General features: G+C 49.2%; 9 protein-coding genes across 9 annotated transcripts; all 9 read right to left on the reverse strand.

Moving 5' to 3' along the window:
- Window positions 1-30,404: 30,404 nt before the first annotated feature.
- On the reverse strand, window positions 30,405-31,322 carry LOC141020679 (uncharacterized). The gene is made up of 2 exons (XM_073495607.1): window positions 30,751-31,322; window positions 30,405-30,675 (listed from the first exon to the last, which is right to left on the reverse strand). The coding sequence occupies exons 1-2, from the start codon at window positions 31,320-31,322 to the stop codon at window positions 30,405-30,407; spliced, it is 843 nt and encodes a 280-aa protein (XP_073351708.1).
- A 692-nt stretch (window positions 31,323-32,014) lies between these two features.
- On the reverse strand, window positions 32,015-32,932 carry LOC141020680 (uncharacterized). The gene is made up of 2 exons (XM_073495608.1): window positions 32,361-32,932; window positions 32,015-32,285 (listed from the first exon to the last, which is right to left on the reverse strand). Exons 1-2 carry the CDS (start codon window positions 32,930-32,932, stop codon window positions 32,015-32,017), a joined length of 843 nt encoding a protein of 280 aa, XP_073351709.1.
- A 691-nt stretch (window positions 32,933-33,623) lies between these two features.
- On the reverse strand, window positions 33,624-34,541 carry LOC141020681 (uncharacterized). Its single transcript, XM_073495609.1, has 2 exons — window positions 33,970-34,541; window positions 33,624-33,894 (listed from the first exon to the last, which is right to left on the reverse strand). The coding sequence occupies exons 1-2, from the start codon at window positions 34,539-34,541 to the stop codon at window positions 33,624-33,626; spliced, it is 843 nt and encodes a 280-aa protein (XP_073351710.1).
- A 692-nt stretch (window positions 34,542-35,233) lies between these two features.
- LOC141020682 (uncharacterized) lies at window positions 35,234-36,151 on the reverse strand. The gene is made up of 2 exons (XM_073495610.1): window positions 35,580-36,151; window positions 35,234-35,504 (listed from the first exon to the last, which is right to left on the reverse strand). Exons 1-2 carry the CDS (start codon window positions 36,149-36,151, stop codon window positions 35,234-35,236), a joined length of 843 nt encoding a protein of 280 aa, XP_073351711.1.
- Window positions 36,152-36,843: 692 nt separating this feature from the next.
- Window positions 36,844-37,761, reverse strand: LOC141020683 (uncharacterized). Its single transcript, XM_073495611.1, has 2 exons — window positions 37,190-37,761; window positions 36,844-37,114 (listed from the first exon to the last, which is right to left on the reverse strand). The coding sequence occupies exons 1-2, from the start codon at window positions 37,759-37,761 to the stop codon at window positions 36,844-36,846; spliced, it is 843 nt and encodes a 280-aa protein (XP_073351712.1).
- A 692-nt stretch (window positions 37,762-38,453) lies between these two features.
- Window positions 38,454-39,371, reverse strand: LOC141020684 (uncharacterized). The gene is made up of 2 exons (XM_073495612.1): window positions 38,800-39,371; window positions 38,454-38,724 (listed from the first exon to the last, which is right to left on the reverse strand). Exons 1-2 carry the CDS (start codon window positions 39,369-39,371, stop codon window positions 38,454-38,456), a joined length of 843 nt encoding a protein of 280 aa, XP_073351713.1.
- Window positions 39,372-40,063: 692 nt separating this feature from the next.
- LOC141020685 (uncharacterized) lies at window positions 40,064-40,981 on the reverse strand. The gene is made up of 2 exons (XM_073495613.1): window positions 40,410-40,981; window positions 40,064-40,334 (listed from the first exon to the last, which is right to left on the reverse strand). The coding sequence occupies exons 1-2, from the start codon at window positions 40,979-40,981 to the stop codon at window positions 40,064-40,066; spliced, it is 843 nt and encodes a 280-aa protein (XP_073351714.1).
- A 2,302-nt stretch (window positions 40,982-43,283) lies between these two features.
- Window positions 43,284-44,201, reverse strand: LOC141020686 (uncharacterized). Its single transcript, XM_073495614.1, has 2 exons — window positions 43,630-44,201; window positions 43,284-43,554 (listed from the first exon to the last, which is right to left on the reverse strand). Exons 1-2 carry the CDS (start codon window positions 44,199-44,201, stop codon window positions 43,284-43,286), a joined length of 843 nt encoding a protein of 280 aa, XP_073351715.1.
- A 692-nt stretch (window positions 44,202-44,893) lies between these two features.
- LOC141020687 (uncharacterized) lies at window positions 44,894-45,811 on the reverse strand. The gene is made up of 2 exons (XM_073495615.1): window positions 45,240-45,811; window positions 44,894-45,164 (listed from the first exon to the last, which is right to left on the reverse strand). The coding sequence occupies exons 1-2, from the start codon at window positions 45,809-45,811 to the stop codon at window positions 44,894-44,896; spliced, it is 843 nt and encodes a 280-aa protein (XP_073351716.1).
- Window positions 45,812-69,918: the final 24,107 nt, after the last annotated feature.

Here is a 69,918-nt window from a genome sequence, read left to right on the forward strand (position 1 = left end):
TGCAACTAACTCATTAGTCACAATGCTTGCAAGGCTTATAGTGATGTGCATTACCGAGTGGGCCCAGAGATACCTCTCCGACAATCGGAGTGACAAATCCTAATCTTGAAATACTCCAACCCAACAAGTACCTTTGGAGACACCTGTAGAGTACCTTTATAATCACCCATTTACGTTGTGATGTTTGGTAGCACACAAAGTGTTCCTCCGGTAAACGGGAGTTGCATAATCTCATAGTCATAGGAACATGTATAAGTCATGAAGAAAGCAATAGCAACATACTAAACGATCGAGTGCTAAGCTAACGGAATGGGTCAAGTCAATCACGTCATTCTCCTAATGAGGTGATCTCGTTAATCAAATGACAACTTATGTCTATGGCTAGGAAACATAACCATCTTTGATTAACGAGCTAGTCAAGTAGAGGCATACTAGTGACACTCTGTTTGTCTATGTATTCACACATGTATTATGTTTCCGGTTAATACAATTCTAGCATGAATAATAAACATTTATCATGATATAAGGAAATAAATAATAACTTTATTATTGCCTCTAGGGCATATTTCTTCAGTCTCCCACTTGCACTAGAGTCAATAATCTAGTTCACATCGCCATGTGATTTAACATGAATAGTTCACATCACCATGTGATTAACACCCATAGTTCACATCGTCATGTGACCATCACCCAAAAGGTTTACTAGAGTGAGTAATCTAGTTCACATCGCTATGTGATTAACACCCAAAGAGTACTAAGGTGTGATCATGTTTTGCTTGTGAGATAATTTTAGTCAACGGGTCTGTCACATTCAGATTCGTAAGTATTTTGCAAATTTCTATGTCTACAATGCTCTGCATGGAGCTACTCTAGCTAATTGCTCCCACTTTCAATATGTATCTAGACCGAGACTTAGAGTCATCTAGATTAGTGTCAAAACTTGCATCGACGTAACCTTTTACGACGAGCCTTTTGTCACTTCCATAATCGAGAAACATATCCTTATTCCAGTAAGGATAATTTTGACTGCTGTCCAGTGATCTACTCCTAGATCACTATTGTACTCCCTTGCCAAAATCAGTGTAGGGTATACAATAGATCTGGTACACAGCATGGCATACTTTATAGAACTTATGGCCGAGGCATAGGGAATGACTTTCATTCTTTTTCTATCTTCCGCCGTGGTCGGGTTTTGAGTCTTACTCAATTTCACACCTTGTAACACAGGCAAGAAACTCTTTCTTTGACTGTTCCATTTTGAACCACTTCAAAATCTTGTTAAGGTATGTACTCATTGAAAAAACTTATCAAGCGTCTTGATCTATCTCTATAGATCTTGATGCTCAATATGTAAGCAGCTTCACCGAGGTCTTTCTTTGAAAAACTCCTTTATGCTTTGCAGAATAATTCTACATTATTTCCGATCAACAATATGTCACTTACATATACTTATCAGAAATGTTGTAGTGCTCCCACTCACTTTCTTGTAAATACAGGCTTCACCGCAAGTCTGTATAAAACTATATCCTTTGATCAACTTATCAAAGCGTATATTCCTACTCCGAGATGCTTGCACCAGTCCATAGATGGATCGCTGGAGCTTGCATATTTTGTTAGCACCTTTAGGATTGACAAAACCTTCTGGTTGCATCATATACAACTCTTCTTTAATAAATCCATTAAGGAATGCAGTTTTGTTTATCCATTTGCCAGATTTCATAAAATGCGACAATTGCTAACATGGTTCGGACAGACTTAAGCATCGCTGCGAGTGAGAAAATCTCATCGTAGTCAACACCTTGAACTTTGTCAAAAACCTTTTTCCGAGAAGTCTAGCTTTGTAGATAGTAACACTACTATCAGCGTCCGTCTTCCTCTTGAAGATCCATTTATTTTCTATGGCTTGCCGATCATCGGGCAAGTCAACCAAAGTTCACACTTTGTTCTCATACATGGATCCCATCTCAGATTTCATGGCCTCGAGCCATTTTGCGGAATCTGGGCTCACCATCGCTTCTTCATAGTTCGTAGGTTCGTCATGGTCTAGTAACATAACCTCCAGAACAGGATTACCGTACCACTCTGGTGCGGATCTTACTCTGGTTTACCTACGAGGTTTGGTAGTAACTTGATCTGAAGTTACATGATCATCATCATTAACTTCCTCACTAATTGGTGTAGGAGTCACAGGAACAGATTTCTGTGATGAACTACTTTCCAATAAGGGAGCAGGTACAGTTACCTCATCAAGTTCTACTTTCCTCCCACTCACTTCTTTCGAGAGAAACTCCTTCTCTAGAAAGGATCCATACTAAGCAACGAATGTCTGGCCTTCGGATCTGTGATAGAAGGTGTACCCAACTGTCTCCTTTGGGTATCCTATGAAGACACATTTCTCCGATTTGGGTTTGAGCTTATCAGGATGAAACTTTTTCATATAAGCATCGCAACCCCAAACTTTAAAAAACGACAACTTTGGTTTCTTGCCAAACCACAGTTCATAAGGCGTCGTCTCAACGGATTTTGATGGTGTCCTATTTAACGTGAATGTAGCTGTCTCTAATGCATAACCCCCAAAACGATTAGTGGTAAATTAATAAGAGACATCATAGATTGCACTATATCCAATAAAGTACGGTTATGACGTTCGGACACACCATTATGCTGTGGTGTTCCAGGTGGCATGAATTTGTGAAACTATTCCACATTGTTTTAACTGAAGGCCAAACTCGTCACTTAAATACTCTTCTCCACGATCAGATCGTAGAAACTTTATTTTCTTGTTACGATGATTTTCTGCTTCACTCTGAAATTATATGAATTTTTCAAATGTTTCAGATTCTTGTTTCATTAAGTAGATATAACCATATCTGCTCAAATCATCTGTGAAGGTCAGAAAATAATGATACCTGCTACGAGCCTCAATATTCATCGGACCACATACATCTGTATGTATGATTTCCAACAAATATGTTGCTCTCTCCATAGTTCCGGAGAACGGCGTTTTAGTCATCTTGCCCATGAGGCACGGTTCGCAAGCATCAAGTGATTCATAATCAAGTGATTCCAAAATCCCATCAGTATGGAGTTTCTTCATGCGCTTTAGACCAATATGACCTAAACGGCAGTGCCACAAATAAGTTGCACTATCATTATTAACTTTGCATCTTTTGGCTTCAATATTATGAATATGTGTATCACTACGATCGAGATCCAACAAACCATTTTCGTTGGTATGTATGACCATAGAAGGCTTTATTCATGTAAACAGAACAACAATTGTTCTCTAATATAAATGAATAACCGTATTGCAATAAACATGATCAAATCATATTCATGCTCAACGCAAACACCAAATAACACTTATTTAGTTTCAACACTAATCCCGAAAGTACAGGGAGTGTGCGATGATGATCATATCAATCTTGGAACTACTTCCAACACACATCGTCAGCTCGCCTTTTACTAGTCTCTGTTTATTCTGCAACTCCCGTTTTCGAGTTACTACTCTTTAGCAACTGAACCAGTATCAATTACCGAGGGGTTGCTATAAACACTAGTAAAGTACACATCAATAATCTGTATATCAAATATACCTTTGTTCACTTTTACTAGTCTCTGTTTATTCTGCAACTCCCGTTTCGAGTTACTACTCTTAGCAACTGAACCAGTATCAATTACCGAGGGGGTGCTATAAACACTAGTAAAGTACACATCAATAATGTGTATATCAAATATACCTTTGTTCACTTTGCCATCCTTCTTATCCACCAAATAGTTGGGGTAGTTCCGCTCCCAGTGACCAGTCCCTTTGCAGTAGAAGCACTTAGTCTCAGGCTTAGGACCAGACTTAGGCTTCTTCACTTGAGCAGCAACTTGCTTGCCGTTCTTCTTGAAGTTCCCCTTCTTCCCTTTGCCCTTTTCTTGAAAGTAGTGGTCTCGTCAACCATCAACACTTGATTTTTTTCTTGATTTCTACCTTCGTCGATTTCAGCATCACGAAGAGCTCGGGAATTACTTTCGGCATCCCTTGCATACTATAGTTCATCACGAAGTTCTACTAACTTGGTGATGGTGACTAGAGAATTCTGTCAATCACTATTTTATCTGGAAGATTAACTCCCACTTGATTCAAGCGATTGTAGTACCCAGACAATCTGAGCACATGCTCACTAGTTGAGCGATTCTCCTCCATCTTTTAGCTATAGAACTTGTTGGAGACTTCATATCTCTCAACTCGGGTATTTGCTTGAAATATTAACTTCAACTCCTGGAACATCTCATATGGTCCATGACGTTCAAAACGTCTTTGAAGTCCCGATTCTAAGCCGTTAAGCATGGTGCACTAAACTATCAAGTAGTCATCATATTGAGCTAGCCAAACGTTCATAACGTCTACATCTGCTCCTGCAATAGGTGTGTCACCTAGCGGTGCATCAAGGACATAATTTTTCTGTGCAGCAATGAGGATAATCCTCAGATCACGGATCCAATCCGCATCTTTGCTACTAACATCTTTCAACATAATTTTCTCTAGGAACATATCAAAAATAAAATAGGGAAGCAAAAACGCGAGCTATTGATCTACAACATAATTTGCAAAATACTATCAGGACTAAGTTCATGATAAATTTAAGTTCAATTAATCATATTACTTAAGAACTCCCACTTAGATAGACATCCCTCTAATCCTCTAAGTGATCACGTGATCCATATCAACTAAACCATGTCCGATCATCACGTGAGATGGAGTAGTTTCAACGGTGAACATCACTATGTTGATCATATCTACTATATGATTCACGCTCGACCTTTCGGTCTCCGTGTTCCGAGGCCATATCTGTTATATGCTAGGCTCGTCAAGTTTAACCTGAGTATTCCGCGTGTGCAACTGTTTTGCACCCGTTGTATTTGAACGTAGAGCCTATCACACCCGATCATCACGTGGTGTCTCAGCACGAAGAACTTTCGCAACGGTGCATACTCAGGGAGAACACTTATACTTTGATAATTTAGTGAAGGATCATCTTATAATGCTACCGTCAAACAAAGCAAGATAAGATGCATAAAGGATTAACATCACATGCAATCAATATAAGTGATATGATATGGCCATCATCATCTTGTGCTTGTGATCTCCATCTCCGAAGCACCGTCATGATCACCATCGTCACCGGCGCGACACCTTGATCTCCATCGTAGCATCGTTGTCGTCTCGCCAAATAATTGCTTTTACGACTATCGCTACCGCTTAGTGATAAAGTAAAACTATTACATGGTGATAGCATCTCATACAATAAAGCGACAACCATATGGCTCCTGCCAGTTGCCGATAACTCGGTTACAAAACATGATCATCTCATACAACAAATTATATCACATCATGTCTTGACCATATCACATCACAACATGCCCTGCAAAAACAAGTTAGATGTCCTCTACTTTGTTGTTGCAAGTTTTACGTGGCTGCTACGGGCTTAGCAAGAACCGTTCTTACCTACGCATCAAAACCACAACGATAGTTTGTCAACTTGGTGCCGTTTTAACCTTCGCAAGGACCGGGCGTAGCCACACTCGGTTCAACTAAAGTGAGAGAGACAGACACCCGCCGGTCACCTTTAAGCAACGAGTGCTCGCAACGGTGAAACCAGTCTCGGGTAAGCGTAGGCGTAATGTCGGTCCGGGCCGCTTCATCTCACAATACCGCCCACAACTCACTTGTGTTCTACTCGTGCATAGCATCAACGCATAAAACCAGGCTCGGATACCACTGTTGGGTAACGTAGTAATTTCAAAAAAATTCCTACGCACACGCAAGATCATGGTGATGCATAGCAACGAGAGGGGAGAGTGTTGTCCACGTACCCTCGTAGACCGACAGCGGAAGCGTTATCACAACGCGGTTGATGTAGTTGTACGTCTTCACGATCCGACCGATCAAGTACCGAACGCACGGCACCTCCGAGTTCTACACACGTTCAGCTCGATGACGTCCCTCGAACTCCGATCCAGCCGAGTGTTGAGGGAGAGTTTTGTCAGCACGACGGCGTGGTGACGATGATGATGTTCCACCGACGCAGGGCTTCGCCTAAGCTCCGCAACGGTATTATAGAGGTGTAATATAGTGGAGGGGGGCACCGCACACGGCTAAGAGATCTCAAGGATCAATTGTTGTGTCTCTGGGGTGCCCCCCTGCCCCCGTATATAAAGGAGCAAGGGAGGAGGAGGCCGGCCCTAGGAGGGGGCGCACCAAGTGTGGAGTCCTACTAGGACTCCCTAGTCCTAGCAGGATTCCACCTCCCATATGGAATAGGAAAAGAGGAAGGGAAAAAGAGAAGGAAGGAAGGGGGCGGCCCCCTTCCCTAGTCCAATTCGGACCAGACCAAGGGGAGGGGTGCGGCCACCCTTGAGGCCCTTTTCATTCTTTCCCGTATGGCCCAATAAGGCCCAATACGTATTCCCGTAACTCTCCAGTACTCCGAAAAATACCCGAATCACTCGGAACCTTTCCGAAGTCCGAATATTGTCGTCCAATATATCGATCTTTACTTCTCGGCCATTTCGAGACTCCTCGTCATGTCCCCGATCTCATCCGGGACTCCGAACTCCTTCGGTACATCAAAACTCAATAAAACTGTCATTGGAACGTTAACCGTGCGGACCCTACGGGTTCGAGAACTATGTAGACATGACCGAGACACGTCTCCGGTCAATAACCAATAGCGGGACCTGGATGCCCATATTGGCTCCCACATATTCTACGAAGATCTTTATCGGTCAGACCGCATAACAACATACGTTGTTCCCTTTGTCACCGGTATGTTACTTGCTCGAGATTTGATCGTCGGTATCTCGATACCTAGTTCAATCTCGTTATCGGCAAGTCTCTTTACTCGTTCCGTAACACATCATCCTGCAACTAACTCATTAGTCACAATGCTTGCAAGGCTTATAGTGATGTGCATTACCGAGTGGGCCCAGAGATACCTCTCCGACAATCGGACTGACAAATCCTAATCTCGAAATACGTCAACCCAACAAGTACCTTTGGAGACACCTGTAGAGTACCTTTATAATCACCCATTTACGTTGTGACGTTTGGTAGCACACAAAGTGTTCCTCCGGTAAACGGGAGTTGCATAATCTCATAGTCATAGGAACATGTATAAGTCATGAAGAAAGCAATAGCAACATACTAAACGATCGAGTGCTAAGCTAACGGAATGGGTCAAGTCAATCACGTCATTCTCCTAATGAGGTGATCTCGTTAATCAAATGACAACTTATGTCTATGGCTAGGAAACATAACCATCTTTGATTAACGAGCTAGTCAAGTAGAGGCATACTAGTGGCACTCTGTTTGTCTATGTATTCACACATGTATTATGTTTCCGGTTAATACAATTCTAGCATGAATAATAAACATTTATCATGATATAAGGAAATAAATAATAACTTTATTATTGCCTCTAGGGCATATTTCCGTCAAGAACTGCAATGCAGTAGGCACAAAGTATTCTCAGATCAAATAGAGATAATTTCGGGGTATCTTGTAATAACAAGATCAACTGAGAACAAAAGTAAGAACAACAGGTGTATGTATTTATCCATAGGGATATTTCGGTGGTAGGGAATTGCAAAAGAAGTGGGCACAAAGTCTCGACAGAACTTTAGAGAGTATCTTCAGAATCTTCTGGTGCAGCAAGCGACCATCTGGAGTGAGGGCTCTCCGGGAGAAAGTATTTTCGAGAACCTAAAGTTAGTTTTGTTTTTAGCAAAATCATTTAACCCGAATAGAAGAGAGATCAGAGTCCCAGAGTATAGGTTGAGGAATAAAAGAACCTAATACCACCCAATGGCGACGTGGGCCCGTAAGCCACACAGCCATGTTAGTAAAAGTTTTGCAATAACTAGACTCGACTTCGGCCAAGGAATGTGGAAGGGGGATTCCTACAGGCGTCGGCTCTGATACCAACTTGTGACGCCCCCGATTCAATCGTACACTAATCATACATGCAAACGTGTACGATCAAGATCAGGGACTCACGGGAAGATATCACAACACAACCCTAAAAATAAAATAAGTCATACAAGCCAGGGGCCTCGAGGGCTCGAATACAAGTGCTCGATCATAGACGAGTCAGCGGAAGCAACAATATCTGAGTACAGACATTAGTAACAAGTTTGCCTTAAGAAGGCTAGCACAAACTGGGATACAGATCGAAAGAGGCGCAGGCCTCCTGCCTGGGATCCTCCTAAACTACTCCTGGTCGTCGTCAGCGGGCTGCACGTAGTAGTAGGCACCTCCGGTGTAGTAGGAGTCGTCGTCGCCGGTGGCGTCTGGCTCCTGGGCTCCAGCATCTGGTTGCGACAACCAGGTAGAATGGAGAGGGGGAAAAGAGGGAGAAAAGCAACCGTGAGTACTCATCCAAAGTACTCGCAAGCAAGGATCTACACTACATATGGAGGGGTATATGGGTAAAGGGCCATATCGGTGGACTGAACTGCAGAATGCCAGAATAAGTGGGGGATAGCTAATCCTGTCGAAGACTACGCTTCTGGCCACCTCCATCTTGCAGCATGTAGGAGAGAGTAGATGGTAAGTTCACCAAGTAGCATCGCATAGCATAATCCTACCCGGCGATCCCCTCCTCGTCGCCCTGTTAGAGAGCGATCACCGGGTTATATCTGGCACTTGGAAGGGTGTGCTTTATTAAGTATCCGGTTCTAGTTTTCATAAGGTCAAGGTACAACTCCGGGTTGTACTTTTACAGAGGGACATGGCTATTCGAATAGATAAACTTCCCTGCAGGGGTGCACCACATAACCCAACACACTTGATCCCATTTGGCCGGACACACTTTCCTGGGTCATGCCCGGCCTCGGAAGATCAACACGTCGCAACCCTACCTAGGCACAACAGAGAGGTCAGCACGCCGGTCTAATCCTAAGCGCGTAGGGGTCTGGGCCCATCGCCCATTGCACACCTGCACGTTGCGTGGGCGGCCGGAAGCAGACCTAGCAACCTCCATTACAAAGGAAGTCACGTTACGCGGTCCAATCTGGCGCGCGCCGCTCAGTCGCTGACGTCACGAAGGCTTCGGCTGATACCACGACGTCGAGTGCCCATATCTTTCCCACGTAGTTGGTTAGTGCGTATAGACCAAATGGCCAGACTCAGATCAAATACCAAGATCTCGTTAAGTGCGTTAATTGATGTAACCGCGGACACCGACCAGGGCCTGGCCCACCTCTCTCCTAGGCGGTCTCAACCTGCCCTGTCGCTCCGCCACAAAGATCCACCCAAAGGGCCGTCGGGACAAAGGTCATTTCAGCCGCCAATCTGTGAATCACTCACGGGTGCTCCACGAGCCGACCCGACTTTAGTCACCACATGTATCATGTATAAAGTATATAGTATAAACCCATGATCACCTCCCAAGTGATCACGGCCCGATAGTATAGCACAGCAGACGGACAAGAATGTAGGGCCATAGATGGAATACTAGCATCCTATACTAAGCATGTAGGATTGCAGGTAAAGGTAACAGTAGTAGCAAGGACAGGCTATGTATCAGGATAGGATTAACGAAAAGCAGTAACATGCTACACTACTCTAATGCAAGCAGTATAGAGAAGAATAGGCGATATCTGGTGATCAAGGGGGGGGGCTTGCCTGGTTGCTCTAGCAAGGAGGGGTCGTCAACAGCGTAGTCGGTCGGGGCACCAGCAGCGGCGTCGGTCTCGTAGTCTACCGGAGAGAAGAGGGGGAAGAAACAATGAATACAATGCAAACAGAAGCATGACCGTGCATGACATGACAATGCGCGGTGCTAGGTGTGCCCTAACACGGTAGGAGGTGATACCGGTGAAGGGGGGAAACATCCGGGAAAGTATCCCCGGTGTTTCGCGTTTTCGGACAGATGAACTGGAGGGGGAAAGTTGCGAGTTTGCTATGCTAGGGATGTGTGGTGGACGAACGGGCTGTGTATCCGGATTCGTCTCGTCGTTCTGAGCAACTTTCATTTACAAAGTATTTTCATGCGAGTTACGGTTTATTTTCTATGATTTATCAAAGTTTTATGCATTTTTGAAATTTATTCTATTATCTAAATCAAACATTATCCAGAACAGGGCAAGGTGATGTCAGCATGACATCACCATGACGTCAGCAGGTCAAACCCAGCTGACCAGAGTCAAAGTTGGACTGTGGGTCTAGTGGGACCCACCTGTCATAGACTAACATGTTAATTAGGTTTTAATTAAGCAGGATTAATTGATTAGGTTAATTAAACACAGTTAATTATGTTAATTAATTTAGTTAATTAATTAATACTTGTATTTATTATTATTTTTAATTATTTTTTATATCTTTTTTAATGTTCTAGGTGTTGGGCCCCACATCTCTATGGCCCAGGGCCTTAACGGGCACAGGGGAAGCAAGCGCTGGGCGCTGCGGTTACGGGCGATGTTGGGCGTCGGGCACCAGCCCGGCAGGGCACTCGCCCAGGCCATCCGCGGCGCAGTGGGGTGCCGGCGGGTGTGGCTCCGGCTGCCGGGGCTGTAGCAGCAAGGGAGCGGCGCGAAGGGGAGTGGCCCGGCGGGTGGGAACGGGATGCGACAGAGCAGAGGCGAGCGAGGTCAGGGCGGGGTCGGCTGGCGGAGGCGGGCTCGAGCAGTTGGTAGTAGCGGCAAAAGGGGGCGCCGGCGGCAGCTAAAGCAGCAGCGGGGGAGGTGCGCGCCGACGGGCGCAGGAGCGAGGCGAGGAGGGCCGCGCGTGCAAGCACAGGGTGCGGTCGGTAGGGGGCCGCGGGCGCCGTTTCGAGCGGCGCAACGAGCTGCGGGCTGTTACCGCGTGGTTGAGCGCGAGCGCGGTGACCGTAGGGAGGCAAGATGGGGTCGGACGGGGAGGTCCTCACCGGCCCTGTAGTTGTGCAACGGTATGCTCGATGGAGGGGCCGGAGATGCGTTTCCGGCGACGGTGCGACGGATAGCGATGTCGGGGGCCCTTTCCGGTCCAGGAACGGGGAGGAGGGTGAGGACGACGGCGAGCGACGGGCGGGGCGGCGCCGGTGATGCGTCGAGGAGGCGGGGTCCTGATGTGGATCGAGGGGGCGAAGGAGTGAGGCGATGGCGTCTGGGGCCCGCTGCCCCGACCTAGATCCAATCGGGGGCGGGGGGGGGAGAGGAGCGAGGGGATCATTTCCCCGATCCAGATTGGATCGGGAAGGGGGAGGAGAGAACGAGGGAGTGGGGGAAGTGGTGCGGTTAGGGGGGTTAGGGTTTCGGCACCAGGGGATAAGGGAGTGGGGCGCCGGCTGGGCCGACGGGCTGGTTGGGTGGGATGGGCCGAGGCCCATGGGGAGCGGGGGGGGGGGTGTTTCTTTTCGTTTCTGTTTTATTTTAGTTACACATTAATTTTAATTTAGTAAAATATATCTATAGCCCCTAAAATAATGTTTCAGAATAATACACTACTATAAAAAGTTTTACCCTGGTATAAAATAGTTTAGTATTTTATAAAATACCAAAGGCGTTCAAATAGTTGTTTTGCTACTGTTTAAATCATTTTAGTGCGTTTAATCTTTTTACAAAAATGTGGTTCCTCCACCATTATGACTTAGAATTTATTTGTCCCATTTTGGACATTTTAGTTTTAACGTTTGAAAAATTTACCATTTGACTTGATTTTGAATTTAAATTTGAATCGGTCTCGAAGTAACACGAGATTAGCAACAGTAACCATCGTGACGTGGCATCATTAACAGAGGTTTACTGTAGCTTAACTACCCGGGCGTCACAATACAATAAACAAACAACGCATGGAAATGAACATATTCTACATACAATTCTATCATGAATGCATATGAAGAATGTTACAAAAGGGGCTACGGTTCTACCGGAACGAGGGATACGCCAACGGGAAGGAATCGGTGGAGACAAGATGGATATGGGCAAAATATTGTTAAACCAAGCATGGCACTGGAGATTCGGTTGAAATTGATATAAAGATCATCGAAAACGGATGCACGGAGCTCAAACGGTGAGCAAAACAATATGCTATGCAAACCTGTCCATAACAGCAACATGGAAATTTGGATGCAACATTTAAATATGATGCAAACTCAAACAAGGGAACAAATGACGTGGCTTGATAGTACTAGTAAAGCATGGCAAAACAAGCTTACTGATCATGTTGAAATTAGTTATAGATTAGTGGGAACCAACGAGACAAACACATGAGATGCTTCAGTGGGAGTTTGACAAGGATCGTGGGCGCTTCTACGTCTCGTTTCCGGATGATCAGTAGTGGCCCTAGTCGGGTTATCCGGGGACTATAGCAGGGTGGTGTTTTCTCGTTTATCTTTTCCGTAGTCGGACTCTATCTATATGTTATGGATGATTTGTATGATGATTGTCATGTTTATGCTATTCTGGGGCAAGTGTATGCCTTGATCTCGTATTCTGTCTATTCTTCGGTTCTATATATTTTTATGCCACCTTGCTAAGCGATCGGAAACAGGATTCTGCCGTGATCTCGAATTCATCACTAGATCGTGATGGAGTTTCGTCTTAACAACAGCAATAACAACAACAACAATGATGATGATGACAACGACGGCGGTGGCGGCGGCGACAACAACAACAACGACGCGGACGGCGGCGGCAACGACGACAACAACCACAACAACAACAACAACAACTACTACTACTACTACTACTACTACTACTACTACTACAACATTCATCAGCCGCAAATGTATAGGCCAAAATGCAAAATACAATATTTTTTACCTTGAAGGCATTTCGTCGACCACTTGGCGAACACGGCCCTTGTTGCCGACAGCGGCGGTCGGACGCGCCAGAGCAGTGGCCGGGGCCGGTGCCCGAGGTGCCAGGTCGAGGCAACGAAGCTGCTTTCGTAATCTACTTATTCGACGCCTCCACGACGAGGGCTGATGAGGTGGTGTCGGCTTCCTTGCCCTTTTGCCAGCAGCAGGAGTAGCGGGAGGGTGGCCTATCGTCGCCGGAGACGTGTTGGCCACCCCGCCAACCTTGCTACCGGCGGTAGACGCCGGATAAGATTTTTCGTCCCCAATCTTTTTTTTGGGTGCGGGGGTCCCTTGCGGCAGCGACGTGCTAGCGGCAGTGGCCGGCGGGGTGCCGGAAGGGTTGTGCCGATCCATTCCAACCGCATCTGTGGTCATCGGTGGCGACGGTGATGAGTTGCACGGGGGTGGAGGGAAGGGGTGGCCGCGCGCGCGGGCTAAGGGGGTGTGAAAAACTTTTACTCGGCCGCGCCGAGGTCGAGTATATTTAGGAGACTTGGGCCAACTTTTCGGCTGGAGGAGTAAATTGTTTACTTCACTAAAAGTTTAGGACTTCAGCTAGTTGCCGGGTAGAGGAGTAAATTGAAAAAAAATCCTCTAACCAATTTTAGGAGATCAGTGAGAGTTGCCCTTACTGGAGTATCAACTTTAATTTGCCAACCTTCTGTTCATGCGAAAATGCTAAACCTATGTAAAGGCGTGCGTAAGGTTACGTGACTTTCCAGCCCTAATCAATCCCCCCTTCCCTGGTTCATCCAACGAAAAGTTGTCCCTTAACCCATTAGGTAGATCACGTAAAATCCCTTACGTAGGTGTAGCATTGCCTTTTTCATGAGACTTTCAAATCTTTGGTATGGACCCCATATTGGTTTGACCCGGAGGCTCTTGCTGCACTTATAGGCATGCTAATGAATAACACGCCTCCTTTCGTACAGAGGCCTAATCCCATGATGCACTTGTCGGAAGATGAGCTGGAGATAGATCCAATTTTAATCTTCCTTGTTTTTCTTTCCTTTGTACAGAACATGCATTGCATAAGAAAAACTGCAATGTTTACAATTATGCATAAGGTTACAGCAGGTGTTTCTGAAAAAAGCTGAAGAACAGATCCAACTTTAATCCCTTTTATTGTCTCTCTCTCTCTCTCTTGAGAACATGCATTGTACATGAAAAGAATGTTTAAACAACATGCTAAATGTCTTCTGTCTTCTCTAGAGAACATTTTCTTCTTCTTATAGCAGTGCGTAAGAAGAAAAAAATGTCAATCCTATGAACTACGTGCCCTTTGGTGATACGATCTTTAATGAAAATTGGAGCTTGGCTCACATACAAAGACTAGAAAGATTTCCTCCTCCTCCTCCTCCTCATAACCCGATAGCTCAGGCGAATATGGAGGAAGGCCTGCAGCGAAACGAGTAGCCCGCCTTGTCTGGATCTGTTCCAGGCTTCCAGCAGTTGCAGCCTCTGCTCCGGAGTGAGTATGGCATAGGTGGTGATCCGGCGCCTCGGCATGGTGCGGCGGGTGCATCGGAAGTCGAGGTGGCGAATAGGAGAAAGGGGAAATGGAGCGGATAGGGTTTCGGCCGCCACTGTCCGGCTTAAGTAGCCGACCTCCTCCCTTGGGCGGCATGCTGGAGCAGTGCCACGCGACATGGAGCAGAGAAGGCGCCCGCCAGACCATGGATATCTCGGCGTCCCCATGTGGGCCCTATCCGTCAGTCCTACGTGGGAGGCATGCCCCAGCGCGTCCGGGCCTCCCCCACCCTAGATATGGGGAAGCCCGGTTTGGGTGGTCAAAACTCGTGCAGACACTGACCGGGCAGCCCGCCCGGGTGTTTGGGGCAGTTATGGGTAATCCGATTGTTGATGCTCTTACTGCAATTATAGGCATGCTAATGAATAACCCGCCTCCTTTGGTACAGAGGCATAATCCCCTCTTGCACTGGTTGGAAGATGAGTTGAAGATAGATCCTACTTTAATCCTCCTTTGGTTTTTTTTTCTGTAGAGACTATGCATTTTATAAGAACTGTAATATTTGCAATTATGAATAACGTTATAGGTGTTTCTAAAAAAGCTGAAGACAGATCCGACTTTAATATCTTTTATTTTATTTTTCTCTCTTTAGGTAAACATGCATTGTATAAGGAAATAAGTAGTACTGTCTAAATGTTAGAGTAGTCATTATGGTATACGACTTCTAGCCCAAGTCAATTTTGTACCCCTACCTCAAGTTGGTTTGTACCCTCTTATATACTCTTGTATGCCGCATCAAATCATCAACAAGCAACAGTTTTATTCAGCTTTCATGGTATCAGATACCGGTCCTAGGGTTTAGGGTATGGCTCCGCCAACGCCACCGCCGCCGCCGCCGCGGCTACTTCGAGCGCCGGGCCGCACTCATCGCCAAGGCTGCCAACGCCGCGGCCGCTTCTCTCTCGGCCCTCACCATAGCTCCACAAAACTACCCTGCACCCATCCTCGCCGCACCAATATCTCTTGCTGACACAATCTCCGACGTCAGCCCCTACATCCCCATAGTTCTTGATCTCGCCGCCCACAACTACTACCATTGGAGACATCTCTTCGATCTCCACCTCGGCCGCTGCAACCTGCGCTCGCATGTCGCCGCCAACTGTCTTCCCCGCCCCGACGATCCGCAATGGTTGAAAGACGATCTCGCGATCGTCCAGTGGTTCTACACCCGCATCACCACCGAGATCTTCAACATGCTCGATCACGACGGCGCCACCGCTGCCAACATCTGGCACTCCCTCCGTCAGCTCTTCCAAAGCAACACCGACGCTCGAAAAAACGCTCTCCACACCGAGCTTCGCAATATGGTGCAAGGAGACGCCCCGGTGAACCTGTTCTGCCAGCGCGTTAAGACCATTGGTGATGAGCTCCGCGAACTCGGCGATACAGTTAGCGACTCACAGCTAATCAATATCGTCGTCGTCGGCCTCAGCGAAGACTTTGACAAGCAAGCCTCGTTCATACCGATGATACGCCCCCCTCCTAACTTCGCTGAAGTTCGTTCCTTGCTACAACTCGCGGCGGAAACACAAGCTCACAAGGACTCTCGCCCCAAGGTCTTTCATGCTGCGGCTCACCCTCCTCTGTCGTCTACACCAGCGCCGCCTTCCAGGCCGGCTCCTGCCGCTGGGCCGTCCGCATCGTCATCTGTTCAACCGCCCCCAGGCTGGCGTCCTAGTCCGAACTACCGCGGCAAAAACCCTATCTACAGGCCGCCGTCGACTCGTTCGGTTCCTCCTACGACATCACCAGCACCGAGTCCTGCACCACCCACCAGTGCTCCATCTGCGGTTGCATGGCGGCCTCCTCATGATCCTTGGACGGGGCTTGTTCAAGCATGGCCCATGCCCTGGTCCACTCCGTCCACCCTCGGTGCTCCGCCGGCATACTCAGGTGCCTGGCAACCCGGCCTTCAGCAGCCTACTGGTGCTCCCGGGGTTCTCAACCCCCGACAGCCGGCCAATGCCTATCACGCCGCCCCGACGTATGCTCCTTATGGTCATTACAGCACCGACAGCGACGCCTACTACACACCTCAGCCGGCCCTGCTCCCGACGCCACCCCCACCACAGCCGGCCAATGCCTACTACACTCCCCAGCCGGCCCTACTGCCTTCACCATCGTATCCACCGGCACTGCTTCCGACGCCACGCTCACCTGCGACGCCGAGCTGGGATCAAGCTGCCTTTCTCCAGGCCATGAATAACTTTGCTGCACAAGGAAACTCAGGTACGGATTGGATCTTTGATTCAGGGGCCTCTAGTCATATGTCTGCATCTAGTAATTGGTTATCTTCTTGCACTAAATCTCCTTTCCCTTCCATTATCCTTGGAGATGAATCATCTATTCCTATATATTGTGTTGGTCAGGCTCAACTTCCCTCTTCCACCAAACCTCTTTTACTTCGCGATGTTCTAGTTGCACCCGCCCTCATTAAAAATCTTATCTCTGTTCGCCAATTTACTTGCGACAATCTAGTTTCGGCTGAATTTGACCCTTTTGGTTTATCCGTGAAGGATTACCTGACCAAGGCCGAGATCGCTCGCTTCAATAGCTCCGGTGATCTTTATTCTCTTAATGGAGTTCCTGCCGCCACCCCTCCAACATCCATGCTGGCCTCCGTCGATCTCTGGCATCGTCGCTTGGGCCATCCCAACCCCGCCGTCTTAGCTTCTATGCTTAGTGAATTTACCATACCATGTAATAGGGACTCTCATAATTCTGTGTTTTGCGAGTCTTGTCAATTAGGCAAACATGTGCGTCTTCCCTTTAGTTCCTCTAGTTCTTGTAGCACTTATCCCTTTGAATTAATACATTGTGATTTATGGACCTCTCCCATTGCAAGTGTTTCGGGTTTTAAATACTATCTTGTTATCTTAGATGATTTCACCCACTTTGTCTGGACTTTTCCTCTACCCAACAAATCCGAGGTCCATTCTTTTTTCCTTAATTTTCAACGCTATGTGTCTGTTCACTTCTTCCTCCCAATTCGCTTTATCCAATGTGACAATGGTCACGAGTTTGATAACATTAAAAATCGTACTTTCTTCTTACAACATGGCATCCTGCTTAGGTTCTCATGTCCCTACACCTCCCCTCAAAATGGTAAAGCAGAACGCTCTCTTCGCACCCTCAATGATATAGTTCGCACTCTCCTCATTCAATCATCTATGCCTCCCAAGTTTTGGGCTGAAGCCCTACACATGGCCACCTTCCTTCTAAATATTCGACCTTCTAAAACTAAACCCAACACTACTCCCTATTATTCCCTCTTTCTTTCCCACCCCGACTACTCCGCGGTTCGTGTTTTCGGCTGTCTCTGTTTTCCCAATGCCTACGCCACTTCTGCAAATAAATTGTCACCACGCTCTATCCCATGTGCTTTTCTCGGCTTCTCTGACGAGCACAAAGGCTATCGCTGTCTCGACCTTCACACCGGACACGTTCATGTCTCTCGTCATGTCACGTTTGCTGAGCACATTTTTCCTTTCTCACAACGCACTACTACACCATCCAACACCCCTAGCTCCGCAAACACCCCCTCTCCCCGTCCTTTCCAACTATATACTCCCCTACCTACCGAACACAACTTATTGTTGGAAATATGCCCTAGAGGCAATAATAAATTGGTTATTATTATATTTCCTTGTTCATGATAATCGTTTATTATCCATGCTAAAATTGTATTGATAGGAAACTCAGATACATGTGTGGATACATAGACAACACCATGTCCCTAGTAAGCCTCTAGTTGACTAGCTCGTTGATCAATAGATGGTTACGGTTTCCTGACCATGGACATTGGATGTCGTTGATAACGGGATCACATCATTAGGAGAATGATGTGATGGACAAGACCCAATCCTAAGCCTAGCACAAGATCGTGTAGTTCGTTTGCTCAGAGCTTTTCTAATGTCAAGTATCATTTCCTTAGACCATGAGATTGTGCAACTCCCGGATACCGTAGGAATGCTTTGGGTGTACCAAACGTCACAACGTAACTGGGTGGCTATAAAGGTGCACTACAGGTATCTCCGAAAGTGTCTGTTGGGTTGGCACGAATCGAGACTGGGATTTGTCACTCCGTGTAAACGGAGAGGTATCTCTGGGCCCACTCGGTAGGAAATCATCATAATGTGCACAATGTGACCAAGGAGTTGATCACGGGATGATGTGAGTTACGGAACGAGTAAAGAGACTTGCCGGTAACGAGATTGAACAAGGTATCGGGATACCGACGATCGAATCTCGGGCAAGTAACATATCGATAGACAAAGGGAATTGAATACGGGATTGATTGAATCCCCGACATCGTGGTTCATCCGATGAGATCATCGTGGAACATGTGGGAACCAACATGGGTATCCAGATCCCGCTGTTGGTTATTGGCCGGAGAACGTCTCGGTCATGTCTGCGTGTCTCCCGAACCCGTAGGGTCTACACACTTAAGGTTCGGTGACGCTAGGGTTATAGAGATATTAGTATGCGGTAACCCGAAAGTTGTTCGGAGTCCCGAATGAGATCCCGGATGTCACGAGGAGTTCCAGAATGGTCCGGAGGTAAAGATTTATATATGGGAAGTCTTATTTTGGTCGCCGGAAAAGTTTCGCACTTTATCGGTATTGTACCGGGAGTGCCGAAAGGGGTCCGGGGGTCCACCAGCCCCGGGGGGGCACATGGGCTGTAGGGGGTGCACCTTGGCCTATATGGGCCAAGGGCACCAGCCCCAAGAGGCCCATGCGCCAAGAGATAAGAAAAAAAGGAGAGTCCTAAAGGGGGAAGGCACCTCCGAGGTGCCTTGGGGAGGAAGGACTCCTCCCTGGCCTCACCCTTCCTTGGAGGAAGGGCCAAGGCTGCGCCCCCCCCTCTCCCTTGGCCCTATATATTGTGGGGGGAAGGGAGGGCAGCAATACCTAAGCCCTGGCGCCTCCCTCTCCCTCCCGTGACACCTCTTCCTCCCCGCTTGCGCTTGGTGAAGCCCTGCCGGGATCCCGCTACTTCCACCACCACGCCGTCGTGCTGCTGGATCTCCATCAACCTCTCCTCCCCCCTTGCTGGATCAAGAAGGAGGAGACGTCACTGCTCCGTACGTGTGTTGAACGCGGAGGTGCCGTCCGTTCGGCGCTAGGATCATCGGTGATTTGGATCACGACGAGTACGACTCCATCAACCCCGTTCTCTTGAACGCTTCCGCTCGCGATCTACAATGGTATGTAGATGCACTCTCCTTCCCCTCGTTGCTAGATTACTCCATAGATTGATCTTGGTGATGCGTAGAAAATTTTGAATTTCTGCTACGTTCCCCAACACTTATCACCACCACCATTAACACCCACCATAGCCAATCCCAACCATACACTCACCCCACCCGAGACGTCCCCAACACCCCCGACCCCTGCTCCCTCCCCAACACCCCCGGCCCCTACTCCCACTCCACCACCCAGCCCTGCTCCCACTCCACCACCCAGCCCTACTCCTTCGTCCGACTCTTCCGCTGCGCCGGACTCACCAGTACCCACCTTACCCCCTCGTGCTATTCCTACAGCAGCCCCGATTAATGATCATCGCATGCGTACTAGGGCCAAATCAGGATTTCATCAACCCCAAGACCGCCTAAACCTTCATACCTCCGTATCTCTCACTTCTCTTCCAAAGAATTACAAAACTGCTCTACTTGATCCCAATTGGGCCGCTGCCATGCAAGAAGAATATAATGCTTTACTTCAAAACATCACCTGGCAACTTGTTCCTCATCCTCCCAATACAAATATTGTTTCTGGCAAATGGATTTTTCGCCAAAAGTTCCACTCCGATGGGAGCCTCTCACGATATAAAGCCAGGTGGGTTTGTCGTGGCTTTTCTCAGCAACAAGGACTTGATTACGAAGAAACCTTCTCTCCTGTTGTTAAACCTAGCACCATTCACACCGTTCTTAGTGTTGTTGTCTCCTCTTCATGGCCCATTCACCAACTTGATGTTAAAAATGCTTTCCTCCATGGGTCCCTTCAAGAAACTGTCTACTGCCAGCAACCTCTGGGTTTTGAAAATCCATCCTTTCCAACTCATGTATGTCTTCTTCAGAAATCTCTCTACGGTCTTAAACAGGCCCCACGAGCTTGGTTTCAACGCTTCTCCTCCTTCATTCAAACAATAGGCTTCACTCCATCTCTCTCCGACACCTCTCTTTTTGTGTATCATCAAACTTCTGACACTGCCTATTTACTTCTCTATGTAGATGATATCATTCTTACCGCCTCCTCTCAAAAGTTCTTAGATCATATTGTCTCTCTTCTTAGATCTGAATTTTCTATGACTGACCTAGGACTCCTTCATCATTTCTTAGGCATTGCTGTTGTTCGAGATTCCTCCAGCCTTTTTCTTTCCCAACGCCAGTATATTCTTGATCTTCTTAATCGTGCTGGTATGCTTGACTGTCAATCATCTCGCACTCCTGTCGATACTAGTTTTAAACTTTCGGCTACCGGTGCACCCTTTTCCGATCCTACTCTCTATCGTAGCCTAACAGGTGCTCTCCAATATCTCACCATTACTCGTCCTGAAATCTCTTTTGCTGTTCAACAAGCATGTCTCTATATGCATGATCCCCGGGTTCCTCACTATAATCATGTTAAACGCATTCTTCGGTATTTAAAAGGAACTCTCAATCATGGTCTCCACCTCAATAATTCTTCTCCAAACTCGCTTACCGCATACTCTGATGCAGACTGGGCTGATTGTCCTGACACTCGAAGGTCCACTTCCGGTTTTTGTGTTTTTCTTGGTAACAATTTGATTTCTTGGTCTTCGAAAAGACAGGTTACAGTCTCACGTTCGTCGGCCGAGGCTGAGTATCACGCTGTGGCACATGCCGTTGCAGATACAATCTGGATTCGGCAGTTACTCTCCGAATTGAGCAGGCCACTATTGTCTACTGTGACAACATATCAGCAGTCTACATGACCAGCAATCCAGTTCAACACCGACGCACAAAGCATATTGAGATTGATATTCATTTTGTTCGTGAAAAGGTTGCTCTTGGTCAGGTTCGGGTGCTTCATGTTCCCTCTACGGCTCAGTTTGCTGACATTTTCACCAAGGCACTGCCTACTAAGCCGTTTCAAGATATCTGTTTCAGTCTCAATGTCGTCGAGCCTGCCGTTGATACTGCGGGGGATGTTAGAGTAGTCATTATGGTATACGACTTCTAGTCCAAGTCAGTTTTGTACCCCTACCCCAAGTTGGTTTGTACCCTCTTATATACTCTTGTATGCCGCACCAAATCATCAACAAGCAACAGTTTTATTCAGCTTTCACTAAACAACCATTCTAAATGTATGTGTCTTTCCCAGAGAACATTTTTTACTTCTTAGAGCAGTGCATAAGAAAAGATGTCGATCGTAAGAACTACGTGCCCTTAGGTGATAAGATATTTATTGAAAAGGAGAGCTTGGCTCACATACCCAAGCCCGTTTTTCGGGGGCGTTTTCGCTCCAATATTCGCCCACTTGTTTGAAAATGACCTACGGGTAAGTTTGAACATGGCACGTGTATTTATTTTGGTAAATGGCGTGTACAAATGCGTTGTGTATTCAGGGTTTCGTTTGAATTTTTTTTAAACGTGCGTGGCGTTTGTGTTGGTTGGTTTAGCATTTTTTGATACCTATGCGGCAGGTTGTACGGCCGAGCTTGTCCCCTGGCGTGGTTGTTCTGCTTCGATGCTTCCTTTGATTTCTATTGGGTATTCGGTATTGGGTTCTGGTTTCGTCGCTGTCGGCTGTTCTGGTCGTGCCGCTGTTGGGCCAGTTGTCGTGTCGCTTTCTGCTGTCCATTGGGTCTCGTGCGTGCTGCTGTTGGCCGGTTGTTGTTGCTTTCGTACGCGGTGGCGTTGTTCTTTCTCACAGAGCGGTGCCGCCTTAAATCGCTTGGTCGCTCCATCTAGATGGAGCTGACGAGCCAAGAGGATAAAAAGAGCACTCCTCAGGCTATCCAAGCAGGACGGTCATGCAATAGTCACATCAGTTTCTACTTTACACGACTGCCGAACCTTACCACACAAAAACGGAAATAAATATGCAAATGCATGCACCGCTTAATATTTACATCTACTGCTGCAGAATTTGTACGTGCATGTGCGACTCCTCAGGCTAGCCAGAAAAAGCAGCCATGCAGTACTCACATCAATGTCTGCTTTTCATAACCGCCCAACGTTTCATATAAAATATACTCCCTTCTTTCCGGTTTATAGGCCTTATCTCAAAATTTTAGTTTTTTCATTTTATAAGGCTTAATTTGGTTGTTTCCCATCACATGTTCAGATTTAAAGGTGCATTAAATCATTGCATGCAAGTATTAAGATAAAATTGACCATTGCATATACTTTATGCATGCATGTATTGCAATTAATACATTGGTAAACATAATTTTTTAAGAAAAACAAAAGCATTAATTTGATGTTTTTGCAAACTACAAAAAGTATTCCGCCACTCACCATCTACCTTGGTTGTTGAGATTTTTGAATTGAGCCCTATAAACCGGAAAGGAGGGAGTAATAAGGAGTATACAAACAAATGCATGCACGCTCGAAACTTACATTTGCTAATGAATGCATACTTAGTACGTGAGTTTGTACGTGCATGTTTCCATAAGCTTACTGTGAGTCTTTGTGCACCTGCCCGCTTGGTGAAACACCAGCTGCATCAGCGAGCCCTGCCGATTGACTCGCTTCATGCCACCTAATAAGCAACGTGCCGTGTGCCTAGCCAATCTCAGAGTATGTGTGCCGCTTGGCAGAATTACAGCGAGCTCACCCATGCAACAGCGGCCACATGACACGCTTACATTAGCAATGTGGCAAGTCACCGCTATTCCAAACTGTTATATATAGCTGTGCTGCCATCCGCGGTATTCACTCGCTTCAAGCATTGAGAGACAAAGTCAGCGGCCATGAGTAGCAACCAGTCCGCCAAGAGTTTCCTATCAGGAAAACAGTCAAAGAAGAAGGACAAGAAAGCTGCTTCAAGTTCTTCGTCCAATGCTACCCCCGTCGATATGGTATGCATCCGTTTTCAGATTTGAACCTAGGTTTAAAATTTGTACAAAACGGTGCAGTGACTAGCTACTATCCATATACAGCAGGACACGATTTGATGGTATATATACCAAGGCGTATTATTCTCCAAATTTTCAGCTCAGCTATAAAGCAGGACGTGCAAGGATACCTTCATTGCATGTACCTTGATGGCACGATACAAGCGTCCGTCCATATGGGGGCGTCACATTCTAGAGGCAGCATCAATGAAAATTCCTTAATTTTCAAAGGAGACCCCGTTGCCACGTAGGACGAGGACGAGGAAGGAGTCGCTCAAGCAGCGCTGAATTACATATGTGAGAACTACGCCATCACCATCAACGATTACAATTACTGTATGCTGCAGGCAACAAAGGAGAAGCTAACATCAGCTCTAGAAAAAGTACGTGCGAAACATTGGCAATTTAATATGGCTAAGCGTGAAGTTGATGCTCGCCAAGCTGAGTCTGTGACGCAAACAGAGATACTGGCCCGTATATGCAATGATTTCTCTGATGCGGTGCCTCTTCGTATGCATCCACGGCGTCCATTTACAGAAGACCGCATAATCAATTACACAGGAAGCTGCCCACCTGTCACACGACTGGAGCACTTCGCAAAAGTACTTATCATTTCAGTATTGGTACTAACCCTATGGGAGGGTCTTCCAGAATGATTTGATTTCAAACTCCGGTACCATCTGCAACCACGTTTGAGTTCCTATGTTGTCTCCTGTGGCTTCCTGTGATGCAAGTTCTCGTCGTTTTAGTCTCCTTTTAGCAAGTTGTGTTCAGTTGTAATAAAAGAATCTCCTCCGTGATGTAATAGTGTATGAGTGTATGCTATCTGTATCTTATCTATGAATGCAAGCTTTCTATGTTCAGTTACCTTGTGCGATGCTTGCAATCCAGTATTTTCTTCCAATAATGATATGGTAAATAAAGTCCACACACAAGATAAAACATCATGTACAATATTCCCTATTGACGGGCATGGCGTAGCGCCGCGCGGCGTTCGCTAGTACAAAGACTAGAAAATAACGATTTCCTCTTTAGAAAGCACAGCCCTCTCATAAATAAAGTATATATACATATGAAAAATCTCATTCTCTATAGGTACGTCTCTTAAGGGGCAAGACCACAAAGGTAGGCACTTCTAGCTTTCGCTTTTTAGATGATGAATTGGTGATCCATGTTTCAACCTTGCGATTCATGTGGTCGAACAACTTTCCGTTTCCGCCATCAATTTGCATTTCTTCAAGAAGCATCGCATTTTCGGTGAAGAATTTGATCAACTTGACACCAAAAGAGTTGGACTTCTCCAGCCGGAATTGCAGACCCACTCTCTTGAGTGAGCTCCGCAAGCACTCGAACGAGTGTCGACTCAAACCAGGAATTTCAGAAATTTCGTCATATGCAACGCCTAATTCCGGTGAAACTGTGGCTGGCTTGCAATCGCCGCATTGGTCGAGATGAGCCATGGACTTATCGCGGTCGTACCGAAATTTCCTTTCCAAGAATTGGCGAGTGCCCTCATCTCGATTGTGGGCATGTTTCTTGTAGGCATCGTGTTCCTGGGTGGTGAGGTTGATCCGGAGGTCATGGAGCACGGGGCAGCAACGGAGCAGGTTGGCGACCGCCACCGCGGCCGTCTGGCCTTTCGGCCTATGCACTCCTTGCAGGTCGAGGTGCTTGAGGCGGAAGAACGTCTCCGGCAGGAGCTCGACCCGCCTGTTCTCGCTGCGGATGGCAATGTCCTCGAGATGGTTCGGCCTTAGCTTCATCCTCTTGGTGCTGGTGAAGCTCCCAACGAATTGCCAGAAGGTGGCAAGGTCGCGGCCTGGATCCTTCTGCCAACTGTACCTCCTGTTGTCGTCTGGGAGAAAATGCAGGTCCACTTGGTCCAACTCCGGCGGCTGTGGAGTGAATGTGAAGGACCGGAGAATCCCCATGTACCTGAATCGACGCAGCCTCGGTGCGTCGATCTCCATCCCATGTACCTGAACGGGCTGCTCATCACTATAGCCATATCCGTATGAATGGCGCCCGTGGCTCTTCTTCTGCTCCCACCTGCACCTGTCGAGCACGAGCACAGTGACCGCCGGGCATCGGAGGCGCCGTGGTAAGGCTTCTTTCACGGGTGCGGCTTTTTTGGGCGGCGGGGAACTGTAATCGCTCCTTTCCGAGGCGCTAAAAACATCTTCGTCGGCGTCGCTTTCTGGAGGTGCGTCGTTGTTACTGTCGCCTTCTGGAGGTGCGTCCTCCTCATCATCGCTTTCTGGAGCAGCGTCATCCATGTCGTCGCTTTGTGAAGGTGTCGTCGTCGTCAAGGTCGCCTTGTGGAGGTGCGTCCTCCTCATCGTCGCTATCTGGAGTAGCGTCATCCATGTCGTCGCTTTGTGAAGATGTGTCGTCGTCACCGTCGCCTTGTGGAGGTGCGTCCTCCTCATCGTCGCTTTCTGGAGCAGCGTCATCCATGTCGTCGCTTTGTGAAGGTGTGTCGTCGTCATCGTCGCTTGGTAGGTCAGGGGCGTCGTCGGTTGCGTCGATGAGGACGGACTCAAGGCAGATGGTAGCGAGCGCCGGCGCGGCGTCAATGATGCTCTGGAGACAGCCGAGGTGCTGAGAGCAATGCCCCAGTCGTAGCGAGGTCAGGCGTGGGAGCACGACCGCGGCTCTCTTCCGCTGATAGAGGCCCGAGCAGCTGGTGAGTTCCAGCACACGGAGGGTCTCCCACGGAAGAGAATCCAGGGCGAGCGTGTAGGCGCCCACGTGACCTGAGATCTCGCTGTGGTGGGATAGTGTCCTTTGGTAGCCATTAGCCACGAGCCTGAGCTCCTCGACCCGGCGCGCCGCCTGGTGGGAGAGCAAAACGGCGATCGCGTTGTCGCCCTGCGGCCACCCCCAGTTCTCATCATAGCACATGAATTGGCTGAACGGGTCGTCGTGTTTGCGGTCGGGCTCCAGGCGCAAGGTCAGCCTGGTGACCTGTACAGCGGCGTGGAGCGCCTGCACGGCCGCGGAGAGGAAGGCGTCGCGGCGGGAGAAGAAGAGGGCCCTGTCTTGTTTGCGCTTTCTTTTGTTGGCTATGTCTAGGAGGAGGAAGAAGACTCACACACAACTAAAAGTGGAAGAAGATACGCACAGAGTATTGGCACGCAAACACTTTGCCTTTTCTTTGTTTCTTCTCACGGAAATGAACTGAGTACATGGGTTTAAGTACCAGACCCACACAACACACACGCACGCACTAACCCATTAAGTTGCATGCAAACGCGACGGCCAAGCCAGCTGCTTGATCCGATTATTCTTGCATGTACAGGCTTGAGTCAAATCCAAGTTTTTAACAGACTTGAGCTTGCCCACAATGGCACACTTGACGCACGTCTCAACTGAATGCGTCCGCTTCTAGCTCCACGCTAATCTGCCGCCGGACTCGGCCGCTCTGACTCCACGGAGCTGTACGCGCATGTTGCTAACAACCATATCCATGCAAACTACACGATGTGCATGCTACTGATCAGCTCATGCTAACTCAACTAACTATCTCGGCAATATCAACTTGCATGCGTACTCGTCTCCACACTTCTACGAGCACGCTTACTGCCGCAGCCTCAAGCCTTCAACTTAACTACATGCATGAACGAACTAATGCGACGAAATAAACATGATGGATACCTAGACAACAAGGTAAAGTCTATCAATCACCCCCTTAACCTTGTTGTCGTTTATTCGAACACCTCCATGTCGATCTTCAAAGCAGCCCCGGCTCGTCGTCGGCCGTCGCGGCAGCAAGAAGCACCCGCTGTTTCCTTGGCTCGGTGCAGTACTTGGACTAATGTCCGTACTCTTGACAGTTGTAGCAACGCACCTTGCGTATGTCGAAGTTGCCCTTCTTCTTGCCGGCGCCGCTGCGGTGGCGAGCAAGCCACTCCTCTTCCGTGAGGAGCAGGCGACTCCCACCACCCTGGTCGTAGTTGCTGGCGCCCTCGTCCAAGTCGCTCCGGTCCTCCGCCGTTTTGAGCCTTCACACAAGCTCTTCCATGGACATGGTTTTAAGATCAAGAAGCTGTTCAATGGCAATAGCTACCTGGGTATACTTGGACGACACGATGCGGAGAAGCTTCTTCACGACCTTCACCTCGTCGAGGTTCTCGCCGAGTGTGCGCAGCTTGTTGGCGATCCCGTTCATGCACATGGCGAGCTCATCGAGGGTCTCGCCGCTCCTCATGCGGACGGCATCAAACTCCTTGAGGAGAGTCTGCGTCTTGGCCTCACGGACGCGGGCATCGCCGACCCGCATGATCTTGATGGCATCCCATGCCTCCTTTGTCGTCGCCTTCACGGCAAGCGTGGAGTGCATCTCCTCCGGCACGGCTCGCAGAATTGCCGCAAGCGCCGCCCTGTCCTGGCTGAAGCTCCCGCCTCCCTCGATGGCGTCCCACACGCGTTGGGCCTCCATGTTCACCTTCATGATCAGCGACCACTCGAAGTAGTTCGTCGCCGTCAGCGGCGGGTAGACGACGGTGCTGCTGGCCTGGTGGACGACCTCCTGCTGCACCACCACCTCACGGCAGCCACGCCGCGTCGGGCTCCGGCCTCGGCGCACCACCGGCGAGGCCGAGACACGCCGGCGACCCGGCGACGGAGTGCGCGAACCTTCAGTCACCATGGCTCTGAATAGCAAATGTTGGCTATGCCCAGGAGGAGGAAGAAGACTCACACACACAACTAGAGGTGGAAGAAGATACGCACAGAGTATTGGCACGCAAACACTTTGCCTTTTCTTTGTTTCTTCTCACGGAAATGAACTGAGTACATGGGTTTAAGTACCAGACCCACACAACACACACGCACCCACTAACCCATTAAGTTGCATGCAAACGCGACGGCCAAGCCAGCTGCTTGATCCGATTATTCTTGCATGTACAGGCTTGAGTCAAATCCAAGTTTTCAACAGACTTGAGCTTGCCCACAATGGCACACTTGACGCACGTCTCAACTGAATGCGTCCGCTTCTAGCTCCACGCTAATCTGCCACCGGACTCGGCCGCTCTGACTCCACGGAGCTGTACGCGCATGTTGCTAACAACCATATCCATGTAAACTACACGATGTGCATGCTACTGATCAGCTCATGCTAACTCAACTAACTATCTAGGCAATATCAACTTGCATGCGTACTCGTCTCCACACTTCTACGAGCACGCTCACTGCCGCAGCCTCAAGCCTTCAACTTAACTACATGCATGAACGAACTAATGCGACGAAATAAACATGATGGATACCTAGACAACAAGGTAAACTCTATCAATCACCCCCTTAACCTTGTTGTCGTTTATTCGAACACCTCCATGTCGATCTTCAAAGCAGCCCCGGCTCGTCGTCGGCCGTCGCGGCAGCAAGAAGCACCCGCTGTTTCCTTGGCTCGGTGCAGTCCTTGGAGTAATGTCCGTACTCTTGACAGTTGTAGTAACGCACCTTGCGTATGTCGAAGTTGCCCTTCTTCTTGCCGGCGCCTCTGCGGTGGCGAGCAAGCCACTCCTCCTACGTGAGGAGCAGGCGACTCCCACCACCCTGGTCGTAGTTGCTGGCGCCCTCGTCCATGTCGCTCCGGTCCTCCGCCGTTTTGAGCCTTCACACAAGCTCTTCCATGGACATGGTTTTAAGATCAAGAAGCTGTTCAATGGCAATAGCTACCTGGGTATACTTGGACGGCACGATGCGGAGAAGCTTCTTCACGACCTTCACCTCGTCGAGGTTCTCGCCGAGTGTGCGCAGCTTGTTGGCGATCCCGTTCATGCACATGGCGAGCTCATCGAGGGTCTCGCCGCTCCTCATGCGGACGGCATCAAACTCCTTGAGGAGAGTCTGCGTCTTGGCCTCACGGACGCGGGCATCGCCGACCCGCATGATCTTGATGGCATCCCATGCCTCCTTTGCCGTCGCCTTCACGGCAAGCGTGGAGTGCATCTCCTCCGGCACGGCTCGCAGAATTGCCGCAAGCGCCGCCCTGTCCTGGCTGAAGCTCCCGCCTCCCTCGATGGCGTCCCACACGCGTTGGGCCTCCATGTTCACCTTCATGATCAGCGACCACTCGAAGTAGTTCGTCGCCGTCAGCGGCGGGTAGACGACGGTGCTGCTGGCCTGGTGGACGACCTCCTGCTGCACCACCACCTCACGGCAGCCACGCCGCGTCGGGCTCCGGCCTCGGCGCACCACCGGCGAGGCCGAGACACGGCGGAGACCCGGCGACGGAGTGCGCGAACCTTCAGTCACCATGGCTCTGAATAGCAAATGTTGGCTATGCCCAGGAGGAGGAAGAAGACTCACACACACAACTAGAGGTGGAAGAAGATACGCACAGAGTATTGGCACGCAAACACTTTGCCTTTTCTTTGTTTCTTCTCACGGAAATGAACTGAGTACATGGGTTTAAGTACCAGACCCACACATCACACACGCACCCACTAACCCATTAAGTTGCATGCAAACGCGACGGCCAAGCCAGCTGCTTGATCCGATTATTCTTGCATGTACAGGCTTGAGTCAAATCCAAGTTTTCAACAGACTTGAGCTTGCCCACAATGGCACACTTGACGCACGTCTCAACTGAATGCGTCCGCTTCTAGCTCCACGCTAATCTGCCACCGGACTCGGCCGCTCTGACTCCACGGAGCTGTACGCGCATGTTGCTAACAACCATATCCATGCAAACTACACGATGTGCATGCTACTGATCAGCTCATGCTAACTCAACTAACTATCTAGGCAATATCAACTTGCATGCGTACTCGTCTCCACACTTCTACGAGCACGCTCACTGCCGCAGCCTCAAGCCTTCAACTTAACTACATGCATGAACGAACTAATGCGACGAAATAAACATGATGGATACGTAGACAACAAGGTAAAGTCTATCAATCACCCCCTTAACCTTGTTGTCGTTTATTCGAACACCTCCATGTCGATCTTCAAAGCAGCCCCGGCTCGTCGTCGGCCGTCGCGGCAGCAAGAAGCACCCGCTGTTTCCTTGGCTCGGTGCAGTCCTTGGAGTAATGTCCGTACTCTTGACAGTTGTAGCAACGCACCTTGCGTATGTCGAAGTTGCCCTTCTTCTTGCCGGCGCCGCTGCGGTGTCGAGCAAGCCACTCCTCCTCCGTGAGGAGCAGGCGACTCCCACCACCCTGGTCGTAGTTGCTGGCGCCCTCGTCCAAGTCGCTCCGGTCCTCCGCCGTTTTGAGCCTTCACACAAGCTCTTCCATGGACATGGTTTTGAGATCAAGAAGCTGTTCAATGGCAATAGCTACCTGGGTATACTTGGACGGCACGATGCGGAGAAGCTTCTTCACGACCTTCACCTCGTCGAGGTTCTCGCCGAGTGTGCGCAGCTTGTTGGCAATGCCGTTCATGCACATGGCGAGCTCATCGAGGGTCTCGCCGCTCCTCATGCGGACGGCATCAAACTCCTTGAGGAGAGTCTGCGTCTTGGCCTCACGGACGCGGGCATCGCCGACCCGCATGATCTTGATGGCATCCCATGCCTCCTTTGCCGTCGCCTTCACGGCAAGCGTGGAGTGCATCTCCTCCGGCACGGCTCGCAGAATTGCCGCAAGCGCCGCCCTGTCCTGGCTGAAGCTCCCGCCTCCCTCGATGGCGTCCCACACGCGTTGGGCCTCCATGTTCACCTTCATGATCAGCGACCACTCGAAGTAGTTCGTCGCCGTCAGCGGCGGGTAGACGACGGTGCTGCTGGCCTGGTGGACGACCTCCTGCTGCACCACCACCTCACGGCAGCCACGCCGCGTCGGGCTCCGGCCTCGGCGCACCACCGGCGAGGCCGAGACACGGCGGCGACCCGGCGACGGAGTGCGCGAACCTTCAGTCACCATGGCTCTGAATAGCAAATGTTGGCTATGCCCAGGAGGAGGAAGAAGACTCACACACACAACTAGAGGTGGAAGAAGATACGCACAGAGTCTTGGCACGCACACACTTTGCCTTTTCTTTGTTTCTTCTCACGGAAATGAACTGAGTACATGGGTTTAAGTACCAGACCCACACAACACACACGCACCCACTAACCCACTACGTTGCATGCAAACGCGACGGCCAAGCCACCTGCTTGATCCGATTATTCTTGCATGTACAGGCTTGAGTCAAATCCAAGTTTTCAACAGACTTGAGCTTGCCCACAATGGCACACTTGACGCACGTCTCAACTGAATGCGTCCGCTTCTAGCTCCACGCTAATCTGCCGCCGGACTCGGCCGCTCTGACTCCACGGAGCTGTACGCGCATGTTGCTAACAACCATATCCATGCAAACTACACGATGTGCATGCTACTGATCAGCTCATGCTAACTCAACTAACTATCTAGGCAATATCAACTTGCATGCGTACTCGTCTCCACACTTCTACGAGCACGCTCACTGCCGCAGCCTCAAGCCTTCAACTTAACTACATGCATGAACGAACTAATGCGACGAAATAAACATGATGGATACCTAGACAACAAGGTAAACTCTATCAATCACCCCCTTAACCTTGTTGTCGTTTATTCGAACACCTCCATGTCGATCTTCAAAGCAGCCCCGGCTCGTCGTCGGCCGTCGCGGCAGCAAGAAGCACCCGCTGTTTCCTTGGCTCGGTGCAGTCCTTGGAGTAATGTCCGTACTCTTGACAGTTGTAGCAACGCACCTTGCGTATGTCGAAGTTGCCCTTCTTCTTGCCGGCGCCGCTGCGGTGGCGAGCAAGCCACTCCTCCTCCGTGAGGAGCAGGCGACTCCCACCACCCTGGTCGTAGTTGCTGGCGCCCTCGTCCAAGTCGCTCCGGTCCTCCGCCGTTTTGAGCCTTCACACAAGCTCTTCCATGGACATGGTTTTAAGATCAAGAAGCTGTTCAATGGCAATAGCTACCTGGGTATACTTGGACGGCACGATGCGGAGAAGCTTCTTCATGACCTTCACCTCGTCGAGGTTCTCGCCGAGTGTGCGCAGCTTGTTGGCGATCCCGTTCATGCACATGGCGAGCTCATCGAGGGTCTCGCCGCTCCTCGTGCGGACGGCATCAAACTCCTTGAGGAGAGTCTGCGTCTTGGCCTCACGGACGCGGGCATCGCCGACCCGCATGATCTTGATGGCATCCCATGCCTCCTTTGCCGTCGCCTTCACGGCAAGCGTGGAGTGCATCTCCTCCGGCACGGCTCGCAGAATTGCCGCAAGCGCCGCCCTGTCCTGGCTGAAGCTCCCGCCTCCCTCGATGGCGTCCCACACGCGTTGGGCCTCCATGTTCACCTTCATGATCAGCGACCACTCGAAGTATTTCGTCGCCGTCAGCGGCGGGTAGACGACGGTGCTGTTGGCCTGGTGGACGACCTCCTGCTGCACCACCACCTCACGGCAGCCACGCCGCGTCGGGCTCCGGCGTCGGCGCACCACCGGCGAGGCTGAGACACGGCGGCGACCCGGCGACGGAGTGCGCGAACCTTCAGTCACCATGGCTCTGAATAGCAAATGTTGGTATGCCCAGGAGGAGGAAGAAGACTCACACACACAACTAGAGGTGGAAGAAGATACGCACAGAGTCTTGGCACGCACACACTTTGCCTTTTCTTTGTTTCTTCTCACGGAAATGAACTGAGTACATGGGTTTAAGTACCAGACCCACACAACACACACGCACCCACTAACCCACTACGTTGCATGCAAACGCGACGGCCAAGCCACCTGCTTGATCCGATTATTCTTGCATGTACAGGCTTGAGTCAAATCCAAGTTTTCAACAGACTTGAGCTTGCCCACAATGGCACACTTGACGCACGTCTCAACTGAATGCGTCCGCTTCTAGCTCCACGCTAATCTGCCGCCGGACTCGGCCGCTCTGACTCCACGGAGCTGTACGCGCATGTTGCTAACAACCATATCCATGCAAACTACACGATGTGCATGCTACTGATCAGCTCATGCTAACTCAACTAACTATCTAGGCAATATCAACTTGCATGCGTACTCGTCTCCACACTTCTACGAGCACGCTCACTGCCGCAGCCTCAAGCCTTCAACTTAACTACATGCATGAACGAACTAATGCGACGAAATAAACATGATGGATACCTAGACAACAAGGTAAACTCTATCAATCACCCCCTTAACCTTGTTGTCGTTTATTCGAACACCTCCATGTCGATCTTCAAAGCAGCCCCGGCTCGTCGTCAGCCGTCGCGGCAGCAAGAAGCACCCGCTGTTTCCTTGGCTCGGTGCAGTCCTTGGAGTAATGTCCGTACTCTTGACAGTTGTAGCAACGCACCTTGCGTATGTCGAAGTTGCCCTTCTTCTTGCCGGCGCCTCTGCGGTGGCGAGCAAGCCACTCCTCCTCCGTGAGGAGCAGGCGACTCCCACCACCCTGGTCGTAGTTGCTGGCGCCCTCGTCCAAGTCGCTCCGGTCCTCCGCCGTTTTGAGCCTTCACACAAGCTCTTCCATGGACATGGTTTTAAGATCAAGAAGCTGTTCAATGGCAATAGCTACCTGGGTATACTTGGACGGCACGATGCGGAGAAGCTTCTTCACGACCTTCACCTCGTCGAGGTTCTCGCCGAGTGTGCGCAGCTTGTTGGCGATCCCGTTCATGCACATGGCGAGCTCATCGAGGGTCTCGCCGCTCCTCATGCGGACGGCATCAAACTCCTTGAGGAGAGTCTGCGTCTTGGCCTCACGGACGCGGGCATCGCCGACCCGCATGATCTTGATGGCATCCCATGCCTCCTTTGCCGTCGCCTTCACGGCAAGCGTGGAGTGCATCTCCTCCGGCACGGCTCGCAGAATTGCCGCAAGCGCCGCCCTGTCCTGGCTGAAGCTCCCGCCTCCCTCGATGGCGTCCCACACGCGTTGGGCCTCCATGTTCACCTTCATGATCAGCGACCACTCGAAGTAGTTCGTCGCCGTCAGCGGCGGGTAGACGACGGTGCTGCTGGCCTGGTGGACGACCTCCTGCTGCACCACCACCTCACGGCAGCCACGCCGCGTCGGGCTCCGGCCTCGGCGCACCACCGGCGAGGCCAAGACACGGCGGCGACCCGGCGACGGAGTGCGCGAACCTTCAGTCACCATGGCTCTGAATAGCAAATGTTGGCTATGCCCAGGAGGAGGAAGAAGACTCACACACACAACTAGAGGTGGAAGAACATACAAACAGAGTCTTGGCACGCACACACTTTGCCTTTTCTTTGTTTCTTCTCACGGAAATGAACTGAGTACATGGGTTTAAGTACCAGACCCACACAACACACACGCACCCACTAACCCACTATGTTGCGTGCAAACGCGACGGCCAAGCCACCTGCTTGATCCGATTATTCTTGCATGTACAGGCTTGAGTCAAATCCAAGTTTTCAACAGACTTGAGCTTGCCCACAATGGCACACTTGACGCACGTCTCAACTGAATGCGTCCGCTTCTAGCTCCACGCTAATCTGCCGCCGGACTCGGCCGCTCTGACTCCACGGAGCTGTACGCGCATGTTGCTAACAACCATATCCATGCAAACTACACGATGTGCATGCTACTGATCAGCTCATGCTAACTAAACTAACTATCTAGGCAATATCAACTTGCATGCGTACTCGTCTCCACACTTCTACGAGCACGCTCACTGCCGCAGCCTCAAGCCTTCAACTTAACTACATGCATGAACGAACTAATGCGACGAAATAAACATGATGGATACCTAGACAACAAGGTAAACTCTATCAATCACTCCCTTAACCTTGTTGTCGTTTATTCGAACACCTCCATGTCGATCTTCAAAGCAGCCCCGGCTCGTCGTCGGCCGTCGCGGCAGCAAGAAGCACCCGCTGTTTCCTTGGCTCGGTGCAGTCCTTGGAGTAATGTCCGTACTCTTGACAATTGTAGCAACGCACCTTGCGTACGTCGAAGTTGCCCTTCTTCTTGCCGGCGCCGCTGCGGTGGCGAGCAAGCCACTCCTCCTCCGTGAGGAGCAGGCGACTCCCACCACCCTGGTCGTAGTTGCTGGCGCCCTCGTCCAAGTCGCTCCGGTCCTCCGCTGTTTTGAGCCTTCACACAAGCTCTTCCATGGACATGGTTTTAAGATCAAGAAGCGTTTCAATGGCAATAGCTACCTGGGTATACTTGGACGGCACGATGCGGAGAAGCTTCTTCACGACCTTCACCTCGTCGAGGTTCTCGCCGAGTGTGCGCAGCTTGTTGGCGATCCCGTTCATGCACATGGCGAGCTCATCGAGGGTCTCGCCGCTCCTCATGCGGACGGCATCAAACTCCTTGAGGAGAGTCTGTGTCTTGGCCTCACGGACGCGGGCATCGCCGACCCGCATGATCTTGATGGCATCCCATGCCTCCTTTCCCGTCGCCTTCACGGCAAGCGTGGAGTGCATCTCCTCCGGCACGGCTCGCAGAATTGCCGCAAGCGCCGCCCTGTCCTGGCTGAAGCTCCCGCCTCCCTCGATGGCGTCCCACACGCGTTGGGCCTCCATGTTCACCTTCATGATCAGCGACCACTCGAAGTAGTTCGTCGCCGTCAGCGGCGGGTAGACGACGGTGCTGCTGGCCTGGTGGACGACCTCCTGCTGCACCACCACCTCACGGCAGCCACGCCGCGTCGGGCTCCGGCCTCGGCGCACCACCGGCGAGGCCGAGACACGGCGGCGTCCCGGCGACGGAGTGCGCGAACCTTCAGTCACCATGGCTCTGAATAGCAAATGTTGGCTATGCCCAGGAGGAGGAAGAAGACTCACACACACAACTAGAGGTGGAAGAAGATACGCACAGAGTCTTGGCACGCACACACTTTGCCTTTTCTTTGTTTCTTCTCACGGAAATGAACTGAGTACATGGGTTTAAGTACCAGACCCACACAACACACACGCACCCACTAACCCACTACGTTGCATGCAAACGCGACGGCCAAGCCAGCTGCTTGATCCGATTATTCTTGCATGTACAGGCTTGAGTCAAATCCAAGTTCTCAACAGACTTGAGCTTGCCCACAATGGCACACTAGACGCACGTCTCAACTGAATGCGTCCGCTTCTAGCTCCACGCTAATCTGCCGCCGGACTCGGCCGCTCTGACTCCACGGAGCTGTACGCGCATGTTGCTAACAACCATATCCATGCAAACTACACGATGTGCATGCTACTGATCAGCTCATGCTAACTCAACTAACTATCTAGGCAATATCAACTTGCATGCGTACTCGTCTCCACACTTCTACGAGCACGCTCACTGCCGCAGCCTCAAGCCTTCAACTTAACTACATGCATGAACGAACTAATGCGACGAAATAAACATGATGGATACGTAGACAACAAGGTAAACTCTATCAATCACCCCCTTAACCTTGTTGTCGTTTATTTGAACACCTCCATGTCGATCTTCAAAGCAGCCCCGGCTCGTCGTCGGCCGTCGCGGCAGCAAGAAGCACCCGCTGTTTCCTTGGCTCGGTGCAGTCCTTGGAGTAATGTCCATACTCTTGACAGTTGTAGCAACGCACCTTGCATATGTCGAAGTTGCCCTTCTTCTTGCCGGCGCCGCTGTGGTGGCGAGCAAGCCACTCCTCCTCCGTGAGGAGCAGGCGACTCCCACCACCCTGGTCGTAGTTGCTGGCGCCCTCGTCCAAGTCGCTCCGGTCCTCCGCCGTTTTGAGCCTTCACACAAGCTCTTCCATGGACATGGTTTTAAGATCAAGAAGCTGTTCAATGGCAATAGCTACCTGGGTATACTTGGACGGCACGATGCGGAGAAGCTTCTTCACGACCTTCACCTCGTCGAGGTTCTCGCCGAGTGTGCGTAGCTTGTTGGCGATCCCGTTCATGCACATGGCGAGCTCATCGAGGGTCTCGCCGCTCCTCATGCGGACGGCATCAAACTCCTTGAGGAGAAGCTGCGTCTTGGCCTCACGGACGCGGGCATCGTCGACCCGCATGATCTTGATGGCATCCCATGCCTCCTTTTCCGTCGCCTTCACGGCAAGCGTGGAGTGCATCTCCTCCGGCACGGCTCGCAGAATTGCCGCAAGCGCCGCCCTGTCCTGGCTGAAGCTCCCGCCTCCCTCGATGGCGTCCCACACGCGTTGGGCCTCCATGTTCACCTTCATGATCAGCGACCACTCGAAGTAGTTCGTCGCCATCAGCGGCGGGTAGACGACGGTGCTGCTGGCCTGGTGGACGACCTCCTGCTGCACCACCACCTCACGGCAGCCACGCCGCGTCGGGCTCCGGCCTCGGCGCACCACCGGCGAGGCCGAGACACGGCGGCGACCCGGCGACGGAGTGCGCGAACCTTCAGTCACCATGGCTCTGAATAACAAATGTTGGCTATGCCCAGGAGGAGGAAGAAGACTCACACACACAACTAGAGGTGGAAGAAGATACGCACAGAGTCTTGGCACGCACACACTTTGCCTTTTCTTTGTTTCTTCTCACGGAAATGAACTGAGTACATGGGTTTAAGTACCAGACCCACACAACACACACGCACCCACTAACCCACTACGTTGCATGCAAACGCGACGGCCAAGCCAGCTGCTTGATCCGATTATTCTTGCATGTACAGGCTTGAGTCAAATCCAAGTTTTCAACAGACTTGAGCTTGCCCACAATGGCACACTTGACGCACGTCTCAACTGAATGCGTCCGCTTCTAGCTCCACGCTAATCTGCCGCCGGACTCGGCCGCTCTGACTCCACGGAGCTGTACGCGCATGTTGCTAACAACCATATCCATGCAAACTACACAATGTGCATGCCACTGATCAGCTCATGCTAACTCAACTAACTATCTAGGCAATATCAACTTGCATGCGTACTCGTCTACACACTTCTACGAGCACGCTCACTGCCGCAGCCTCAAGCCTTCAACTTAACTACATGCATGAACAAACTAATGCGACGAAATAAACATGATGGATACCTAGACAACAAGGTAAACCCTATCAATCACCCCCTTAACCTTGTTGTCGTTTATTCGAACACCTCCATGTCGATCTTCAAAGCAGCCCCGGCTCGTCGTCGGCCGTCGCGGCAGGAAGAAACACCCGCTTTTTCCTTGGCTCGGTGCAGTCCTTGGAGTAATGTCCGTACTCTTGACAGTTGTAGCAACGCACCTTGCGTATGTCGAAGTTGCCCTTCTTCTTGCCGGCGCCGCTGCGGTGGCGAGCAAGCCACTCCTCCTCCGTGAGGAGCAGGCGACTCCCACCACCCTGGTCGTAGTTGCTGGCGCCCTCGTCCAAGTCGCTCCGGTCCTCCGCCGTTTTGAGCCTTCACACAAGCTCTTCCATGGACATGGTTTTAAGATCAAGAAGTTGTTCAATGGCAATAGCTACCTGGGTATACTTGGACGGCACGATGCGGAGAAGCTTCTTCACGACCTTCACCTCGTCGAGGTTCTCGCCGAGTGTGCGCAGCTTGTGGGCGATCCCGTTCATGCACATGGCGAGCTCATCGAGGGTCTCGCCGCTCCTCATGCGGACGGCATCAAACTCCTTGAGGAGAGTCTGCGTCTTGGCCTCACGGACGCGGGCATCACCGACCCGCATGATCTTGATGGCATCCCATGCCTCCTTTGCCGTCACCTTCACGGCAAGCGTGGAGTGCATCTCCTCCGGCACGGCTCGCAGAATTGCCGCAAGCGCCGCCCTGTCCTGGCTGAAGCTCCCGCCTCCCTCGATGGCATCCCACACGCGTTGGGCCTCCATGTTCACCTTCATGATCAGCGACCACTCGAAGTAGTTCGTCGCCGTCAGCGGCGGGTAGACGACGGTGCTGCTGGCCTGGTGGACGACCTCCTGCTGCACCACCACCTCACGGCAGCCACGCCGCGTCGGGCTCCGGCCTCGGCGCACCACCGGCGAGGCCGAGACACGGCGGCGACCCGGCGACGGAGTGCGCGAACCTTCAGTCACCATGGCTCTGAATAGCAAATGTTGGCTATGCCCAGGAGGAGGAAGAAGACTCACACACACAACTAGAGGTGGAAGAAGATACGCACAGAGTCTTGGCACGCACACACTTTGCCTTTTCTTTGTTTCTTCTCACGGAAATGAACTGAGTACATGGGTTTAAGTACCAGACCCACACAACACACACGCACCCACTAACCCACTACGTTGCATGCAAACGCGACGGCCAAGCCAGCTGCTTGATCCGATTATTCTTGCATGTACAGGCTTGAGTCAAATCCAAGTTTTCAACAGACTTGAGCTTGCCCACAATGGCACACTTGACGCACGTCTCAACTGAATGCGTCCACTTCTAGCTCCACGCTAATCTGCCGCCGGACTCGGCCGCTCTGACTCGACGGAGCTGTACGCGCATGTTGCTAACAACCATATCCATGCAAACTACACGATGTGCATGCTACTGATCAGCTCATGCTAACTCAACTAACTATCTAGGCAATATCAACTTGCATGCGTACTCGTCTCCACACTTCTACGAGCACGCTCACTGCCGCAGCCTCAAGCCTTCAACTTAACTACATGCATGAACGAACTAATGCGACGAAATAAACATGATGGATACCTAGACAACAAGGTAAAGTCTATCAATCACCCCCTTAACCTTGTTGTCGTTTATTCGAACACCTCCATGTCGATCTTCAAAGCAGCCCCGGCTCGTCGTCGGCGGTCGCGGCAGGAAGAAGCACCCGCTGTTTCCTTGGCTCGGTGCAGTCCTTGGAGTAATGTCCGTACTCTTGACAGTTGTAGCAACGCACCTTGCGTATGTCGAAGTTGCCCTTCTTCTTGCCGGCGGCGCTGCGGTGGCGAGCAAGGCACTCCTCCTCCGTGAGGAGCAGGCGACTCCCACCACCCTGGTCATAGTTGCTGGCGCCCTCGTCCAAGTCGCTCCGGTCCTCCGCCGTTTTGAGCCTTCACACAAGCTCTTCCATGGACATGGTTTTAAGATCAAGAACTTGTTCAATGGCAATAGCTACCTGGGTATACTTGGACGGCACGATGCGGAGAAGCTTCTTCACGACCTTCACCTCGTCGAGGTTCTCGCCGAGTGTGCGCAGCTTGTTGGCGATCCCGTTCATGCACATGGCGAGCTCATCGAGGGTCTCGCCGCTCCTCATGCGGACGGCATCAAACTCCTTGAGGAGAGTCTGCGTCTTGGCCTCACGGACGCGGGCATCGCCGACCCGCATGATCTTGATGGCATCCCATGCCTCCTTTACCGTCGCCTTCACGGCAAGCGTGGAGTGCATCTCCTCCAGCACGGCTCGCAGAATTGCCGCAAGCGCCGCCCTGTCCTGGCTGAAGCTCCCGCCTCCCTCGATGGCGTCCCACACGCGTTGGGCCTCCATGTTCACCTTCATGATCAGCGACCACTCGAAGTAGTTCGTCGCCGTCAGCGGCGGGTAGACGACAGTGCTGCTGGCCTGGTGGACGACCTCCTGCTGCACCACCACCTCACGGCAGCCACGCCGCGTCGGGCTCCGGCCTCGGCGCACCACCGGCGAGGCCGAGACACGGCGGCGACCCGGCGACGGAGTGCGCGAACCTTCAGTCACCATGGCTCTGAATTGCAAATGATGGCTATGCCCAGGAGGAGGAAGAAGACTCACACACACAACTAGAGGTGGAAGAAGATACGCACAGAGTCTTGGCACGCACACACTTTGCCTTTTCTTTGTTTCTTCTCACGGAAATGAACTGAGTACATGGGTTTAAGTACCAGACCCACACAACACACACGCACCCACTAACCCACTACGTTGCATGCAAACGCGACGGCCAAGCCAGCTGCTTGATCCGATTATTCTTGCATGTACAGTCTTGAGTCAAATCCAAGTTTTCAACAGACTTGAGCTTGCCCACAATGGCACACTTGACGCACGTCTCAACTGAATGCGTCCGCTTCTAGCTCCACGCTAATCTGCCGCCGGACTCGGCCGCTCTGACTCCACGGAGCTGTACGCGCATGTTGCTAACAACCATATCCATGCAAACTACACGATGTGCATGCTACTGATCAGCTCATGCTAACTCAACTAACTATCTAGGCAATATCAACTTGCATGCGTACTCGTCTCCACACTTCTACGAGCACGCTCACTGCCGCAGCCTCAGTCCTTCAACTTAACTACATGCATGAACGAACTAATGCGACGAAATAAACATGATGGATACCTAGACAACAAGGTAAACTCTATCAATCACCCCCTTAACCTTGTTGTCGTTTATTCGAACACCTCCATGTCGATCTTCAAAGCAGCCCCGGCTCGTCGTCGGCCGTCGCGGCAGCAAGAAGCACCCGTTGTTTCCTTGGCTCGGTGCAGTCCTTGGAGTAATGTCCGTACTCTTGACAGTTGTAGCACCGCACCTTGCGTATGTCGAAGTTGCCCTTCTACTTGCCGGCGCCGCTGCGGTGGCGAGCAAGCCACTCCTCCTCCGTGAGGAGCAGGCGACTCCCACCACCCTGGTCGTAGTTGCTGGCGCCCTCGTCCAAGTCGCTCCGGTCCTCCGCCGTTTTGAGCCTTCACACAAGCTCTTCCATGGACATGGTTTTAAGATCAAGAAGCTGTTCAATGGCAATAGCTACCTGGGTATACTTGGACGGCACGATGCGGAGAAGCTTCTTCACGACCTTCACCTCGTCGAGGTTCTCGCCGAGTGTGCGTAGCTTGTTGGCGATCCCGTTCATGCACATGGCGTGCTCATCGAGGGTCTCGCCGCTCCTCATGCGGACGGCATCAAACTCCTTGAGGAGAGTCTGCGTCTTGGCCTCACGGCCGCGGGCATCGCCGACCCGCATGATCTTGATGGCATCCCATGCCTCCTTTCCCGCCGCCTTCACGGCAAGCGTGGAGTGCATCTCCTCCGGCACGGCTCGCAGAATTGCCGCAAGCGCCGCCCTGTCCTGGCTGAAGCTCCCGCCTCCCTCGATGGCGTCCCACACGCGTTGGGCCTCCATGTTCACCTTCATGATCAGCGACCACTCGAAGTAGTTCGTCGCCGTCAGCGGCGGGTAGACGACGGTGCTGCTGGCCTGGTGGACGACCTCCTGCTGCACCACCACCTCACGGCAGCCACGCCGCGTCGGGCTCCGGCCTCGGCGCACCACCGGCGAGGCCGAGACACGGCGGCGACCCGGCGACGGAGTGCGCGAACCTTCAGTCACCATGGCTCTGAATAGCAAATGTTGGCTATACCCAGGAGGAGGAAGAAGACTCACACACACAACTAGAGGTGGAAGAAGATACGCACAGAGTCTTGGCACGCACACACTTTGCCTTTTCTTTGTTTCTTCTCACGGAAATGAACTGAGTACATGGGTTTAAGTACCAGACCCACACAACACACACGCACCCACTAACCCACTACGTTGCATGCAAACGCGACGGCCAAGCCAGCTGCTTGATCCGATTATTCTTGCATGTACAGGCTTGAGTCAAATCCAAGTTTTCAACAGACTTGAGCTTGCCCACAATGGCACACTTGACGCACGTCTCAACTGAATGCGTCCGCTTCTAGCTCCACGCTAATCTGCCGCCGGACTCGGCCGCTCTGACTCCACGGAGCTGTACGCGCATGTTGCTAACAACCATATCCATGCAAACTACACGATGTGCATGCTACTGATCAGCTCATGCTAACTCAACTAACTATCTAGGCAATATCAACTTGCATGCGTACTCGTCTCCACACTTCTACGAGCACGCTCACTGCCGCAGCCTCAAGCCTTCAACTTAACTACATGCATGAACGAACTAATGCGACGAAATAAACATGATGGATACCTAGACAACAAGGTAAACTCTATCAATCACCCCCTTAACCTTGTTGTCGTTTATTCGAACACCTCCATGTCGATCTTCAAAGCAGCCCCGGCTCGTCGTCGGCCGTCGCGGCAGCAAGAAGCACCCGCTGTTTCCTTGGCTCGGTGCAGTCCTTGGAGTAATGTCCGTACTCTTGACAGTTGTAGCAACGCACCTTGCGTATGTCGAAGTTGCCCTTCTTCTTGCCGGCGCCGCTGCGGTGGCGAGCAAGCCACTCCTCCTCCGTGAGGAGCAGGCGACTCCCACCACCCTGGTCGTAGTTGCTGGCGCCCTCGTCCAAGTCGCTCCGGTCCTCCGCCGTTTTGAGCCTTCACACAAGCTCTTCCATGGACATGGTTTTAAGATCAAGAAGCTGTTCAATGGCAATAGCTACCTGGGTATACTTGGACGGCACGATGCGGAGAAGCTTCTTCACGACCTTCACCTCGTCGAGGTTCTCGCCGAGTGTGCGCAGCTTGTTGGCGATCCCGTTCATGCACATGGCGAGCTCATCGAGGGTCTCGCCGCTCCTCATGCGGACGGCATCAAACTCCTTGAGGAGAGTCTGCGTCTTGGCCTCACGGACGCGGGCATCGCCGACCCGCATGATCTTGATGGCATCCCATGCCTCCTTTGCCGTCGCCTTCACGGCAAGCGTGGAGTGCATCTCCTCCGGCACGGCTCGCAGAATTGCCGCAAGCGCCGCCCTGTCCTGGCTGAAGCTCCCGCCTCCCTCGATGGCGTCCCACACGCGTTGGGCCTCCATGTTCACCTTCATGATCAGCGACCACTCGAAGTAGTTCGTCGCCGTCAGCGGCGGGTAGACGACGGTGCTGCTGGCCTGGTGGACGACGTCCTGCTGCACCACCACCTCGCGGCAGCCACGCCGCGCCGGGCTCCGGCCTCGGCGCACCACCGGCGAGGCCGAGACACGGCGGCGACCCGGCGACGGAGTGCGCGAACCTTCAGTCACCATGGCTCTGAATAGCAAATGTTGGCTATGCCCAGGAGGAGGAAGAAGACTCACACACACAACTAGAGGTGGAAGAAGATACGCACAGAGTCTTGGCACGCACACACTTTGCCTTTTCTTTGTTTCTTCTCACGGAAATGAACTGAGTACATGGGTTTAAGTACCAGACCCACACAACACACACGCACCCACTAACCCACTACGTTGCATGCAAACGCGACGGCCAAGCCAGCTGCTTGATCCGATTATTCTTGCATGTACAGGCTTGAGTCAAATCCAAGTTTTCAACAGACTTGAGCTTGCCCACAATGGCACACTTGACGCACGTCTCAACTGAATGCGTCCGCTTCTAGCTCCACGCTAATCTGCCGCCGGACTCGGCCGCTCTGACTCCACGGAGCTGTACGCGCATGTTGCTAACAACCATATCCATGCAAACTACACGATGTGCATGCTACTGATCAGCTCATGCTAACTCAACTAACTATCTAGGCAATATCAACTTGCATGCGTACTCGTCTCCACACTTCTACGAGCACGCTCACTGCCGCAGCCTCAAGCCTTCAACTTAACTACATGCATGAACGAACTAATGCGACGAAATAAACATGATGGATACCTAGACAACAAGGTAAACTCTATCAATCACCCCCTTAACCTTGTTGTCGTTTATTCGAACACCTCCATGTCGATCTTCAAAGCAGCCCCGGCTCGTCGTCGGCCGTCGCGGCAGCAAGAAGCACCCGCTGTTTCCTTGGCTCGGTGCAGTCCTTGGAGTAATGTCCGTACACTTGACAGTTGTAGCAACGCACCTTGCGTATGTCGAAGTTGCCCTTCTTCTTGCCGGCGCCGCTGCGGTGGCGAGCAAGCCACTCCTCCTCCGTGAGGAGCAGGCGACTCCCACCACCCTGGTCGTAGTTGCTGGCGCCCTCGTCCAAGTCGCTCCGGTCCTCCGCCGTTTTGAGCCTTCACACAAGCTCTTCCATGGACATGGTTTTAAGATCAAGAAGCTGTTCAATGGCAATAGCTACCTGGGTATACTTGGACGGCACGATGCGGAGAAGCTTCTTCACGACCTTCACCTCGTCGAGGTTCTCGCCGAGTGTGCGCAGCTTGTTGGCGATCCCGTTCATGCACATGGCGAGCTCATCGAGGGTCTCGCCGCTCCTCATGCGGACGGCATCAAACTCCTTGAGGAGAGTCTGCGTCATGGCCTCACGGACGCGGGCATCGCCGACCCGCATGATCTTGATGGCATCCCATGCCTCCTTTGCCGTCGCCTTCACGGCAAGCGTGGAGTGCATCTCCTCCGGCACGGCTCGCAGAATTGCCGCAAGCGCCGCCCTGTCCTGGCTGAAGCTCCCGCCTCCCTCGATGGCGTCCCACACGCGTTGGGCCTCCATGTTCACCTTCATGATCAGCGACCACTCGAAGTAGTTCGTCGCCGTCAGCGGCGGGTAGACGACGGTGCTGCTGGCCTGGTGGACGACGTCCTGCTGCACCACCACCTCGCGGCAGCCACGCCGCGCCGGGCTCCGGCCTCGGCGCACCACCGGCGAGGCCGAGACACGGCGGCGACCCGGCGACGGAGTGCGCGAACCTTCAGTCACCATGGCTCTGAATAGCAAATGTTGGCTATGCCCAGGAGGAGGAAGAAGACTCACACACACAACTAGAGGTGGAAGAAGATACGCACAGAGTCTTGGCACGCACACACTTTGCCTTTTCTTTGTTTCTTCTCACGGAAATGAACTGAGTACATGGGTTTAAGTACCAGACGCACACAACACACACGCACCCACTAACCCACTACGTTGCATGCAAACGCGACGGCCAAGCCAGCTGCTTGATCCGATTATTCTTGCATGTACAGGCTTGAGTCAAATCCAAGTTTTCAACAGACTTGAGCTTGCCCACAATGGCACACTTGACGCACGTCTCAACTGAATGCGTCCGCTTCTAGCTCCACGCTAATCTGCCGCCGGACTCGGCCGCTCTGACTCCACGGAGCTGTACGCGCATGTTGCTAACAACCATATCCATGCAAACTACACGATGTGCATGCTACTGATCAGCTCATGCTAACTCAACTAACTATCTAGGCAATATCAACTTGCATGCGTACTCGTCTCCACACTTCTACGAGCACGCTCACTGCCGCAGCCTCAAGCCTTCAACTTAACTACATGCATGAACGAACTAATGCGACGAAATAAACATGATGGATACCTAGACAACAAGGTAAACTCTATCAATCACCCCCTTAACCTTGTTGTCGTTTATTCGAACACCTCCATGTCGATCTTCAAAGCAGCCCCGGCTCGTCGTTGGCCGTCGCGGCAGCAAGAAGCACCCGCTGTTTCCTTGGCTCGGTGCAGTCCTTGGAGTAATGTCCGTACTCTTGACAGTTGTAGCAACGCACCTTGCGTATGTCGAAGTTGCCCTTCTTCTTGCCGGCGCCGCTGCGGTGGCGAGCAAGCCACTCCTCCTCCGTGAGGAGCAGGCGACTCCCACCACCCTGGTCGTAGTTGCTGGCGCCCTCGTCCAAGTCGCTCCGTTCCTCCGCCGTTTTGAGCCTTCACACAAGCTCTTCCATGGACATGGTTTTAAGATCAAGAAGCTGTTCAATGGCAATAGCTACCTGGGTATACTTGGACGTCACGATGCGGAGAAGCTTCTTCACGACCTTCACCTCGTCGAGGTTCTCGCCGAGTGTGCGCAGCTTGTTGGCGATCCCGTTCATGCACATGGCGAGCTCATCGAGGGTCTCGCCGCTCCTCATGCGGACGGCATCAAACTCCTTGAGGAGAGTCTGCGTCTTGGCCTCACGGACGCGGGCATCGCCGACCCGCATGATCTTGATGGCATCCCATGCCTCCTTTGCCGTCGCCTTCACGGCAAGCGTGGAGTGCATCTCCTCCGGCACGGCTCGCAGAATTGCCGCAAGCGCTGCCCTGTCCTGGCTGAAGCTCCCGCCTCCCTCGATGGCGTCCCACACGCGTTAGGCCTCCATGTTCACCTTCATGATCAGCGACCACTCGAAGTAGTTCGTCGCCGTCAGCGGCGGGTAGACGACGGTGCTGCTGGCCTGGTGGACGACCTCCTGCTGCACCACCACCTCACGGCAGCCACGCCGCGTCGGGCTCCGGCCTCGGCGCACCACCGGCGAGGCCGAGACACGGCGGCGACCCGGCGAAGGAGTGCGCGAACCTTCAGTCACCATGGCTCTGAATAGCAAATGTTGGCTATGCCCAGGAGGAGGAAGAAGACTCACACACACAACTAGAGGTGGAAGAAGAGACGCACAGAGTCTTGGCACGCACACACTTTGCCTTTTCTTTGTTTCTTCTCACGGAAATGAACTGAGTACATGGGTTTAAGTACCAGACCCACACAACACACACGCACCCACTAACCCACTACGTTGCATGCAAACGCGACGGCCAAGCCAGCTGCTTGATCCAATTATTCTTGCATGTACAGGCTTGAGTCAAATCCAAGTTTTCAACAGACTTGAGCTTGACAATGGCACACTTGACGCACGTCTCAATTGAATGCGTCCGCTTCTAGCTCCACGCTAATCTGCCGCCGGACTCGGCCGCTCTGACTCCACGGAGTTGTACGCGCATGTTGCTAACAATCATATCCATGCAAACTACACGATGTGCATGCTACTGATCAGCTCATGCTAACTCAACTAACTATCTAGGCAATATCAACTTGCATGCATACTCGTCTCCACACTTCTACGAGCACGCTCACTGCCGCAGCCTCAAGCCTTCAACTTAACTACATGCATGAACGAACTAATGCGACGAAATAAACATGATGGATACCTAGACAACAAGGTAAACTCTATCATCTTTGACTTTCGTAGCTGCAGTAGTCGTAGTTCCCGACGCGCATCTCGAGGTTTACGGCGCCCGAGGAGGGCCAGAGCGGCGTCTCTCGCCAGCGGCTCGAGATCGCGGCCGTGGACGCGGCCTCCTTGGCTGGTGCGAAGTAGAGAACGCGCCGGAGGAGATCGTTGGAGAGAGCGGACAGGCGGTCGTTTCCGGCCATCGTCTAAACTCTAAAACGTCGGCGGCGCGATGGGATCTGGATGGGGTTTCTGCTTTCGCAAAATCTTCGGGTCGTGGATCGTGGTGTCCTGTTTTAGGGAAGACGTCGGTTTCGAGTTGGATTCTATGCCGCCTACAAGGGAGTTTCGAGTTGGAGTCGGCAACGTAGAGGCCCAACTGTGCTGCACACGCATATAACTGGGCCTACGATTGTCAATGCGAACGTCCTTTATTTATCTCGAGAATTGTTAGATTAGCCTAATTACCTGTTTAGCCTAACACATTGTTCGTATCCCACTGACTAGTGGCCCCACCCCTAAATTACCCATTAGACATATGGGCATATTTATGGGCTTTTTGTGTGTCGTTAAAGAAAGTTTAGCCCTATATGCAGGCCCGTTGACAAGGGTGTGCGAGCAGTGCGATCGCACATGCCCCCAAAATCGAAGGGCCCCGAACAAAGAGAAAATCGGTAAAATCGTCCCGGTTCGTCGCCTGCCGGCTGCATTGCGGCTGCCTGGTTCACGATCCGGAGAAAAAACTGTGGCCGGTCGTTCCAACAAAGAAGGCAGCAGAACCCATGTTAGTCCAATCCGATGCCCCACTCTGTTTGGGCCTGTTTGTAGAAAGGCCTTGTAGAAATCAGATAAAGGAAACAACGCCGGACTCCTCGCTACGATTTGGTGAGCGAGAATAGCGAGGCGCCGCTTTGACTCCTTCGGCGACGAGATCGATCGCGATCCACCGTGCATCTGGCCGGCGCCGCCGCCGGCGGCGGCGGCTTTGCTACTGCGACACCTCGTCCAGTCATCCCCAAATATATCTCATGTAAGCAGTAAGTCATAAACTTTTAATCAAAATTGATGGGCGATGAACACTGCATTAGGTTATATGTTTATACAATCTTCCTCTCTGATTCTTTTGGTATTTTCATGCCAAATCAAACGCAATCCCTGCTAGTATAGTATTACTCCTCATTTAAGCTTGTACGTGGTTCTAATCCAATTAATAGGATTAGAATGTGATACGCGGCTTGTAATCCAATTTCTAATTCTAGTACTCCATATTCCAGCAGTACTAATTCTTCATACCCATGTGCTAGCTAGCCATACTAGCATATTTCACTTCAAGAAAGACCCAATGTTTTGATGACAATAACAGTGGAAAATGATGTCTTGAAGAAAATAACTTTTGAAGATATAAGAATTCAAGAAAGACCGAAGAGAGTATGCTTAGCTACATTAGGTTTTAGTTACATGGTCTTCTTTAAATTTGGGGCCCCTTTTTGCATTTCGCATCCGGGCCCCGAATTCCTGGAGACGGCCCTGCCTAGATGTTCAATGTGAATCGGTGGTGGTGTGATGGTTGAGAGCAACTAATTAACGATTGCTCCTTCGGGAGCCTCGCAACGATCAGCGTCACTTGGCGCGCTCTCAGCCATTCGCCACGTGTTGCGCTCCCTCCGGATTTTGTTTATTTATTTATTTTTTCGCAAGCGTTTTCGGCTTTTTAACGGTTTTTTTCCTGTTTTTTTTACGTTTTGGTTTTCCACCGGTCTCCCTTAGCTTTTCGATCAAAAAAAATTCAAAAAAAAAATTACGCAAAAAACGTGTTTTTTTTCAGTTCGGTTTTTTTCGTGAAAAAAAAGTTCGTCAATACCTATCAACATCGGATCTAGTTTTGAAGATCTCGACGTGAGGAATTCAACTGTGAAAACGGTTCGAGATTTGGACGCACGGTTTAAGAGATAAAATGTTTTGAATAAACGGATCTACGAAAAGAGGGAAAACTCCCAGGTTACCCCTTGTCGCAACCTAGGGGAGGTTGGAATGATCTTCGCAATGAGTACTCCTCAACTAGTGATTTCGGTGATGATTGTACAGCTACCTATTTTAGTAACATGCCGTGGTTTTGAACCTCACTGTCCCATTTTTTTATTATATTTGAGGCCTTTTCTGCATAATTAAATAAATTGCAAGGGGGTTTTCTAAAAAAAATATGTCATGCTAGAGTCACCCAACATTGTGTGTACTCTAGGCACTGACAAGTGGGCCTCTGCCAGGCTGGCGCGCCATGTGAGCAGGCCATACGGGTAGATATGAGAGGAAGCATCGTATTTGCACGAGAACGCAAGTTGAATGATCACAAATCTCTATTCTTAAAGTTTTAGCACCAAACTGATCATCAAACGCAAGTTATATGACTCCGGGTGATATTACCTCCTCAAAAAACAAATTGATACTCTTCCAATACAAAACGTTGGTGATGCACATACTGCTGAAGCAATGGCGATGCATCAGGGTCTCCTCTTCTCTAAAGACTTGAACTTTCATTCGTTTAAAATTGAGTCGAATTCGATTGAAGTTATCAATGCCTATGTCGTACATGACAGAATTTGGAGTGAAGCTTGATCAGATGTATTATAAAAGTTCATTGAAAGGACAAAGCATCTCAAACATAACTAAAATTACACTGAAATTCCGAGACTACCAAACAACCACTATACCGTCGTGAGAACGAGCCGCCGACGCGTCAGAGCCGGCTTGATTTTGTCGATGACAACCAGGAAGTCTTTATGCACATGCCCCTAAGAACTAGCGCCCTGAAGCCGCAGTCGTCGTTGTTGAACCGTTTGCATAGATCTGAAGCACCTGACACTAAATATCGCCATATGCCGAGAAACGCTAATCTCACCACCCAAAGGAGACATCAGCAATCTACGTTGGAGCTTCATCAACTACGTCCAAACGTATCAACTCGAAGAGGATCTAAGCCCGGAAGACAAATTCAAAAAATAAGTGTAGTCATCCGCCCGAGAGATGCACCTGCGAGAACTAAAGAATCCTAACCTAAACTACTAACTGGAAGGGAGGCACCGGGACTCTCATCCCCACCACCGGTCGCCAGAGTGGCATGCAGAGTGGAGGCGAATCCACGTGCTTGTTAGAAAAAATTGGTGGGGAAAGTTTGCCTAACCGCCTAGGGTTAGGGGAGGCTGGTGAAGTATGGTAGGATATGCAGAATGCTTTATCTTTGTTGGAATGGCGGGATCAGTTCAATTCATGAACTGTGTGTTGGTGAAACAAATTAGGTAGCCCATTCTTTAGCAAATTTTTGTTATGATAATAATTCTTCTTGTGATTGGGTTGACTAACCCCCAGTTTTCTTGTGAACCCCATTGTGAACGATGGAACCATATTACCAATTCAATAAAATGGCTATGATGGCAGACCCTAAAAACGCTAAAAAAGGATGGTACTCTAACGAACCCCCGGGGAAAGATATGGGCCTTATGGGCCATAGGAGGGAGGCTAACCAGCCCACAAGGGGCTGGTGCGCCCCCCACAAGGGAGGAGGCCGAATTGGACTTGAGAAGGGGGCGCCACCCCCCTTTCCTTCTCCTACTCCCTCTCCTTCCCCTTTTCCCCCACCGGTAGAAGGAAAAAAGGGTGGGGCCGAATCCTACTAGGACTAGAGTCCTAGTAGGACTCCCCTTTCCTTGGCGTGCCCCTTGTTGGCCGGCCTCCTCCCCTCCTTTATATACGGGGGCAGGGGGCACCCCAAAGGCACAACAGGCAATCTCTTAGCCGTGTGCGGTGCGCCCCTCCACAGTTCAACACCTCGGTCATATCATCGTAGTGCTTAGGCGAATCCCTGGACCGGTAACTTCATCATCACCGTCACCACGCCGTTGTGCTGACGAAACTCTCCCTCGGCCTCAACTGGATCAAGAGTTCGAGGGACGTCACCAAGCTGAACGTGTGCAGATCATGGAGGTGACGTGCGTTCGGTACTTGATCGGTTGGATCGCGAAGACGTTCGACTACATCAACCGTGTTACTAAACTCTTCCGCTTTCGGTCTACGAGGGTACGTAGACACACTCTCCCCGCTCGTTGCTATGCTTCTCCTAGATAGATCTTGCGTGATCGTAGGAATTTTTTTGAAATACTACATTCCCCAACAGTGGCATTCGAGTCAGGTCTATGTGTAGATGTTATATGCACGAGTAGAACACAAAGAGTTGTGGGCGATAATAGTCATACTGCTTACCAGCATGTCATACTTTGATTCGCCGGTATTGTTGGATGAAGCGAAGTAGACAGACATTACATGATAGCGTTCATGAGACTGGTTCTACCGCCGTGCTTCGCACACAGGTGGCTAGTGGGTGTTTGTTTCTCCAACTTTAGTTGAATCGAGTGTGACTACGCCCGGTCCTTATTGAAGGTTAAAACAGCACACTTGACCAAAAATCGTTGTACTTTTGATGCGTAGGTAAGAACGGTTTTTGCTAGAAGCCCGTAGCAGCCACGTAAAACTTGCAACAACAAAGTAGAGGACGTCTAACTTGTTTTTGCAGGGCTTGCTGTGATGTGATATGGTCAAGACGTGATGATATATAAATTGTTGTACGAGATGATCATGTTTTGTAACAGTTATCGGCAACTAGCACGAGCCATATGGTTGTTGCTTTATTATATGAAATGCAATCACCATGTAATAGCTTTACTTTATCACTAAGCGGTAGCGATAGTCGTAGTAGCAATAGTTGGCGAGACGACAACGATCCTTCGATGGAGATCAAGGTGTCAAGCCGGTGTCGATGGTGATCATGACGGTGCTTTGGAGATGGAGATCAAAGCCACAAGATGATGGTGACCATAGGCGCCAACAGGAAGAAGCACTTCGCGATGAAGTTCAAAAATGAATCTATGAAGCACGTGCGCATCGTCAAGTTCCTCAAGTTCCTCGTCAAGCTCGACAAGCTCCTCCACAAGCTCGACAAGAACCTCAAGTTCAACCAGTGAATGATGACTATGGAGAGCCTCCACGCCAAGATCAATATGAGGTTGACAACCCTCCATGTCAAGGGCGTCATCATCCCCGACCCCAACACAATGAAGGGCAACGCTATGGCAAGCTAAAGTTCACCAAGTCAAAGTTTTCCAGAAGCAATGATCCCTAAGAGTATCTTTCATGGGCATTGAAGGTTGACAAAATCTTCCGTTTGCACAACTATGAGGAAGAGAAGAAGATCGCGATGGCATCCCTTGAGTTCCAAGACTACGTTCTCATATGGTGGGAACAAGTCCTTGAGCGCCGTGAGGCAAGAGGTGAACCACCCATCACAACTTGGGCGCAAATGAAGGATGTCATGAAAGCACGTTTTGTGCCAACCTACTACAACCGCGACCTCTTCAAGAAACTCCAACTCCTCAAGCAAAGAACGAAGAGCGTTGAAGAACACTACAAGGAAATGGAGATTGCCATGATAAGAGCCAATGTCACGGAAGATGGTGAGCAAACTATGGCACGTTTCTTGAATGGACTCAATCACCCTATCAAGAAGATAGCCGACTTCCAACCATACTCAAACCTCATCGAGCTAGTGCACCAAGCTACCAAGGCGAAGCGACAAGTGCAAGATGACTTCAAATACGCCAAGTTCTCTTCCAAGACATTCGGCTACAACAATCAACAGCTTCCACGACTCCAACAACTTCTACCTCAACCAAGCCTTTTACAAGCAACGGCGACAAGTCAAGTTACAAGAAAACTTCGACAACCTCGAGTCGTCCTCCTACTACAAGCAACTTCAAGACAAGAGCTTCTTCATCTACTCCGACCGATGAGACCATCAAGACAAGTTCCTTGAAATGCTTCACATGCGGCGACCGAGGCCAGAAGTCCTATGAGTGTACCAACAATCGCACCATGATCCTCAACGACGATGGAACCTACTACTCCATGAGTGAAGAGGAGATGGAAGCCCTTGAGCAAGTGGCCATGCATCGACAAGTGAACGAAGAGGAAGATCAAGTCTTTTGTGACGAGGATTCGAGCCCCGCTCTTGTTGTCTCCAAGGTCTTGACTCTTCAACATCAACAAGAAGAGGACCAACAATGCCATATCTTCCACAGAAAGGCCGGCATCAATGGAAGGTCCGTCAAGGTCATCATCGACGGAGGGAGTTGTCATAACTTGGCAAGTGAAGAACTATGCTCCAAGCTCCAATTGGTCAAGACGAAGCACCCGCACCCCTACAAGGTTCAATGGCTTAGTGACTCCGGCACTCTCCAAGTCGAGCATATGGTGAAAGTTTCCTTCAAGATAGGAGCTTACGAAGACACTTTGGAGTGTGATGTCGTGCCGATGTCCGTTTGCCACCTCATCCTTGGTCGGCCATGGCAATTCAACCGCGGCGTTATCCACAACGGAAGAACTAACCATATAGCTTCAAGATGAAGGGCAAGGAGTACATACTTCGACCAATGTCACCAAGCCAAGTGATCGCCGACAAGCAATCTTCCACCCATCGTGGAGCCCCTAGTGAGAGAGTGCACCACCAAAAATAAAGTGAGCTCCACAAGCCCAAATTGAGCGACTCTTCGCCAAGAGAGAGAAACTTAGTCCTCCTAGCCACAAAAAGAGAGATTAGAGAAGTGTGTGAGAACCCATCGAGTATCATCCACTATGTCCTCATATGCAAAGATGAGGTGGAAAAGACTAACACTCTTAATCCGCTTCCTCTAGTGTTTTCCAGCTTGTTGCAGGAATTCACGGATGTCTTTCCCGATGAGCTACCTCCCGGTCTCCCCCCTCTACGTGGCATTGAGCACCAAATCGACCTCATCCCCGGAGCACCTCTTCCTAACAAGGCTCCATACCGCGTCAACCCCGAAGAAACTAAGGAGATCCAACGGCAAGTACAACAACTCATCGACAACGGCCATGTACGTGAAAGCTTAAGCCCTTGTGCCATTCCGGTTATACTTGTGCCTAAACAAGATGGTACTTTTCGCATATGCTCCGACTGTAGACCCATCAATGCTATCACCATTAGATATAGGCATCCCATACCTCGCCTTGACGATATGCTAGATGAGCTTAGCGGTGCCACTATTTTCTCAAAAATTGATCTCAAAAGTGGTTACTATCAAATCCGCATACAAGAAGGTGATGAATGGAAAACCTCTTTAAAAACTAAATTTGATTTGTACGAGTGGTTGGTTATGCCTATGGGTTTATCGGAAGCTCCCGGTACTTTCATGCGACTCATGCACTTTGTTTTTTGACCCTACATTGGTGTCTTTGTTGTGGTCTACTTTGATGATATTCTTGTGTTTAGCAAATCTCTCAAAGAGCATGTCACCCATCTTAGAACCATGCTACAAACCCTTAGGAAAGAGAGTCTTTATGCTAATATGAAGAAGTGCACTTTTGGTGTTGATAAGCTTGTTTTCTTGGGTTTCGTTGTGTCTTCTAAGGGTGTTCATGTTGATGAATCTAAGATCAATGCTATTCAAACTTGGCCCCAACCAACCAACTTGCAACAAGTTCATAATTTTCTTGGTTTAGCCGGTTTCTATCGTCGATTGTGAAGGATTTTAGCACCATTGCTTCACCTTTGCATGCTTTGAGCAAAAAGAATGCGCCTTTTGTTTGGGGACCATCCCAAGATACCGCATTCAATGAGCTTAAGAATTTGCTTACTCATGCCCCCGTGCTTGCATTACCCAACTTTGACAAACCTTTTGAAATTCATTGTGATGCTAGTGGTAATGGCATAGGAGGTGTGTTAACGCAAGAGAAGCGCCCCATAGCATACTTTGGTGAGAAACTCTCCGGCGCGCAACTCAATTATCCCATCTATGACAAAGAGCTATATGCTTTAGTGCGCGTTTTGCGTGAATGGGAACATTATCTTCGCCCTCACGAATTTATCATCCATACCGATCATGAAACGCTTAAGTATCTTAAGGGTCAAACTAAGTCGAACAAGCGTCATGCTAAATGGAGTGAATTTATCGAGTCTTTCCCTTATGTCATCAAATACATAAAGGGCAAAGAAAATGTTGTGGCGGATGCGCTTTCCCGCATATGCATGCTTGTTAATCAACTTGAATTAAATGTCATTGGCTTTGAGCACATAAAAGACTTGTATGCCCATGATCCTACTTTTGCCATTCCTTATGCCAAGTGTTTGACGCATACATCTTGGGAACGCTATTACATCAAAGATGATTATCTTATGAGAGCTAACAAACTTTGCATTCCCGAGTCGTCTCTTTGTTTGTTACTTTTGCAAGAATCTCATGGAGGAGGACTAATGGGACACTTTGGACGCGACAAGACATTTGCTATGCTCTCAAAGAACTATTATTGGCCCAAGATGTTCCGCCACATCTCCCGCTTCACCAACCGATGTTCGACATGTCGCAAAGATAAGTCCAAAGCTCAATCTCATGGCCTTTACATGCCTCTCCCAATTCCATATCAACCATGGGAAGACATTAGCATGGACTTTGTGTTTGGTTTGCCTAGAACTAGGAATGGAAAGGATTCCGTGTTTGTTGTTGCGGACCGATTCTCTAAAATGGCACATTTCATACCATGCAACAAGATAGACGATGCTTCACATGTTGCAAATCTCTTTTTTAGGGAAATCTTGCGCTTACATGGAGTGCCAAAGACAATTGTCTCGGACCGTGACGTCAAGTTTCTAAGCTATTTTTGGAAGACCTTATGCGCCAAGCTCAGAATCAAGCTACTATTCTCTTCGGCATACCACCCACAAACCGACGGCAAAACAGAGGTGATGAACTGAACACTCTCCACTCTACTACGAGTGTTGATCAAGAGGAACATCAAGGAGTGGAAGGAGTGCCTACCTATCGCCGAGTACGGCTAAAATCGTGCAAGATATTCGACTACCGGCAAGTCCCCCTTCGAAGTCGTCTATGGTTTCAACCCGTTGTCCCCTTTGTACATCCTACCCCTCCCACTACAAGAGAGCATCAACATGGACGCGAGTGCACGAGTGATCTATCTCAAGAAGGTGCATGAAGATACAAGGAACACCATCGAGCGCCAAGTACGACGCCTCGCGACTAAGCTCAACGTCAACAAGCATCCCATGATATTCAACATTGGAGATCTTGTTTGGATACACCTTCGCAAGGACCGCTTCCTGAAAGAACGCAAGTCCAAACTCCTACCCCGAGCAGATGGACCCTTTAATGTGCTTGCACGCTAAAACAACAACGCCTACAAGATCGACATCCCACGCGACAAGTACTCCGTGAGCGACATCTTCAACGTCAACGATCTATCTCCCTACCGTGGTGATGAAGATTTCGATCCGAGGTCGGATCTTTCCCAATGGAGGGGAGATGATGCGGAGCATCCCAAGGTCATCCCCATGGACCTATCATTGTCTGACCAAGTGCCTAGTGGACCCATGACTCGAGCACGTGCAAGAGCTCTCAAAACCGAGGTGACATCTCTCCTCTCACAATTCCACTTCGATGAACACGAGACATGGCTACTACCTCAAACGGAGACACTTTGCATACTCAGGTACCTGGGAGATAGCCATGGAGAAGCTAAGGAGCAAGACGGATCAGAAGGAGAAGATGGACGTGAGGACGGAGAAGAAGAAGGGCAAATCAGCGGAAGCCCGGACGATCTAGACCGCCGTTCGGATGATCCGGCCCCAGCCCGGACGATCTGGCTAACTCGCCCGAAGACACCCGAAGTTGCCCCATGAAGCCGGACCATCCGGACAGAGTCCCGGACCATCCGGACCGAGCCGGACGACCGGACCTCCCTCCGGACATCCGGGCCGCCGACGATGCCGCCTGCCTCTTCGCCTCGTCCGGACCCCCGCCCGGACCATCCGGGCCCCTGAAGCCCAGAACATCCGGCTGCCCGTCCGGATCATCCGGGCCACCACCTGCGTGTGCGTGTTGGGCCAAAGCCCATGTACCTCTTTGCCCCCTTTGCCTATATAAATGACCCCTCCTTCACTTTTCTACTTCCGATAGCAAAGGATTAGCTCATTTTTGTGTGAGAGCTTTGCTCATCCACTTGGTTACCTTCTCCTCGGAGATCTCGCCTCCTCGGAGAAGATCCCCCAAGCGGATTCAAGACCCCATCAAGGGAAGAACCTCAAGACCTCCTCATGGAGAAGATCGTGCTACTTGTATCATCGCTAGTTGACCGTGGATCGTGTATCTCTTTGTGTTTTGAGGATCTAGCATATGTGTGACCGAATCTTGTTGGTTGAGTGATTCTCTTGTGTTTCCCCTCGTGTTCTTCGTGTTCTTCGTGGAACCCGCTCCAATCGTGAAACATCGGGCCACTAGGGTTCTACCCTACATCATGACGGACCTATTGCAGGAGCAGAAGCAGACGTTATGAACGTTTGGCAAAGCTCGGTATGATGACTACTTGATAGTTTAGTGCACCATGCTTTACGGCTTAGAACCGGGACTTTAAAAACATTTTGAACGCCACGGAGCATATAAGGTGTTCCAAGAGCTGAAATTTGTATTTCAGGCTCCAGCCCGAGTCGAGAGGTATGAGACCTCTGACAAGTACTTTCCCTACAAGATGGAGGAGAATAGCTCAACCAGTGAGCATGTGCTAAGATTGTCTGAGTACTACAATCGCTTGAATCAAGTGGGAGTTAATCTTCCAGATAAAATAGTGATTGACAGAGTTCTCTAGTCACTATCACCAAGTTACTGGAACTTTGCGATGAACTATAATATGCAAGGGATGACTAAAACTATTCCCGAGCTCTTCGTAATGCTGAAATCGACAAAGGTAGAAATCAAGAAAAGCATCAAATGTTGATGGTTGAGAAGGCCACTAGTTTCAAGTAAAAGGGCAAGGGAAAGAAAGGGAACTTCAAGAAGAATGGCAAGCAAGTTGTCATTCCCATGAAGAAGCCCAAAGCTAGACCCAAGCCTGAAACTGAGTGCTTCTACTGCGAAGGAAATGGTCACTGGAAGCGGAGCTGCCCCAAATACTTGGCGGATAAGAAGAATGACAAAGTGAACAAAAGTATATATATGATATACATGTTATTGATGTGTACTTTACTAGTGTTCATAGTAACCCCTGGGAATTTGATACTGGTTCAGTTGCTATGATTAGTAAACTCGAAACAGGAGTTACAAAATGAACAAAGACTAGTTGAGGGCGAGGTGACGATGCGTGTTGGAAGTGATTCCAAGGTTGATAAGATCAACATCGCACACTCCCTTTACCTTCGGGATTAGTATTGAACCTAAAATAAATGTTATTTGGTGTTTGCGTTGAACATAATATGATTGGGTCATGTTTATTGCAATACGGTTATTCATTTAAGTCAAAGAATAATTGTTATTCTATTTACATGAATAAAACCTTCTATGTTCATACACCCAAGGTAAATGGTTTATTAAATCTCGATCGTAGTGATACACATATTCATAATATTGAAGCCAAAAGATGCAAAGTTAATAATGATAGTGCAACTTATTTGTGGCACTGCCGTTCAGGTCATATTGGTGTAAAGCGCATGAAGAAACTCCATGCTGATGGGCTTTTGGAATCACTTGATGCTTGCGAACCATGCCTCATGGGCAAGATGACTAAGACTCCGTTCTCCGGAACAATGGAGCGAGCAACTGACTTATTCGAAATGAAGGAAATATGCCCTAGAGGAAATACTAAAGTTATTATTTATTTCCTTATTTCATGATAAGTGTTTATTATTCATGCTAGAATTGTATTAACCGGAAACTTAGTACATGTGCGAATACATAGACAAAACACAAGTGTCCCTAGTATGCCTCTACTTGACTAGCTCGTTTATCAAAGATGGTTATGTTTCCTAACCATAGACATGTGTTGTCATTTGATGAACGGTATCACATCATTAGGAGAATGATGTGATGGACAAGACCCATTCGTTAGCTTAGCATTATGATCGTTACAGTTTCATTGCTACTGCTTTCTTCATGACTTATACATGTTCCTATGACTATGAGATTATGCAACACCCGAATATCGGAGGAACACTTAGTGTGCTATCAAACATCACAACGTAACTAGGTGATTATAAAGATGCTCTACAGGTGTCTCCGATGGTGTTTGTTGAGTTGGCATAGATCGAGATTAGGATTTGTCACTCCGATCGTCGGAGAGGTATCTATGGGCCCTCTCGGTAATGCACATCACTATAAGACTTGCAAGCAATGTGACTAATGATTTAGTTATGGGATGATGCATTACGGAACGAGTAAAGAGACTTACCGGGAACGAGATTGAACTAGGTATGATGATACCGACGATCGTATCTCGGGCAAGTAACATACCGATGACAAAGGGAACAACGTATGTTGTTATGCGGTTCGACCGATAAAGATCTTCGTAGAATATGTAGGAACCAATATGGGCATCCAGGTTCCGCTATTGGTTAATTGAACAGAGAGGTGTCTCGGTCATGTCTACATAGTTCTCGAACCCGTAGGGTCCGCACGCTTAACGTTCATTGACGATATAGTATTATATGAGTTATGTATGTTGGTGACCGAAGTTTGTTCGGAGTCCCAGATGAGATCACAGACATGACGCGAAATGGTCGAGAGGTAAAGATCCATATATTGGAAGGCTATATCGGACACCGGATGTGTTCCGGGTGATACCTGTTCACCGGAAGGGGTTCCGGGCAACCCCCGGCAAAGATATGGGCTTTATGCGCCAAGTAAGGGAACACACCAGCCCACAAGGGGCTGGTGTGCCCCCTATAGGGCCAGCCATGTGGGGAGAAAGGGAAAGGAGAGGAAGAAAAGGAAAGTATGAAGTAGGACTCCTACTTCCTTCCCCTCCCCCTCCTTCCTTTCCCCCTTGTCGAAATATGGTAAGGGGGGCGAATTGGACTAGGGGCCCAAGTAGGATTCCTCCTACTTGTGCGCGCCCTAGGCTGCCTCCCTCCCTCTCCCTCCTTTATATACATGGGGAGGGCACCCCTAGAACACACATCAATTGTTCCTAGCCGTGTGCGGCGCCCCCCTCCACAGTTAAAACCTCGGTGTTATCGTTGTAGTGCTTAGGCGAAGCCCTGCGCCGGTAACTTCATCATCACCGTTACCACACCGTCATGCTGACGGAACTCTCCCCCGGCCTCAGCTGGATCTAGAGTTCGAGGGACGTCACCGAGCTGAACGTGTGCAGATCGTGGAGGTGTCGTGCATTCAGTACTTGATCGGTTGGATCGCGAAGACGTTCGACTACATCAACCGCGTTACTTAACGCTTACGCTTTTGGTCTACGAGGGTACGTGGACACACTCTCCCCGCTCGTTGCTATGCTTCTCCTAGATAGATCTTGCGTGATCATAGGAAATTTTTGAAATACTACGTTCCTCAACAGTGGCATCCGAGCCAGGTCTATGCGTAGATGTTATATGCACGAGTAGAACACAAAGAGTTGTGGGCGATAATAGTCATAGTGCTTAGCAGCATGTCATACTTTGATTCAGAGGTATTGTTGGATGAAGCGGCCCAGACCAACATTACATGACCGCGTTCATGAGACCGGTTCTACCAACGTGCTTCGCACACAGGTAGCTAGTGGGTGTTTGTTTCTCCAGCTTTAGTTGAATCGAGTGTGGCTACGCCCAGTCCTTGTTGAAGGTTAAAACAACACACTTGACAAAAAATCGTTGTGGTTTGGATGCGTAGGTAAGTACGGTTCTTGCTAAGCTCGTAGCAGCCACATAAAATTTGCAACAACAATGTAGAGGACGTCTAACTTGTTTTTGCAGGGCATGTTGTGATGTGATATGGTCATGACGTGATGATATATAAATTTTTGTATGAGATGATCATGTTTTGTAACAGAGTTATCGGCAACTGGCAGGAGCCATATGGTTGTCGCTTTATTGTATGCAATGCAATCGCCATGTAATTGTTTTTACTTTATCACTAAGCAGTAGCGATAGTCGTAGAAACAATAGTTGGCGAGAGGACAACGATGCTACGATGGAGATCAAGGTGTCGTGCCGGTGACGATGGAGATCATGATGATGCTTCGGTGATGGAGATCATGAGCACAAGATGATGATGGCCATATCATGTCACATATTTTGATTGCATGTGATGTTTATCTTTTATGCATCTTATTTTGCTTAGTACGGCGGTAGCATTACAAGATGATCCCTTACTAGATTTCAAGGTATAAGTGTTCTCCCTGAGTATGCACCATTGCGAAAGTTCTTCGTGCTGAGACACCACGTGATGATCGGGTGTGAGAGGCTCTACGTTCACATACAACGGGTGCACGCCAATTTTGCACACGCAGAATACTCGGGTTAAACTTGACGAGCCTAGCATATGCAGATATGGCCTTGGAACACTGGAGACCGAAAGGTCAAGCGTGAATCATATAGTAGATATGATCAACATAGAGATGTTCACCATTGACGACTACTCCATCTCACGTGATGACCGGACATGGTTTAGTTGATATGGATCACGTGATCATTTAGATGACTAGAGGCATGTCTATCTAAGTGGGTGTTCTTAAGTAATATGATTAATTGAACCTTAATTTATCATGAACTTAGTCCTGATAGTATTTGCATATCTATGTTGTAGATCACTAGCTCGCGTATATCTCCCCTGTTTTATTATTGATATGTTCCTAGAGAAAACTAAGTTGAAAGATGATAGTAGCAATGATGCGGACTAGGTCCGTGATCTGAGGATTATCCTCATTGCTGTACAGAAGAATTATGTCCTTGATGCACCGCTAGGTGACGGACCTATTGCAGGAGCAGATGCAGACGTTATGAACGTTTTTACAAAAGCTCAGTATGATGACTACTTGATAGTTTAGTGCACCATGCTTTACGGCTTAGAACCGGGACTTAAAAAATGTTTGAACGCCACGGAGCATATAAGATGTTCCAAGAGTTGAAATTGGTATTTCATACTCATGCTCGTGTCGAGAGGTATGAGACCTCTGACGGTACTTTGCCTACAAGATGGAGGAGAATAGCTCAACCAGTGAGCATGTACTCAGATTGTCTGGGTACGACAATTGCTTGAATCAAGTGGGAGTTAATCTTCCAGATAAGATAGTAATTGACAAAGTTCTCTAGTCACTATCACCAAGTTACTAGAACTTTGTGATGTACTATAATATGCAAGGGATGACAAAAGAATTCCCGAGCTCTTCGCGATGCTGAAATCGGCAAAGGTAGAAATCAAGAAAAAGCATCAATTGTTGATGGTTAACAAGACCACTAGTTTCAAGAAAAGGGCAAAGGAAAGAAAGGGAACTTCAAGAAGAAAGGCAAGCAAGTTGCCACTCCCGTGAAGAAGCCCAAAGCTAGACCTGAGCCTGAAACTGAGTGCTTCTACTGCTAAGGGAATGGTCACTGGAAGAGGAACTACCCCAAATACTTGGCGGATAAAAAGGATGGCAAAATGAACAAAGGTATATTTGATATACATGTTATTGATGTGTACTTTACTAGTGTCTATAGCAACCCCTCGGTATTTGATACTAGTTCAGTTGCTAAGAGTAGTAACTCGAAACGGGGGTTGCAAAATAAACAGAGACTAGTTAAGGGCGAGGTGATGATGTGTGTTGGAAGCGATTCCAAGGTTGGTAAGATCACCATCGCACACTCCCTTTACCTTCGGGATTAGTGTTGAACCTAAAATAAATGTTATTTGATGTTTGCGTTGAGCATGATTATGATTAGATCATGTTTATTGCAATACAGTTATTCATTTAAGTCAAAGCATAATTGTTGTTCTGTTTACATGAATAAAACCTTCTATGGTCATACACTCAAAATAAATGGTTTATTGAATCTCGATTGTGGTGATACACATATTCATAATATTGATGTCAAAAGATGCAAAGTTGATAATGATAGTGCAACATATTTGTGGCACTGCCGTTTAGGTCATATCGTTGTAAAGCCCATGAAGAAAGTCCATGATGATGGGCTTTTGGAATCACTTGATGCTTGCGAACCATGCCTCATGGGCAAGATGACTAAGACTTCGTTCTCCGGAACAATGGAGCGAGCAACTGACTTATTGGAAATAATACATACCGATGTATGTGGTCTGATGAGTATTGAGGCTCGCGACGGGCATCATTATTTTCTAAACATCACAGATGATTTGAGCAGATATGGGTATATCTAGTTAATGAAACACAAGTCTGAAACATTTGAAAAGTTTAAAGAATTTCATAGTGAAGTGGAGAATCATCGTAACAAGAAAATAAAGCTTCTACGATCTGAGCACGGAGGCGAATATTTGAGTTACGAGTTTGGCCTTCATTTAAACAATGTGGAATTGTTTCACGACTCACGCCACCTGGAACACCACAGCGTAATGGTGTGCCCGAATGTCGTAACCGCACTTTATTAGATATGGTGCGATCTATGATGTCTCTTACCAATTTACCACTATCGTTTTGGGGTTATACATTAGAGACAGCTGCATTCACGTTAAATAGGGCACCATCTAAATCCGTTGAGACGATACCGTATGAACTGTGGTTTTGTAAGAAAACTAAGTTGTCGTTTCTTAAAGTTTGGGACTGTGATGCTTATGTGAAAAAGCTTCAACGTGATAAGCTCGAACCGAAATCGGAGAAATGCGTCTTCATAGGATACCCAAAGGAGACAGTTGGGTAGACCTTCTATCACAGATCCGAAGGCAAGATATTCGTTGCTAAGAATGGATCCTTTCTAGAGAAGGAGTTTCTCTCGAAAGAAGTGAGTGGGAGGAAAGTAGAACTTGATGAGGTAATTGTACCTTCTCTCAAATTGGAAAGTAGCTCATCACTGAAATCAGTTATAGTGATGCCTACACGAATTAGTGAGGAAGTTAATGATGATGATCATGAAACTTCAGATCAAGTTACTACCGAACCTCGTAGGTCAACCAGAGTACAATCCGCACCAGAGTGGTACGGTAATCCTGTTCTGGAAGTCATGTTAATAGACCATGATGAACCTACAAACTATGAGGAAGCGATGATGAGCCCAGATTCCGCAAAATGGCTTGAGGCCATGAAATCTGAGATGGGATCCATGTATAAGAACAAAGTGTGGACTTTGGTGGACTTACCCGATGATCGGCAAGCCATTAAGAATAAATGGATCTCTAAGAGGAAGATGGATGCTGATAGTAGTGTTACTATCTACAAAGCTCGACTTGTTGTGAAAGGTTTTTGACAAGTTCAAGGTGTTGACTACGATGAGATTTTCTCACTCGTATCGATGCTTAAAGTCTGTCTGAATCATGTTAGCAATTTCCACATTTTATGAAATCTGGCAAATGGATGTCAAAAATGCATTCTTTAATAGATTTATTAAATAAGAGTTGTATATGATGCACCCAGAAGGTTTTGTCCTAAAGGTGCTAACAAAATGTGCAAGCTCCAGTGATCCATCTATGGACTGGTGCAAGCATCTCGGAGTTGGAATATACGCTTTGATAAGTTGATCAAAGCATATAGTTTTATACAGACTTAAGGTGAAGCCTGTATTTACAAGAAAGTGAGTGGGAGCACTACAGCCTTTCTGATAAGTATATGTGAATGACATATTGTTGATCGGAAATGATGTAGAATTTTCTGGAAAGCATAAAGAAGTGTTTGAAAGGAGTTTTTCGAACAAAGACCTCGGTGAAGTTGCTTACATATTGAGCATCAAGATCTATAGAGATAGATCAAGACGCTTGATAAGTTTTTTCGATGAGTACATACCTTGACAAGTTTTGAAGTAGTTCAAAATGGAACAGTCAAAGAAGGAGTTCTTGCCTGTGTTGCAAGGTGTGAAGTTGAGTAAAACTCAAAGGCCAACCATGGGAGAAAATAGAGAGAGAATGAAAGTCATTCCCTATGCCTCAGCCATAGGTTCTATAAAGTATGCCATACTGTGTACCAGACCTATTGTATACCTTGCCCTGAGTTTGGCAAGGGAGTACAATAGTGATATAGGAGTAGATCACTGGACATTGGTCAAAATTATCCTTAGAGAACTAAGGAAATATTTCTCGGTTATGGAGGTGATAAAGAGTTCGTCGTAAAGAGTTACATCGATACAAGCTTTGACACCGATCTGGATGACTCTGAGTCTCGATCTAGATACATATTGAAAGTGGGAGCAATTAGCTAGAGTAGCTCCATGCAGAGCAATGTAGACATAGAAATTCGCAAAATACCTACGGATCTGAATGTTGCAGAACCGTAGACTAAAAATATCTCACAAGCAAAACATGATCACACCTTAGTGCTCTTGGGTGTTAATCACATAGCGATGTGAACTAGATTATTGACTCTAGTAAACCCTTTGAGTGTTGGTCACATGGCGATGTGAACTATGGGTGTTAATCACATGGTGATGTGAACTATTGGTGTTAAATCACATGGCGATGTGAACTAGATTATTGACACTAGTGCAAGTGGGAGACTTGAGGAAATATGCCCTAGAGGCAATAATAAAGTTATTATTTATTTCCTTATTTCTTGATAAATGTTTATTATTCATGCTAGAATTGTGTTAACCGGAAACTTAGTACATGTGTGAATACATAGACAAAACATAAGTGTCCCTAGTATGCCTCTACCTGACTAGCTCGTTTATCAAAGATGGTTATGTTTCCTAACCATAGACATGTGTTGTCATTTGATGAACGGTATCACATCATTAGGAGAATGATGTGCTGGACAAGACCCATTCGTTAGCTTAGCATTATGATCGTTACAGTTCCATTGCTACTGCTTTCTTCATGACTTATACATTTTCCTATGACTATGAGATTATGCAACTCCCGAGTACCGGAGGAACACTTAGTGTGCTATCAAACGTCACAACGTAACTGGGTGATTATAAAGATGCTCTACAGGTGTCTCCGATGGTGTTTGTTGAGTTGGCATAGATCGAGATTAGGATTTGTCACTCCGATTGTCGGAGAGGTATCTCTGGGCCCTCTCGGTAATGCACATCACTATAAGCCTTGCAAGCAATGTGACTAATGAGTTAGTTACGGGATGATGCATTATGGAATGAGCAAAGATACTTACCGGTAACGAGATTGAACTAGGTATGATGATACCGACGATCGAATCTCGGGCAAGTAACATACCGATGACAAAGGGAACAACGTATGTTGTTATGCGGTTCGACCGATAAAGATCTTCGTAGAATATGTAGGAACCAATATGGGCATCCAGGTTCCTCTATTGGTTAATTGACCAGAGAGGTGTCTCGGTCATGTCTACATAGTTCTCGAACCCGTAGGGTCCGCACGCTTAACGTTTGTTCACGATATAGTATTATATGTGTTATGTATGTTGGTGACCGAAGTTTGTTCGGAGTCCCGGATGAGATCACGGACATGACGAGGAGTCTCAAAAGGGTCGAGAGGTAAATATTCATATATTGGAAGGCTATATTCGGACACCGGAAGTGTTCCGGGTGATACAGGGTCACCGGAAGGGGTTCCGGGCAACCCCCAGCAAATATATGGGCTTTATGGGCCAAGTAAGGGAACACACTAGCCCACAAGGGGCTGGTGCGCCCCCTATAGGGCGAGCCACGTGGGGAGAAAGGGAAAGGAGAGGAGGAAAAGGAAAGTATGAAGTAGGACCCATACTTCCTTCCCCTCCCCCCTCCTTCCTTTCCCCCTTGTCCAAATATGGTAAGGGGGGGCAAATTGGACTAGGGGCCCAAGTAGGATTCCTCCTACTTGGGCGCGCCCTAGGCTGCCTCCCTCCCTCTCCCTGCTTTATATACGTGGGGAGGGCCCCCCTAGAACACACATCAATTGTTCCTAGCCGTGTGCGGCGCCCCTCTCCATAGTTAACACATCGGTCATATCATCATAGTGCTTAGGCGAAGCCCTACGCCGGTAACTTCATCATCACCGTCACCACGCCATCGTGCTGACGGAATTCTCCCTCGGCCTCAACTGGATCTCGAGTTCGAGGGAGGTCACTGAGTTGAACGTGTGCAGATCGCGGAGGTGCCATGCGTTCGGTACTTGATCGGTTGGATCGCGAAGACGTTCGACTACATCAACCGCTTTACTTAACGCTTCCGCTTTCGGTCTATGAGGGTATGTGGAGACACTCTCCCCACTCGTTGCTATGCTTCTCCTAGATAGATCTTGCGTGATCATAGGAAATTTCTGAAATACTATGTTCCCCAACAGGAAATAATACATACTGATGTATGCGATCCGATGAGTGTTGAGGCTCGCGGCGGGTATCGTTATTTTCTGACCTTCACGGATGATTTGAGCAGATATGGGTATATCTACTTAATGAAACATAAGTCTGAAACATTTGAGAAGTTCAAAGAATTTCAGAGTGAAGTGGAGAATCATCGTAACAAGAAAATAAAGTTTCTACGATCTGATCGCGGAGGTGGATATTTGAGTTATGAGTTTGGCCTTCAATTAAAACAATGTGGAATAGTTTCACAAACTCATGCCACCTGGAACACCATAGCATAATGGTGTGTCCGAACATCGTAATCGTACTTTATTGGATGTGGTGCGATTTATGAATTCTCTTACCGACTTACCACTATCGTTTTGGGGTTATGCATTAGAGACAGCTGCATTCAAGTTGGCACCATCTAAATCCGTTGAGACGACACCATATGAACTGTGGTTTAGCAAGAAACCTAAGCTGTCGTTTCTTAAAGTTTGGGGCTGTGATGCTTATGTGAAAAAGTTTCAACCTGATAAGGTCGAACCCAAATCGGAGAAATGCGTCTTGATAGGATACCCAAAGAAAACTGTTGGGTACACCTTCTATCACAGATCTGAAGGCAAGATATTCGTTGCTAAGAATGGATCCTTTCTAGAGAAGAAATTTCTCTCGAAAGAAGTGACTGGGAGGAATGTAGAACTTGATGAGGTAATTGTACCTTCTCCCGAATTGGAAAGTAGTTCATCACAGAGATAAGTCCCAGTGATTCCTACACCAATTAGTGCGGAAGCTAATGATGATGATCATGAAACTTCAGATCAAGTTACTACCGAACCTTGTAGGTCAACCAGAGTATGGTCCGCGCCAGAGTGGTATGGTAATCCTTTCTGGAAGTCATGTTACTAGACCATAACGAACCTATGAACTATGAGGAAGCGATGATGAGCCCAGATTCCACGAAATGGCTTGAGGCCATGAAATCTGAGATCGGATCCATGCATGAGAACAAAGTATGGACTTTGATTGACTTGCCCGTTGATCGGCGAGCCATTGAGAATAAATGGATCTTCAAGAGGAAGACGGACGCTGATAGTAGTGTTACTATCTACAAAGCTCGAATTGTCGCGAACAGTTTTTGACAAGTTCAAGGTGTTCACTACGATAAGATTTTCTCACTCGGAGCGATGCTTAAGTCTGTCCGAATCATGTTAGCAATTGCCACATTTTATGAAATCTGGCAAATGGATGTCGAAACTGCTTTCCTTAATGGATTTCTTAAAGAAGAGTTGTATATGATGCAACAAGAAGGTTTTGTCAATCCTAAAGGTGCTAACAAAGTGTGCAAGCTCCAGGGATCCATCTACGGAGTGGTGCAAGCATCTCGGAGTTGGAATATATGCTTTGATAAAGTGATCAAAGCATATGTTTTTATACAGACTTGCGGTGAAGCCTGTATTTACAAGAAAGTGAGTGGGAGCACTACAGCATTTCTGATAAGTATATGTGAATGACATATTGTTGATCGGAAATAATGTAGAATTTTCTGGAAAGCATAAAGGACTGTTTGAAATGAGTTTTTGAAAGAAAGACCTCGGTGAAGCTGCTTACATATTGAGCATCAAGATCTAT

The sequence above is a fragment of the Aegilops tauschii genome, chromosome 3 (genome assembly GCF_002575655.3).
Source record: "Aegilops tauschii subsp. strangulata cultivar AL8/78 chromosome 3, Aet v6.0, whole genome shotgun sequence".
Classification (NCBI taxonomy): domain Eukaryota; kingdom Viridiplantae; phylum Streptophyta; class Magnoliopsida; order Poales; family Poaceae; genus Aegilops; species Aegilops tauschii.

Coding starts and splice junctions, on each gene's coding strand:
- LOC141020681 (XM_073495609.1), bottom strand. CDS start 34,541: ATGGTGACTGAAGGTTCGCGCACTCCGTCGCCGGGTCGCCGCCGTGTC. Junction 33,895..33,969: donor CTCCGCATCGTGCCGTCCAA/GTATACCCAGGT, acceptor GCTTGTGTGAAG/GCTCAAAACGGCGGAGGACC.
- LOC141020685 (XM_073495613.1), bottom strand. CDS start 40,981: ATGGTGACTGAAGGTTCGCGCACTCCGTCGCCGGGTCGCCGCCGTGTC. Junction 40,335..40,409: donor CTCCGCATCGTGCCGTCCAA/GTATACCCAGGT, acceptor GCTTGTGTGAAG/GCTCAAAACGGCGGAGGACC.
- LOC141020680 (XM_073495608.1), bottom strand. CDS start 32,932: ATGGTGACTGAAGGTTCGCGCACTCCGTCGCCGGGTCGCCGCCGTGTC. Junction 32,286..32,360: donor CTCCGCATCGTGCCGTCCAA/GTATACCCAGGT, acceptor GCTTGTGTGAAG/GCTCAAAACGGCGGAGGACC.
- LOC141020679 (XM_073495607.1), bottom strand. CDS start 31,322: ATGGTGACTGAAGGTTCGCGCACTCCGTCGCCGGGTCGCCGCCGTGTC. Junction 30,676..30,750: donor CTCCGCATCGTGCCGTCCAA/GTATACCCAGGT, acceptor GCTTGTGTGAAG/GCTCAAAACGGCGGAGGACC.
- LOC141020687 (XM_073495615.1), bottom strand. CDS start 45,811: ATGGTGACTGAAGGTTCGCGCACTCCGTCGCCGGGTCGCCGCCGTGTC. Junction 45,165..45,239: donor CTCCGCATCGTGCCGTCCAA/GTATACCCAGGT, acceptor GCTTGTGTGAAG/GCTCAAAACGGCGGAGGACC.
- LOC141020682 (XM_073495610.1), bottom strand. CDS start 36,151: ATGGTGACTGAAGGTTCGCGCACTCCGTCGCCGGGACGCCGCCGTGTC. Junction 35,505..35,579: donor CTCCGCATCGTGCCGTCCAA/GTATACCCAGGT, acceptor GCTTGTGTGAAG/GCTCAAAACAGCGGAGGACC.
- LOC141020686 (XM_073495614.1), bottom strand. CDS start 44,201: ATGGTGACTGAAGGTTCGCGCACTCCGTCGCCGGGTCGCCGCCGTGTC. Junction 43,555..43,629: donor CTCCGCATCGTGCCGTCCAA/GTATACCCAGGT, acceptor GCTTGTGTGAAG/GCTCAAAACGGCGGAGGACC.
- LOC141020683 (XM_073495611.1), bottom strand. CDS start 37,761: ATGGTGACTGAAGGTTCGCGCACTCCGTCGCCGGGTCGCCGCCGTGTC. Junction 37,115..37,189: donor CTCCGCATCGTGCCGTCCAA/GTATACCCAGGT, acceptor GCTTGTGTGAAG/GCTCAAAACGGCGGAGGACC.
- LOC141020684 (XM_073495612.1), bottom strand. CDS start 39,371: ATGGTGACTGAAGGTTCGCGCACTCCGTCGCCGGGTCGCCGCCGTGTC. Junction 38,725..38,799: donor CTCCGCATCGTGCCGTCCAA/GTATACCCAGGT, acceptor GCTTGTGTGAAG/GCTCAAAACGGCGGAGGACC.